The sequence below is a fragment of the Phacochoerus africanus genome, chromosome 16, assembly GCF_016906955.1.
Source record: "Phacochoerus africanus isolate WHEZ1 chromosome 16, ROS_Pafr_v1, whole genome shotgun sequence".
NCBI classification, from domain to species: domain Eukaryota; kingdom Metazoa; phylum Chordata; class Mammalia; order Artiodactyla; family Suidae; genus Phacochoerus; species Phacochoerus africanus.
In genome coordinates, this window is record NC_062559.1 from 41898927 (window position 1) to 41968854 (window position 69928).

Genomic DNA, 69928 nt, shown 5'->3' on the forward strand with positions numbered 1-69928 from the left:
GTCTTTACATGGGCATTTACAAGGTCATATTCTAAAAGTTAGAAGTGCTCCTGGTGGCTGAGTTTCACATGGGGAATTCTTACTTTTGCATCCAGGACAGGGGGGAAAGGCCATCTCCATGTTCAGACCAGAAGAATGGCTCTGACAGGCATCCACCAGGGGGCAGTCTAAGATAGTTGGGAGGCTCAGAAGCACTAAATTCGGGTCACCTGAGGACAACCAACAGAAATGAAGAGACCCCAAAAAAAGTGAACTACGTAACTACATCACCACTCTGATGATCCCCCTAATTAAAAAGAGATTAAATAATGTAGAAGCCACGAGGGAGCAGAATCCACTCAGGAAACACAGTCATGAGAGAACAAGAATGGAGGAAATCGGAAGTGATGCAAACACGCCCTCACTCGTCACACCTCACGCTGGAGTAGGTTTCTGTGAGTGGGCACAAGCAGCTCCCTCAATTCTTCTGGGACCCTCTCAAGTAATTCCTCAGTCCAGGTTGGAGACGGCATGCTCCAGTTCGTCCCCAGTGTTGCAGAGTGGGGCTTCAACGGGATCCGTTAGCCTCTGGTTTTTCCCAAGGGTGCATGACCTCAGTGACCACCACCTAAACCCTTCAAGATTCAGGGTATGGAGACTATGGCACAAACTACTGTTTGCCAGCCGGTATCTAATCTCTCTTCCAGCTTTACTAGGGGTGCATGATAGTGCCCACCTTGCAGTGTGGCCATGTGAGGCATCTTCTAAAAAGACAGTGAATGAACGAGGAGGGGTCTAGTGTCTTCTCTCACTTCCCCCCTGAGTCTAGGGACATCCAGACCTCCAGGAGCCTTCTTGGCCCAGGCCCTGACCTTGAGACTGGAAGTTACGTACTGAGGATAGAGGAGCAGAAAGGGAGAAGCTCGAGTCCTTAGAGGGACTGAAAGGCCACCAGACCAATTCCAAGGTGCCGACCTCTGGACTCCTTTCATGTGAGAAAATTTAACTTCTATCTCCTTTAAGTCACTTTTCATTGTGGCTATTCTTTTCTAGCCCATTGAACTTGATTGATTCAGAGATGGTCTTAAACTCACTTTGATTGAAAATAAATGGACATTCAAGGGCTGCTTCTTCTCTTGGACCTTTCTGCTTCCTGTCCCTTAAACAGTGACCTCCAGAAAAGTCAACTAAAGTTCATGCTGATGTCCCTGCTTGTCCTCCCCATCCTGTGAGGTTAATCACTGTCAAGCCCTAAGCTTCCCAAAAGGGACTGCGAGGCCCAGCCAGTGGTCCTCACAGCAGTGGTTCCTAAAGCGCTGATCAGCAGCAGAAGCACCTTGGAACTTCTTAGAAATACAAATGACCAGTCTCTACCTCAGACCTGGATCTGGGGGTGGGCCCAGCAAGCTGTATTTTATCAGCCCCTCAGGTGATTCTGATGCATGCTAAAGCTTGAGAACCACTGGGTACCCAAGAGGAACGGCTCACACTACGAGGAGCAAAGACCAAGGTTGAAGGCATTCTTTTATGGGCCTTGGGAGAAAAGAGGGCTGGAGTTAATTGATCAGTTGAAGGGACTGGATGGAGGAAACAGTATTTAATAAGCACTCACACAGACGAGCTTTTTGGAGGAACTTCACAGTTGTCAAGAAATGCAAACCTAAGGTGGAATTCGAACCTTTCCTTTTCCTTTTGGTTCTTTTTCTTTTCTTTTTACGGCCACACCTCCAGCATATGGAAGTTGCCAGGCTAAGGGTGGAATTGGAGCTGCAGCTGCCGGCCTACGTCATAGCCATAGCAGGGCCAGACTGGAGCCACATCTGTTGCCTATGCTGCAGCTTGTGGCAACTCTGGAACCTTAACCACTGAGCAAGCCAGGGATCAAACCCGCATCCTCACAGAGACTATGTCAGGTTCTCACTGGCTCAGTCACCGTGGGACCTCCTTACTTTTCGTTCTTTGCTTCTTGAGAGTGACCTCTCTCTGTCCATGAAACATATGGAACCCCAAAGTATCATGGTCACGCCCGTGAGAGTATTTTTCTAAGCACGTGGGAAGTCATCCGTGTGAGTGGCCAGCATAGTCTGACACACGAGAGACTAATTTTCGCCTTTTCAGGGTAGGTTCCATTTCAGAAGTGGCTCAAAGTATCTGCCAAGTCAGTTGTATGACGGAGCCTGATCATTTCTCTTGGGATCGAAGGAGAGGTGGAGCTGGGAAGAACAGGGATCTCAGGGAGCAGACCCAGCCAGCCTCCCAGTTGGGGAACACCCCCACCAGATACCTGGGCGCTCTCGGCCGAGTGGTCCGTCTCGTGGGAGGGATCACATGCAGCTGGGTTGGGATTCGACTTCCCACTGACTTGACTTCCTTGGAGTGGCTCCCCCGGAACACCAGAGGGAGCTGGCCCTGCAACTGCTTAGCCCTCAGGCCTGTGGTGGCAGACATTTATGATTTCAGGACTTTTTAATACTATTGTTAAATCTGGAAACTCTCCCGACATATGAGCCCGACCTCCCCAAGGTAGAATCCAGAAAAGCCAAATTTGCAGCCTCATCCCAACTAAAACCTAGCCAATCGGACGGACTCGTGGGAAACACAGATTCAGAAGTGAGCAACTGGAGGAAAGCGGCTGCGGGTGGAGTCGGACTTGCTGGGGACAGCAAAACCATTTGCTTTCAAAGATGATAATCAGGAGGCTGGGACCCTGGCAGAGAAGACATCACTGGGCTGGTAGCAGCAGCCAGCTACAGCTGTGTCACCAATTCTGTGACATGATACGGTTGGAGACACATTTTCTGGTTTCTCCAGCCTCAAAAGAAGCATCTTTTTTTCCCTAAACTCCTTTTCTCACTTATCAGCCCAAATTGTCTTGTGTTGTTGGCAAACAAAACTTCTAATATAAATACAGGCATCGGAAATTGTGAAAATCAATAGAACCTCACGGAAATGGGGGTTACCTGGAACTGGTCTGGCAGGGGCTGATGGCTCTGAATATCCAGAAGGGGGTGGGGCTCTGGCAGCCTGTGGTTACCTGTGGAATGAAATTCTCACTGCAGGTGGGCGTTGAGGATGTCTCACGGCCACTCTCACAAACCCCTATTTCGAAGGCCATGGGGCCACAAGGACCATGAGGTGAGTTGCCTCCATTTCTAAGAACCCAAAACATCCAAGGGACCTTGACTCTGCTCAGGCTGCACGATCCTTGCAGGTCCCTGTGAAGCCAGGACTTCACCTCTCCAAGTCCATTCCAAGCTCACTCAGGCCCATTCTCATGCTTTTCCCTTGGACTTGAAAAGGCCACAAGACCGTGAAGACTGGTCACTCTGGGGGATCAGATTTCCTCCCCTTCCCCCTCCTCTCCTCCCCGCCCTCCACTTCTGCCAAGTTATAGTCACCAAGAAAAATGCGAAGACATTTATTGAGTCATCTACAGCAGTTTGACGTCCTTAAAATCCAGGACGAGGTTGTGCGCACAGCATTGACGGCGGCAGCGGTAGCAGTGAGGTGTGTGGGGCTTGGCTTTATTGTGGGACATGAGACCCAGGCGGGCCCGGCTCCCACCGTGAGCCTGGAGCCCCGTCTGGGATGCCAGCGGCATCCCCACTCCAGTCCTCACAGGGGCTAAGCTACAGAAGACGGACAGAAGACCAGACACACGTGGCCAAGCACAGACACATCGCGGGATGCCAACTTCAAGGAAGGGAGAAAGACAGGCACACAGCCCACTTGAAGGACGTCCCAGGTGCCCTGGAAACCCTGACATCCCCCACGCGGAAGTCACCCCATTCTATCCCACAAGCAACCAGCTGATGGGAATAAGCCTGGAATCCCATGTCCATCAGAGACCACGGGCCTCCCCCTCCCCTCCAGTGCTGGTGGTTTTACAAATGGGGCAGAGATTAACCCAGGAGGGCTCAAAGCATTTGACAACCAGCATAGGGTCCCCCTTTCAAGGGTCTTCAGCACAGTAGAAAAGCCCTTTCACCCACCAAGGCGTCTCACCTCAACCTCACCCCTGGCCTGTGACAGACTATAAATCATGTCCTCCCATTTCTCTGATTGGGATGTGGAGACCCAGAGAGGTTTGGTCTTAGGGCACAGAGCAGGTGGTGAAGCCGGGCTAGAATGCAGGTCTCCCTGTCCACACAGACCCCACTGCCCCTCCGACAGTCTGGAGTCCTGACAACTTCCAGAGCCAGAGCCCCTCTCCTGTGCAAGGCTGAAGGTTTCTGTTCAGAAGCTTTGCTGAGTGTCTCGTTCCAACTCACGTGCAGGCCTGGGCACACACCAGCAGGCAGGCCCATTTCCTCGTTCCGGTCTGCAAAGCACACTGGATGCCAACGTGGCCTAGGCCCCGTGCTAAGCCCACCTGTGTTTTCTCGTCAGCCCCTCGGTGAGGCTTAATCTGCAGATCTCCAGGTTTCCTCCCAGCTCTGGGACTTGGTGTGTCTCCCCAGAGCTACATGAGGAAGGATCCAGGTCAAATAGCAGATCAGTGGCAAAGCTGGGAGATACCCAGGTCCCCAGAGATGCTCAGGGCTCTTCCAGCAGGCGTCCAGGGTCACCGGGCCCAGGCAGGAACCGAGGATGAGGAAGGGGCCCCTGCTTTCACTCTAGAGTGTCCTTGAGGGAGTCAAGGGTCAAGGGTACTCGCAGAATTACAAAGAAAGCCTCTTCCAGCTTTCCTTCGGGGACGAAGGGGATGAGGCAGGACCCTTGGTGGGTGATGATGGACTTGGGGGTATTTCCAGCCTTGGGCTGGGCTCCAGCGCTCTGGCTCTATTCCCCAGAGAAGCCAGGCCAGGGAGGGGTGGGGGGTAGCGAAGGAATCACTGCAGGTGACTGGACGTGTCAAAGAGGGTCACGGAGCTGCCCACTGAGACAGGGACTGTGGCCTGGCCGAGGGCATGCCGGGGACTACCAGAGCGCCCCTGCGTCCCCTAGTTCCCACACTCTGACCCCTCCCTGGCTCCCTGACAGTCTCAGCATCCCTGACTTGGAGTCCTATCTCTCCCAGAGCCGGACCTTCTCTCCTGACCCCGCCTGCTCCTAGACAGGACAGTCATGAGACAGGGTGAGAGATTCCTTCATCCCAAGGGAAATGCGGGGCGAGTTTCGTCCTTTAAGACTGCACAGAACCAAAACAAGCCCTTTCCAGAGACCTGGAGTTGGAGAACTCTGCTCATCTCCAGCCTAACCACTCCCAGGCCCTCTAAGCCCTCCTCCCTCAAGATGACTCCTCACCCATCCCGGTCCAAGCACACGCCACAGTCCCTGCCTGGGGCCCATTCCCAGTGGATGGCTGGTGTTTAGGCAAGAATTTCAGAGATGCAGCGGGCGATGCAAACTACCTAGTCTTATTGCCCATTTTACAGACTTGAAAACAAAGGGTCGGAGAGGGAAGGATTTTACCCAGACTTCATTCTGTTCCCCTACTGCCTGTGACCCTGAAGGACAGCTGCCTAATCTCCTGGAGCAGGCAAAATACACCAGGTGCCTCTGCTCACAAGGCTGGTGGTAATTCATTCAGAAAGGAAAACCAACCAATAGGAACCTGGAACCTCTACGAGGATGCAGGCCCAGGGCTCAGGTGGCAGCACGGCATGGGGAACTCGGCAGATTTTTTTTTTTTTTTTTTTTTGCTATTTCATGATGATATATGTATAAAAGCAGAGCCTCCTCCTCCATGGTGAGGCAGACCTGCTGGTAGGGACAAGGACAAAGAAACAGGGTCCATAGTCAGGGGACCACCCCCTCACGGCACCGTGTCCTGGGCAGAGGACAGCTAGGTGTGCACATGGTGCCCAGTGCACGGGTCCAACTGTCCCTGGCCTGATCCTTCCCTCCAGCCTGCCAGCCTCCACTGCGGTGTCCAAATGGAAGAGACAGACGTTCTATTTCCAAAGAAGGGAAAATAAGCATTCTCACCTCCCTCCATGTGCACACAAACACAGACTCTTCCGAGCCTTAGATGACACAGGTAACAAGGCCTTTTACCCGCCTTGGTTTTGAACCGGACAATTAGTAAAGCACAGCCTGGAGCAGCATTGGACACCACCTCATCTCACAAATGGGGAGACTGAGGCCCAGAATGGGGAGCTCGAGGTCGGCCGTCTCAGCAGTCTGAGCCTGACTAGGGCAGATTTTCCATCGCTGACCCCCAGCCCAAGGCTCCCTCCAAGCAAGTCAAGCCCCCTCAACAGGGCCCAAGGCGCAAGGTGCCAGGGGACACCCCCTCAGGTAATACACGTGGCTCCCAGCCAGAGGGAAGGGCATCGTGAGGCAGGTGCAGGATGCAAGGACCGTCGCACACCCCATGGCCAGCCCGAGTCACCAAATGTGGCCAGGGAAGGGCAAACAGGTCCTGTTGTCCCTCTGGTTTAGCCAAGACCGGGGTTCACAGTGTTTCTCTAAACCAAGCTCTAGGCGCTTCTCCAGTCACTCACAAGGCCTCCCCATGAACACGAACCCAATGGCCCTGGGCCTCTTCCTCTTTACAAAACCAAAAAGCCACACACACACACGGCCCAGCTCTCCATGCTTTCCAGAACATGACCATAAAATACACTTGGACAAGACCACCACAGGCTGACGTGAAAGAGGCGGGCCCCACAGACAGGCCACGGGTCTCTAGCACTTTCCTTCACCTTCTCTGAACCTGGTTCTGCTCCGTTTCAAGTTCTTAGTCTGCAGTCTGGAAAGTCATGGCTGGGCAGCCAGGACAGAAGTCGGGGTGCAGTCACTCCTCCCATCAGCAGTTTCTGCTCACAAGGAAGGGGGGCATGGCTTCCCCTCCCCACCCCAGGACACCCTGGCCCCCATGGTGACTCAATGTCAAGAGCACGCAGAGGGAAGTCTTTGCAGAGGTCTGCGATATCTCAGCATCTGAGTCCAAGCTGGAGGAGCTGGTGGCTGGGACGCCTCATGGTCCAGGGGAGTGGGGGGGTGAAAGGGAGCCCTGGGCCCTGGGCGGTGCTTCAGGATTCACTGATATCACAGGACGGCGGCTGGTGCATCCAAATCATGGCTTTGACTTCAGGGGAAGCGGAAGAGGGGAGGCTTAGGGGCTGTCCGTGGTAGGCGTGGCTGGGGAGCAGTTTCTCTGAGGCCTCTGTCTCTCAACTTTCTGCAGCTGATGCCAGGGGACAGGAGGGGTGGAAGGCAGGCTACCAGATGAACCCGGCCTACCTTGAGTCAGGGGCAAAATAAAGGAGGTGGCCAGTGGCTTCTTCCATGACTCTCTCCAACCTCTGTCCGGCTCCATTCCAATCACACACACTTTTCTGGCTCTTGGCAATTCTTCTTGGGCCAAATGAAAAGCACCAGAACTATCTCTGACCTGAGCCCCACACCCAAACTGAAGTCTCTGCGGAGAAGAGCCCTGGAGCTGTCCCGCTGCCCTGATACCCAGGCGCTGGGCACCTGGAGGGCATCAAGATGTCGGGTGAGTTCAGGTCTGGCCTGCGCTGAAAAGCCCTCTGGCCATCCAAGCTGGATCCCCGGCAGCCTCAGGGACCGGGCCAGCCTGAAAAGGGCCACAGAGTGCTGAGTAGACTCAATGAGTCCACAGAGAGGGTCAGACACTACAGGAGGGCTGTCAGGCAGACCGTACCCCAAATCCCCGAAGCAAGTTCTTCGGCCTCCGCTCACAGGGCCTCCCACACAGGGGCAGGCAGTCACTGCGGCTGCTGGAGACCGGGTGGGGTGAAGCTGGGGCCCTGCCTGAGGAGAGCAGGGACTCTGGAGAAAGAGGTAGGGGTGGGACGACTTTTCCAAAACTTGGGGAGTATTTACACGTCCGGGGTCAGGGCCCAGAGGCCCAAGGTGGGTGAGGCCAGGGCCAAAACAGAGAAGGGAAATACCTGTCTGCACCCTGCACCCTCCTCCCCGCTCGGGGAGCCGGGCTCCCAGCCCAGGGCCTGCCCGAAGGGAGAGAAGAGGCACAACCTGCGTGGGCCGGCGCCCGCCCGCGACCCTCGCCTGTGTCCGGAGAGGAGGGGACGGGGGGGGGTGCTCAGGTGGCCAGGTTGTCGGCCGGGAGGCCGGACATGCGGATCTGGGAGCTGCTCTTGCTGAGGATGGAGAGCTGGGTGCCCCCGTTCACCCCGCTGCTGGCCAGGGACGGGTGCCGGTGCTTGAAGTCCATGGTGAAGTAGCGGTTCACCTTCCAGCTGCGCCATTTCCGCTTGATCTCCGCCTGCACCTGCAGGGCGGGGGGCAGGGGCTCAGACGGCCACTTGTGGGGAGTCACCCTCTCACACCTCACCCATGACCCCCCTGCCCTGGGGCCCCGCTCAGGCGGGCCCTGCCACCTCCTGCAGCACGCTTCCCCCCGCCAACCAACTCCCAGTCTGCAGCTTGCAGCCCTCGAGGTCGCCCTCTGAGGAGCTGACCTTGGCCCCTTCCCAAGTCACTCTCTGAGCAAGACCTCTACTGACTTCCTGGGGCCTGGGGCCTCTGCCTCTGGTTCCCGGTGTGGTGATCCGCAGGCAGAGACAAGCTCCTGTGGCCTTTCAAGAAATCTCTAAAAAGTAGGCCCTCGGGCAGACAGATCCGGGCTGGAAGCCCTACTCTTGCTGACCTGACCGTTACTCGTGGCTGCAGATGAGAGCCGCCTGGAGAGAGCTTTGAAACCCGGAGGCCCAGACCAGACCCAGAACAGCAACACCCAAATCTCTGGGGTAGGGCACCCATACGTTTTAAAGCTTTCCAGGGAATTCCAATATGCTGTTAGGTTGGAGAATCACTAAAGCAAGCATCCTTCTGGGCAAACACCCACCCCCCGAGTTGCTCTCAGAGTGATGCACGCAGGACCTGCCCAGTTTCTGCGTCCACACCCACCCCTCAGCCAGGCACGTCCGTGTATTGCAGTTCCAACCCACACATCGGCTGAGGGCCTGACAAGCTCCTCGCACTCCTACTTCTTGTCCCTCCAGCCAGTCCCTGCGGGGCCCTGTCTGCCTCTCCTTATCTATCCTTACCTGACCCTTCTGCAGGTTACCTGAGCCAATCTTATTTCTCAGATGGAAAATGTGGGGGCGGAGGGGGGAGCAGCCCACCACCATGGTCATGCAGTGAAGACCCCCTGGTGCAATGACTTCTGCCCACTCTCTAAAGCCACCCACCCTTTCAGTCCCCCCACCCCCACCTCAGCACCTGTTTTCTGGGCTCTACTCAAAAGCATCACCCTAAAGGGCTAAGTAGGAGGCTCTAAGATCACAGCTCTGGAAATGCAGAATCACTAGAAGGTTCTAGGACTCTCCCCAGGGTCTCTCAAGCCCCCACTCTACAGGGGATGGGCCTGGCAGGCAGGCTGGCCTGCTGGGGGCAGTGCTGAACTGTGAGCAGCTCCCTACTCAGCACCTATGCCCATCGACAGCCTCATGAACTGCAGGCACCATTTCCTGTGCCTTGTCCTCACTCCCTTTCACTTCGTCCTGACTACGGTGTGACTCGGGGTGAGAGCGCTCCCAGGTGGGTCTCTGCTCAGTGGCTGATGTCTTTGTTGGGGGTGGGGTGCACTAGGTACTGGGCCTCAGCTGCACAGCAAGCAAAGTGAGAGCGACTCTGGCCCAGGGTGGAGGCTGTCAGCGAGCCCAGCACAGCTGCCACCCCTCTCCTGGAGGTGCTAGAAGTCCGGCAGAGCCCTGGTCTGGAGGATTGAGCCTGTGTGGCCGGTAGGCGGCACCCTGTCTGTTCCCCACTAAGCCACCTCCGCTGCTAAGAAGGGCAGCTTCTTACCTCCCCGTTCAGAAAGCAGTAGAGAACAGCCACCACGAAGCCCTAGGAGAGAGAATGAACAAAACCTGAGAGTGTTAGCCAGGAACCTCCCCCACGGGGAATGTGGGAGGCAGAAGGAATGGGCAGTGACAGCAGGAAGCAGAACAATAAGATGATCAGCATGCGGGCCCCTGTCTGGAAACCTGGGGTAAGAAGGGAAAAGTTCTGCTCCACCAAGAACGCCGCACCCCTGGAACCAAGTGGCCGGCGGGGAAGCTCCCTCCCACCAACAACCCTGACCTTGGATCTCACGTTCCCTGGTCAAATCCTTCCCATGCCCAAGGGCCAGATCTATCCTGCTTTCTAGAAAAGGCATAACCTGCAGGCCTAGAATGTTCTCTGGGCTCTACAACTCGACCACAGTCCTCCTGAGGGCAGTGCTCCCCCAGGACAGAACAGACCTGTCTTTATCCACCACCGCCCCACCTCTGCATCCTTGGACACAGCACACAACACCACGAAAGTGCCCGGTACGGGCTGGGTGTTCAGCTCTTCTCTACATATTCTTGACTTATATCGTGTGCGCTTAGAATTCTTGGGCTGAGGCAGGAACCCCGGGCTGGGATTTAAAGGCCGGGGCTTTGTCCATAATCCTCCCAGCCTTGCCAGGTGACACTCTAACAGGCACGAGGGCTTTGAATGAAATGGGGGAGGGAGAGAGTCGGGTCAGATACACAGAGTAACTTTCCAGCCGTCAAGGTCAAATGCTCCTCTGTGCAGCTGAGTGAGGGAGAGGCACTCTCTCCTGGGGACACGCAAGGGAACCTCCCCTGCCGCTGCTGCCCCACTCATGTGCCATCTGTTCGTTTACTCGCTGTGTGTCCTTGCGCTGACTCATCCACTCCTTCACAGACTCATTCACAACCCTGTCTATTGATTCTTTCCTGCACAGTCACCGGCCCTCCAGAGCTCTCATTCCCTGGATCATTTATTTACGCGTCCGTTTGCTCATCCCCCTGTTCAGCTCGCTCAGTTCCTTGTGCCCGGGTCCTATGCTGGGGACTTTAATTTGAGTAAGACAGAGCTCCAGGACTCATGGGTGCATGGTCTACAGGCTGAAGTCAGGGTGTGGACAGAGAGGTCTCTTGAGGGTACCCCACCCACTCCAGGGCCCAGTCTCAGATCGGCCCGGGGGAGACCTGGCTCAGGACACCCAGATGCAGCAGCCAGAAGACCTCAGGGCACCTTCTCATGGGAGCCCAGAGGGTGGACCGCAGACAGGGCTCCCCCAGCTCCCTTTGAATCTAGTACCATCACTCCAGAGCCGGAAACACGGAGCCGAGTCTGGTGAACGATGCCTCCAGCACCGCCACCAAGGTAGAAGCCAGGGCCCTGGCTGCCCGAGTTCTGCCCTCCGCCCCCACCACACTTACCTGGAAAGAGCCCAGCCCGAGCTCAAACACCAGCCTCTCCCTCTTGCTGACATTCTCTGGGGAGAAGGCGAAGACCGTGTAATGGATTCCAAACAGCGGGATGAGCAGCAGCGTGGAGCGGGCGAGCCGTCTGTTGGGAGAGAGCAAGGCGTCTGCTCCAGGAGCCGCAGGGTATGGGGCTGGAGCCGTGGAGGACAGAGAGGGACAGCTGGGCCCCGTGGACCCCCTCAAGATTCTCTCCCGGTGCGGGGAGTCTGGGGGAGATGGCTGCCCACAGATCTCGGGCTCCCCAAACTCCCTGGGAAGTTCTGAGGAGACACCCCTCCCGCCCCCTCTGCAGGTGCCCGGAGCTCTCGGCCACGCTGCCATCCTGTGGAACCACCAAAGGTGCGCAGGTGGGTGTGTGATTTACAGCAACTTTGGGGAGGGGCGAAGCTCTCAGGGAAAGTGGGATCAGGGCAAAACACGGCGATGGGATTCGGAAGGACAACACAAACAAAGCAAACATTCTTCTGCCCTGCAAGGAAGCTCCCTCCCCGTGCCACAGAGACAGTCGGCTTTCCTGAGTCTGGGGCCGCCAGGGACACTCGCAGAGCGTGATGGGGAGGCGCTGACGACAGGGAGGCGGTCAGGGGGTGCAGTGGGTGGATTGCAGAAGGAGAGACTTGGGAGGGATCCTAGGATGGATTTACCGACTCAGGACATAATTACCATCCAGCAGGAGGAAGCTGGGTCAGAGGGAGAGAAGGCTGTCTGCTCGGGTGGGGGTGGAATGGGCAGGGGAGAAATAGCTCCAGGGACCTGGGCTCCCCAAGGCCAGCTCCTCTGGGGTTCCTCCGCCTGCACCTGGTTCTCGGGCCCAGTGGAGTGGGGCTCTGGTCTGAGGAGGGGGGTGCAGCAGCCATGGGAAGACAGCAAGTGTAGGCACCGTGGCAGGTGCTCTTGTGGGTCCTGCTCTGTCGGGGGAGAGGGGCTCCCAGAGGGTCTCCAAGAGTGGGATCCTGTAACCGGGCACCCCAGCAGACTGGCTCCCTTTTGATTTCCGTGGAAGAGCCAGTCATGCCCCGCAGGTGCACTCCGCCCCCTGGACCCTTCCCGGAGGGAAGGTACAGCCTCGCCCTCCCCTGGCAGAGCTCAGTCCAGGGTGGTGGACGACTGGATATGGGGGCAGCCCTTTGATTTGGGGCAGTTACACCGAGTGCCCCCTCCTTCTTCCCCATCTCAGCTCTTCTGGATTTCAGAAGAAGCAGAATCCATGGAGTCTGAGTGAGGCCCTTGGCCTCCCTGACTCTGCTGGGGTAGGGGCAGGGGGGGGGGGGAAAGAAGTGGGGGAGGGGACCTGAGGAAGGGGAGGGAATAGCCTGGCAAGACCTTCAGGTGGACCAAGGCATAGCCCTGGAAGAAAAAAGTTCCTCGAATGCCTGGCGCCCCCTGATCCTCCCTGAGCTCACAAGCAGCCCATTCTCCAGGATTTGGGGGTCCCTGGACCAGAGCAGGGGTCAATAGCACCTGAGCAGGTCCCAGTCAGAGCGAAGGTGCGGGGCTGGAGTGGTCTAACCTCTCATCCTTCCTCTCATCTGCCCATCCTCCCTCGGATGTGGCTGAGAGCAGGCGTGCTGCCTGGCTTATTTCCGTCACCTGCCCTGGCCAGCACACACCAGGCACAGGGCTCACACTCAGAAAGTGTGTGTCCACAAAGAGACAACTGGAGCACAGGACCCAGGATGAGCCCCTCGGAGCTCTGAACACTGAGCATGACCTGGGAGCTGTCATCTCTGGGCACCCAGAGCCTCGCACCGGAAGGCAGTGGGGGATGCTAGCTGAAGAATGAAAGTCCAAAAAAAAAAGAGGCAAGCGGCCTGGAAAGGTAGGCCCAGGGCATTGCGTGGGCTCCTCTGGGACCTGCCTAAAGGGGTTACTTTTTATTTATTTATTTGTTTGTTTGTTTGTTTGTTTGTCTTTTGCCTTTTTAGGGCCACACCCGCGGCATATGGAGGTTCCCAGGGGTCTAATCAGAGCTGTAGCCGCCAGCCTACACCACAGCCACAGCAACGTGGGATCTGAGCCGCCTCTGTGACCTACACCACAGCTCATGGCAATGCCGGATCCTTAACCCCCTGAGCAAGGCCAGGGATCGAACCCGGAACCTCATGGTTCCTAGTCGGATTCGTTTCTGTTGCACCACAACGAGAACTCCTAGAGGGGTTACTTTAGAAGCGCGGCTTCGTTGAAGAAGCTGAGGAGGGAAGGCAGCCCTGGGACGGGCCTGCGGTCCCTGTCCTCCTCCCTCCTCGCTGCCTCTCTAGCAAATGGGCCTGTTTCAGGGACCTGTCCCTACAGTTTGAAAAGTGCCCCGGAAACCAAAAAGCCACACCTGCCCGGCTTTCATGGCGGCAGTGGATGGGGTGGTTCCACACATGGGAGGCTCAGCCTTGCAGGCAGTTCCCAGCCCCGGGTAGAAGGGAACGCTGGGCATGCACATGGGTGCCCCGAGTGCAGCCCAAGGGCAGGTGTGGGGCACCCCAGTGACTCCAATGGGGCAGCAGAGGCAGCTGAGGAAGTCACTGGGGCTCAGAGTTCTGGGAGCCCACCCAAGCCTTGGAACAGGGACACAGGGTGTGAACTTTGGGCCCCCTCCTTGAGGCATCACAGAATCACCCTATGATGTGCTTAACCCAGAGGCAGTGACACTGGGCCTTAGCCTCTGTCCTCCTGCTCGAGGAGGCGTCAGTGGTCAGCAGGGGCCTACAGAACACCAAGAAGATCCCCGCAAGGGGATATTGGAAAAGGCTGGAGATGCCCCAGGCCTAGGGCTTAGGACTCCCTGGGTTCAAATCCTCACCCCGCCAGCTACATACATGGCCTTGGGTGAGTCATTTTACCCCTCTGGGCTTCAGTTTTCTCCCCTGTAAAAAGGAAAATACAAGTGCCCACCTCAGAGCATTGCTGTGGGAAGTAAGTGGCTCAGCACTTGAAGTGTGAGGGAGGGGCTGGTCCCACCCGGGGGACAATCCAAATGAACTCTTTGGAAACAAGGTGGCGGTTGTAAAGACGGACACCCCGAGAGGTGGAAGCCCACAGAGGCTTCAAAGCTGCTTCCTGCTCAGCACCGGCCAAGCCCCGGCTGCTCCCACAATGGCCACAGCCCCTTCCCTGCAACCTCCCCCGCCCCAGGCCACGAGGTTGCAGAGAACTCACAAGACACACAGATGTCAACATGCAGCAGCCGGGAAAGGGCTCGGGGCTGGGGGCACAGGCTCGCTCCCCACGCTCCTCCAGCCTCGGCGGACGCAAGCTCCAGGCGGTGGCCGCATGCGCCCCCCTCCCGTCCAGGCCACGCGGCCACAGCCCCGCCACGCACACTTACAGAGTAATGGTGGACAGTTCTGACATCTTGCAAGAGTGCTGCTGCGCCCGCTGTGGCTTGCAGTAGCATTTCTGCACGCAGCTGCTGGATGTGACAAGATCAGCATGTCTGTCAGCTGGGGGCACCGAGGAAACTGAGGGGGAGTCAGAGCGACACGGCTCACAGGGAGGGCAGAGAGGCCCGGGGGTGCAGACGGGGCCAGGCGTCCCGTGGAGGAGGAGGAGGAGGAAGCCGAGGGCCGAGACACGGTCAGCTCTAGACTAGACACACACCCCTGCGGACACATGTGTGCGTGTGGACACACTTCCACACACACGGGCGCTCACACTGGGAACGCAGCAGGTGGTGGAGTTGGCGGGGAGGGGCCTGGCTGGGCCTCATGCAGGGACCAGGAGCCGGCTCCAGGGTCAGCTCCAGGCTCAGAGCAGGGCCTGGCCAGAGGCTACTCAGCAAGATGGGCCTCACGCTGGCCCAGCCCCGGGCCCACCAGGCCAGGAATCAGGCCAGTCTGGGCTTGCTTGGGAGAACCAGCTGGCGGGTCCATGGGTCTCCCCCCACCCCTCCCTCCTCTGCCCGCCCCTTCCTCTCTCAGAGCTGCCAGCCACCTCAGGGTGGGCCTAAGGGGTGCAGAGGTGGGATGGACGGAGCAGATGGTTCATGAGTCTAGACCTAGACCTAGGCTCGTGCCAATCCCTGTGACAGGCACTGTGCATCCACCACGTGACTTCAAATTAGATGAAAAATCCACTTCCTTGGCTGCCCAAGCCACACTGCAAGGGCTCCACGGCCACGGGTAGCTAGGGGTTCCCATGCTGAGCACAGGTCTGGGGCAGTTCCTTCGCTGCTGAGAGTTCTACTGCACGGCGCTGCCAGACTTCCTGATACAAGCTCAAGGGGCAGGAGTCGAGGGCTGAGAGAGCACCTCTCGGGCCCTGCCCCGCTCTCCACAAAAACAAGTCATCTTAAGGAACCATCCAAGGTGGGCCCAGGATGCCCGTCCAGCTCTGCCTGTCACTGGGTGAGGCACAGGGCTTCCACCTCCTCACAGAGGCCTCAGGCTCGATTCCCAGCCCTTCTAGCTCCTCACGGTCAGGCTATGACTGCGCTGGCACAAGCCATTTTTTTTTTCCTTTCCTGACAAGCATGTACAAGATGGAGTAAGAGCTGTGTCATCTGTCAGATTGCAAAAGAGGTACCCACTTCATACCCTCTCCTCAGGCACCATGTGGCACTGAGCTCCTGGTACCTGCTGGTGAACTCATGGACCTGAGGGGGGGTCCGATGCAAATGAGAACAGATTTGCACCAACAGAATCTTTGGCGTTCATGGATTTGTAATTTGTGATTCCAACTCTTTAAAGATCTGAAGGTCCTTGACATGTAGTGACATGTCCTTCTGCTGAGGCAAATGTCTGAATCACACACTTCAAAGATAGGGGAAGCTTAGGTCCACCCAGCATCCTTGCCTCAGTCAGGTCTGTGGCTCTCATTTCATAAACAGCATCTTTCATTCACACCAGACTATGAGGTAGGCGCTACTGGACCATTTTACAGGCAGGGGATGTGAGATATGTTAAGATGCTCTGCTCCCCAGCGTGGGGTCCCCAGACCAGCAGCATCAGCACCACCCGAGAGCTTGTTAGAAATGCAGAACCTCGGATGCTACCCCGGACCTGCCGGCTCAGAACTTGCATTTTAACAAAATCCCTAGGGTGATCCACATATAAATGAAGGTTCCAGAAGCACTGCTGTGAGGAAGCCAAGTGTTAGAGAAGTTTCTTCATGCGTCTCAATGACTGCCAAAGGTCTGTTTTGTATATATACAAAGAGAAAGATGGACACATATGTTTTTGTCAATAACTGAAAGAGCTGATTTGGGTATTCAGGAATGAAAGCCATTCTCATCTTCTCATTTATTCTCTATTTTGTCCAGGTTGAGAGGTTGACGACTCTCTCCTCTTGCCTGTAGCCTGATTCCTCAGCCCTGGCCTGGGGGAGCCATAGAAGTCAGGGTCCAGGAGCCCGAGAGCCCAAATCTCAGATGTTACTTCCTACACACGAGGCTTAAACTCTCACCCTGAGTTTTAAGGCTTCAGCTGTTCTCCTCTGAGACCTCTCCTGGAGTTCCCAAATTGTCCCTGCTCTTCCTGGGCCCTGGATACCATAAATATAGACTCCTCTGGTTTCTCCAAAGTCAGCTAAAGGCCATTTGGTGGCAAGTTAGCTGGAAAATCAGACCCCAGTAAAAACATGCACCTCTGAGGGGGGAGGCGGGGAGGGCACATCAAAGCAGGACCTGCTGCCCGGGAGCGCTCTCAGGAGAAGGATCCAGGGTCAAAGGTAAGGGTCCTTCTTTCCAATTACTCCCCTTCCCCTAAAGCTCCAACAACTGTTCCAGAGGGTCCAATGAAAAGAACCAAAAATGGAAGAGAGCAGCAGAAAAGCCAGAGACAGGATGAGAAAGGAAAATGTTGGAATCTTTGAGAAGTCACCGCAATTAGTGAAAAAAAAAGGAAAAGAAATGCAATCGAAAGGAAGGGATAAGCCGAAGCTGGCTGATCAACTGAGGTCTGAATTGGACCCAAGGGAGGATAAGGAGCCCAGGCAGGGGCACCAGGCAGGGGCACCAGGCAGCGGCTGCCTGGGGAGCAGCGTCAGCATAAGTCAGAAGGCAGGAGACCTGGCAGCAGGCGTGCGGCTCACACCCACATCTGGAAGTCAAGGAGCCCTGGGTCCCAAGCCTGGTTCTGCCACGGGCTCTGCTCTGTGTCTGCAGGAAGGTCAAAGCCTTTCCAGGTATCAGCACTGCCATCTAAAACCAGGGATGCAGCCCTTGGTTTCTTTGGGCCCTGCTTTGGTCTCATGCTAAACTCCATGAATGTTTTAGAGTCTTTGATGTGCAAGGCTGCCTGAGCTGTAGCTCCAGGATTAGCACCAGAGGTGCCAGCAGGGGAACCCTTTTGCAGGCAGCACCCTGACTATGTCACCCTGATCCTAGCATTCAGCATGGCACTGGACACCACGCAGGCTCACAGAATGTCCTGATCTGAGCTAAACACTTTCCCCAGGGTCTCTGATGCTAAGGTGCTGTGCACCCCCAGAACCCGAGCCACGTCTGCAGGGAGGCACTCTGCACCACCCCAGGACTTCAGCCAGAAGCCCAGCTCAGCAGATCTTGAAGCTCCCTGCCCATTCCTCTCCTCCGCCACCACTGAGGCTGCGCCAGCCCTCTGTGCCCGCAGCCCGACCTGGACGGTCAGGGTACCTGAGCTCAAAGTTTTGTCTGGCCACTGACTTGCTGATCTTAGGTACTGCCACTTTCTTTCTCTGGGCCTCAGTTTCTCCATCTGCAAAGCGGGGGCAACCATTCCCTACTCCCGATCCCCAACAGGAACCGTCAGGATAGGCTGCTCCTAGACAGGCGAGGGGGTGCTTTGGAAGGGGAAGAGGGAGTGCCATGCCAACTGGGAGCCTCCGGCTGTGGACCGAGCTCCTGGGCCAGGAGCTTCCCGGCTGCCTCGCCACGCCGCGGCCTGTCTTCAGGGTGAGCGTCATCGTTTCTGCTCTGGGGAGGCCACAAGGCTGCTGAGCTTTATAGGACATCATGGTGTCTGTTCTCCTTCCTTTACCCCAAGGGGCCTGGTAGACTTGCTGGTGGGGTCCCCGAGGGAAACACAGATGGGCTGTCCCTCCCTGACCCCACACCCAAGAGCCAGCTCCCAGCACCCATCTTGCCGGGGGCAGGCCGCTGGGAACAAAGCCGCACCGTGCAAGGCCAGGCAGAGAGGCTCTCTGCGCAGGTGGTGTCTGCCTTGAAACCTCACCCTCCACTGTCTGAGCCAGTTGGCTTCTCACACAGGTAAGCTCCGGTCTCCAAGAAAAGGCAGGCTAACCCTAACCCTAGGATGGGGCCGAGCCCCAACCCCTTCCCCCAAACACATGCTTAGCCCGACCCAGGCCCACACGCCATGCCTGGCCCAAATCCTGCCCAAGCCTTGTGCCCAGCCAGGGCAGCCCAGGGCCAGCACGCCCAGCCCCACACATCCTTCTGAGGCTGGGTCGGGAGCGCTGCCTTGGGCTAGAGAGGAGGGCAAACCCTTATCATCTGAGCCGCTGGAACCAACCCACAGGAGAGGGAATGAATGCTGGTCTGAGGGCACAGGCGGGGGCTCCTCTTGGGCTTTCTTGGGGACTTCTGGGCTTAAATTTGTTCTGGAAATGGAAAAAACCAGAAAGCTATTGTGGGCAGAGCGGAAGAGGCTTCTCAGCCCAACACATAACTCTGGGGACCCAAGGGGCCTCGGACACAGCCCGGAAGTGCCCCCGCCCACCATGTCCTAGTCCCTTTTAACTCCCCCCAGAGCTTCCCTGTCTCCCCACCGCGCAGCAGCAGACACCTCCCAGCTCAGAGCACTCCACATGGGGCAGGATTATACAAGGAGGGAACCCAATGGGAGCTCTGCTTCCAGAAAGCCTTGTTTCACAGCATCTTCTTGCCTGTACATTCCTTGAGGCCAGGAATGACGGCCCAGTCAAGCCCGGACTCAAGGGCCTACCTGCTCTGTCGCTCTGGCTTTACCCTGTCCTACTGGATCCATCTCACTTCACTGATAACTAGTTCCCTCGGCTATAACATGGGGATTATACTTAAGCCAGATGTGCAAGGTGTCCGTGAGCCCTCAATGTGCATGGACTGAATGGCAACTTTTTAAATGCTCTGCAGTTCTTAGCAGCAAGGCCAGTTGGATTATTTCTCACTTTCACCCCTGGGGTCTCCCTGACCCTGGAAACACTCAAACATGTTTCTGCACAGCACGGCCTCAAGCTGCTCCCTTGCCCCGCATCAGCCCTCCAACCCGGCGTGCAGACCACACATCCACCTGACGTTTAATCACCGGAGCCTGAGACAAAGGCAAGTTCAGATTTCTCTAAAAAACAGAATCTGCTGAGACTTCAAGGGAATTTTTTACACGAGAAAAGCAAACCAACCACAGGCAGACCTCTGAGATATGGGTTCAGTTCCAGACCAGCCCAATACAGCAAACACCGCAATATGCGAGTCACATGAATTCTGTGGTTTCGCAGCGCATATAAAGGTTAGGTGTACACCATCCTACAGTCTGCTGAGTGTTCCATGGCATTATGTCTTTAAAAAAACAATTTACATATCTTGATTAAAAAATACTTATCGCTAAAAAAACCCCTGATCATCTTTGAGTCACAGTCGTAACAAAGATCGCTGACTGGGAGTTCCTCTTGTGGCTGAGCAGTAATGAATCCAACTAGGACCCGTGAGTACGCAGGTTCAATCCCTGGCCAAAGCTGCTCAGTGGGTTGAGGATCCGGTGTTGCTGTGAGCTGTGGTGTGGGTCGCAGATGCAGCCTGGATGCCGCATTGCAGTGGCTGTGGTGTAGGCTGGCAGCTGCAGATCCTATTCAGCCCCTAGCCTGGGAACCTCCATATGCCACACATGCAGCCCTTAAAAGACCTAAAAATTTTAAAAAAACTTTTTAATTAAAAAAAGATCACTGATTACAGAGCACAGCAAATATAATAACGAAAAAGGATGAAATATTTTGAGAATTACCAAAATGGGACACAGAGACATGAAGTGAGCCAATGCTATTGGAGAAATGGGGCTGACAGACTTGCTCAGCTCACGGTTGCCACAAAACTTTCATTTGTCATAAAGACAATATCTGCAAAGCACGGTAAAGCAAAGTGTGATAAAACAAGGTATGCCTGTAGCTGATTCTTTCAACATTTGTACTTAAGCGTACGAATGCCATGCTAATTACAGCTGGTTCTCATCCGTGTGTTGGAAGGCTGGCAGGACTCCACAGCCCCCAGTCTAAGATTCCTTGAAAACTCTGGCACCACCCCTCTCCCACTCCAGACCCCAGGGTTCCTGCCGCCTGGGGCAGGATGGCCAAAGCGTGTTCTGGGGTCAGTAGAGCATCCTGATTCCGGCTGCGGCTGAGCCCCTGTGTGTGTCCCTTCCTGCACAGGCAGAGTGAGGGGAAGCTAGGAAAGCCCCCAGAGACCTCAGAAAAAGAAAGATCCTACCAGGAAGCAAGGCAGCAGGACGGGGGTGAGGAACCAAGGCTACTTATAGCTCGAAGGAGAAACGAGGCTGGCTTTGCTACCCGCCGGCTACGGAGGCCCCAGACACTGGTTAGTGTGAGAGGCAAGCTGGCTTCAAGCGGGACAAACAAGCCGGCACAAGGGCAAGGTTTGTGACACTGGACAGGAAGATGAGGGGAGCAGCGGGGCCCCGTTGTGTGGCTCCTGGAGCCCAAGGCAGGAGTGATTTCTCCAGGGCAGTTTGTTGCCGAAAGCCGGGCCCACCGGCCCCTCAGTGCAGGGCCTCCAAGACACTGTGGCTTATGTGGACGAACAATTTCCACATACATAACTGAGACACATTAGCAAAAGTTGGTAGAAAATTGCAAAAATATTAAAAAATAAAAGAAGGTAAATGCATAGCCGTAAAAAGGAGGGGAGGAGGTGGCCATTGCCATCAGCCTGCATGCAGGGAAGACAAGCCTGACTGAGCCGGGCCCGCTGCCCATCGTCCCCCCCCTCCCCCGCCCCCAGCACCCGGGGCAAGGGCTTCCACAACAACGGGGACCCAGGCTGAGCACGGGGACCAGGGAAAGTTCCATCAACCTGGGGAAGCCTCAGGGAGCCTGAGAGAAAGATCTGGGACTGCTCCCCAAGCGGTTCCTGCCTCTCGCTCTCTCCAAGAGAATGGTCAGGTAGAAGAGCCCTCTGCCGAGTCTCTCTGCGGTCTCATTTGTCCCCTGGGCAGCCATCAGAGTTCCGAGCCCCAGGCTGGGGTCTCTGACAAAGGCAGGACCAGCCCCCCACTAATGACACCTTCTAACCTGTTCTCTTTTTAAACTGAGAAAGCAACACTCATGGCTTCTGCTCCAGGGAATTGTCCTCAGACTCCTTGCGCCTATCTGGCCCCTTCAGCCAACCATGGGGGACCCAACCCCTCCCCAGCCTCGAACATGTCCTGATAGCCCTCACACCCGGCTGCTCAAGCTCCTGATCATAAGGCAAGAAGGGCGAGATGGGAGACGCTCAGTGGGAACCAGAACGAGGGGAGGGCTGGGAGCAGGGTGGAACAGAGCAAGCAGGAGCAGGCTGTGAGGGACACGGCTGCAGAAACCCACCAAGTGGCCAGGAAGGGGGAGAAACCTACGCTCAACGATCTCAACACGCCAGATGTTCCTCTGCTCGGGGAGGAGGGAGCTGCAGGAGACAACCGGACCCAGAAGCAGAGCTGTGCTAGTGGGGCCTGAGCAACATGCACACACTGGGCTGGGGTGGGACATCCAGCAACACTTCCCCCGGGGGCATTCACGAGCTTCCACAGAACCCAGATTCCCAATGGAAATCCAACTTCTAAACAACCAAGACCCTACCTCCCCTAGGGAATGTGGCATTTTCCATCTCGATTCCCTAGTGAGACATGGGATCTGTCATCTCTTCCTCTCTCTTTTCTCTCCATGTTATCTCCATGCAGATTAGGGGCTCCTGGACTGGCTGAAGGATAGGTGGGCAACTCCATTTTAAAGGCACCTTCATCTGAAAGAAGTCTTGCCAATGCCCGAGCTAAGGTTCCCTGCCAGCAAAGCCCAGGCCTTCTCCTCCGGGACCTGAGGCAGGGCCCACACAGCTTCCCACAGGGGTACTTACAAGTAGATGCTGGACTCATTGCCTCCCATGTCTGGCGACTGAAGTTTCTGCACCAGGATGACAATGATGCCGATGAAGAGGACAAAGTTAACCTGAGAATCAAAGAAAAATACCAATGGAACCGATTCTGAGTAAAGCCTTTCTTTCCACACCCTGCCTCTGCACGGGCGGTATCCCCGACAAGGCCCTCTCCGCATCCAGCAAAGACCCCATCTAGACGTATCATCTCAGAGGGCGAGTATGAGAACACTCATTGATCTCCTCGGCCTCCCACAATATCATTGAAATGACAGAACAGGGCGCTGAAAAAGAATCCCCTGAGAAACAGCAAAGATTACATGAGCGAGCCAGAAAAGCAAGCGGCTCCTGGAAGAGAAAGAGCAACTGGGACGAGGGTGATGGAAAAACAACAACGCCAAGCAGATAGAGAAGAGGCTGTTGCAGAGGGAAGAGCTGTCCTCTGGAGAAACTCCAAGTTCAGAGTCACTGAATACGGAGAACCAGAATGGACACCCATAAATATTATTCATTAAAGGGCTGCCTGGGAACGGCAAGAGCACTGACCTTCAGACAGAGGTCAGGACAAAAGCTCTCCTATCAAAGTGGGACGCTTGTGGATGGTGAGAAAGGAGGTGGGAAAGGAGCAAAGGAATACAAACAAGGCATGAGAGGGGACGACACGGCAACATCCTCCAGCTGCGGCGCAGCAGTGCTCAAAGAAAATGAATGTGGCTCCAAACGCTTAGTAAAAGATAATGAACACTTAAAATGAAAACATTAATCATTCAAATCAAAATCTAGAGAAAGAGTACCCCGAATTTAACTTCTATAAGAAGGAAATTAAAGTAAAAATTCATTAAGGAATAGGAAAAAAGGGAGACTTGATCAATAAAAATATTTTTTTTTTGGTTTTGTTTTCTTGGTTTTCACAGATCAAGTAGAAAACCCAGGAGAGCTGGGTTCTGTCAGTCTTGCTTGCTTGCTTTCTTTTTTTTTTGCTTTTTTTTGGGGTGGGGGCGGGGGGCACACCCATGGCATATGGAGGTTCCCAGGCTAGGGGTTGAATGGGAGCTATAGCTGCCAGCCTATACCACAGCCACAGCAACACCAGATGCCTGACCCACTGAACTAGGCATCTGCATGGATCCTAGTTAGATTCATTTCCACTGCGCCACAATAGGAACTCCCAAGTTTGCTCTCTACTATATGCCTAGTGTCTAATCAGTACCTGAAATTTAGCATAGTGAATACTGTTAACTTCATATATTAGTCCAAAAGGAGAAAATGCAATTAAACAAACATAGGTATGAAAAAGAGGACAAGACAACAGATGTATAGAATATTTTAAATCATCACAAGGAAGGGAGTTCCTGCCCTGGTGCAGTGGGTTAAGGATCCAGCATTGCAGCAACTATGGGATAGGTCACAGCTGCAGCCTGGATTTGATCTCTGGCCTGGGAACTTTCATATGCCACAAGTGTGGCGCAAAAAGAAAAAAAAAATCATCACAAGCAAAAAAAGAACAACATGGGAAAATATAAATCAGCAAAAATTAAATCAAGAAGATATAGAAAGTCAGAATGCAGCAATGGCCTCAGGGGAAATTTAAAAAATAATCAAGATTGCAAGTAGTGAAAGACACCAGCTCAGAAAATTTTACCAGCCAGTTTCATAATACCTTTAGGAAGACGTAATTTACATACTACTCATTATTTAAAAGCAACTAAAAAGAAAACTCCTCAAGTTACCTATGAGGTTAACAAAACCCTGCTACAAAGACAGAAAGTGTACACACACACACTTAAAACCAGAAAACTTATAAAGCACAATGTAAAAACTATAAACAAAGTATTAACAGAGAGAATTCTGCGAGGCATTAAAAGAACAAACAGATCATGGCCATTGAGGTTGTATGCCAGGAAAACAAAATATCTACTGCCGTATGTCACATTAATAAATTAAAAACAATGAGCTACCTTTAACCCCCAAGAAGACTGGCAAATAGTTCTGTGATCGAAACATCAGCAAAGACATGGTGTTGCTCTCTGCTTGCGGAGAGCAATTTGTCACTCACGGAAATGTTAAATGCATACTCCCTTTGTCGCAGAAATGCCACTCCTGGAGATTTACTCTAAAGACATATTGTGGATAAGCAATGAGATCCTGCTGTATAGCACAGGGAACTATATCCAGTCACTTGTGATGGACCATGACAATGTGAGACGATAATGTGAGAAAAAGAATATATATATTCTAGATATACATAGGATGACTGGGTCACTTTGCTGTACAGTAGACGCTGACAGAACGCTGTAAATCAACCACAATGGGGAAGAAACATAAAAGATAGTCCTAAAGACACATTCACTCATACTCAAAGATACGCACAAATACAGCCACTGCAGCATTGTTCATCATGAAGATAAACCGAACTGTTACAAATGCTCATTGCCAAGGAAATGATCACCTCAACTGACGTCTCCAAAAAGGCTTTGATAAAATTTGACACAAATGCCTGATTTGTAAAAAAAAAATACACAATGAAACAAGCCAGGCATAGAAACTTTCCTAATTCAGTGAAGGGTAACTGACCAAAACTATAGCAAACATCCCCCTCAACAAAACCAAGAAATAAATGGCATAAATTTTGGAAATGAGGAGTAAAAGCATTTTCATTTATAGGTTATATATTTTTCCATAAGAGCCAATTGAAAAGAGATAAGAACCAATGAAAGAACTTCAAAAGGTAACCAAGAAAAGAAAAAAATACATAGAAACCAAAAGCTTCCCTAAACACTAGCACAAATACACCCACTAGAAAATATAATGAAAGAATGATTCCTAGACCTGGTACGAGCACAAACTGAAAGACACCATAAAAGCAAACTAAATAAGACAACCAAAAAAAACCTGTCCAAAATGACTCTACGAGAAAGACTGAATACATGGAGAATCACACCACGTTCTCAGAAGGGAAAACTCAGTATTTTAAGAACATCACTCTCCAAATTTGTTTATAAAGTCAGTGCGGTTCCTACAAAAATCTCAACCTGATTTTTTTATTTTTTTGCAACTTGACAAATTTGCAAGTCCATCTGAACAAATAAATGTGTAAGAAAATTCTAAAAGGAAAACAAATAAGGAGATTAGCATGCCAGAGTATCAAAATATGCTCCCAGGTTCCAGTAAGTAGCACAATGGGGTATTCAACACAGGAATGGCCAGATAGATTAGCAACATGGAGTAGGAAGTCTGGAACTAATAAACACAAGCAGAGTACATCAAGTGTTTATGATAAAGTAACATTTCGACAACATGGAGAAAGAGTGACTAATTCAATAAAAAGAATTGAGAGGGTGGAATGCCTATTCATTGGGGAGAAATACCAGGTAAAATTAGGTATCATTTCAGATCAAACAGAAATAAAATTTCAGCTAAAGACATGCTAGTAATAATTCAATCTACAAAATTATTACAAAACAATTAAGGATGTTTTTTACATCTTATGATTGGGAAAGGCCTCCATAAACAAGAAATAAGGCTCAAAATTATGACGAGAAAGCCTGATGGTTTGACTATATAAAATTATGCAATCTTTGAAGTATACTGACAACATGTATAACAGATAAAGTGTTATTATCTATCAAACAGTAAGGATAAAAGCTGGGCTAGGAAGAAAAAAAAAAACCTGGGCTAGGGGAGTTCCCATCATGGCACAGTGGAAATGAATCCGACTAGGAACCATAAAGTTGCGGGTTCGCTATCTGGCCTCGCTCAGTGGGTTAAGGATCCGGCGTTGCCGTGAGCTGTGGTGTAGGTTGTAGACGTGGCTCGGATCTGGCATTGCTGTGGCTCTGGCGTAGTCCGGCGGCTACAGCTCCAATTAGACCCCTAGCCTGGGAACCTCCATATGCTGCAGGTGCAGCCATAAAAAGACAAAAGGGGGGGGGTCCCGTTGTGGTGCAGTGGAAATGAATGCAACTAGTATACATGAGGATGCAGGTTCAATCCCTGTCCTGGCCTCACTGAGGTGCAGTGGATCTGGTGTTTCGGTGAGCTGAGGTATAGGTCGCAGATGCAGCTCAGATCCCATGTTGCTGTGGCTGTGGTGTAGGCTGGCAGCTGCAGCTCTGATTTGACCCCTAGCCTGGAAACTTCCATGTGCCATGGGTGCAGCCCTAAAAAAAGAAAAAAAACAAAACAAAAAAAGCTGTGCAAAAATTTAAATGATTGATTTTGCAAATGCAGACAATGATATGGGATACCCTTTTCAATCCATGAATTCTACGTCTAGAATTTAGTTCTAAAGATATATTCCTTCACATGTGCTCAAAACCATACATGGAACTATTCCTAGCAGCATCTTCCATAATGAGGAACAATGGGAGAAATAAGATAAATGCCCAATACTAGGGGAACAGCTAAATAACTTGCGTATCCATGTGGCCAAACGGAACGCAGCCATGAAAAGGGAAGAAGCTGGTTTGTGTGGCGACCTCCTTCTTCCTCCTCCTTCCCCACCTGCCCACCCCCGTCCCCTGTCTCTTCCCAGCTCTTTGTCCCAAGGACACTCACCATTATGGAGCCAACCACAGGGCCTTTGATCACCCACCACAGAACTGTGTTGTCATTCATATCCCAGCAGCTGCCAAACAGACAGAGGGAAAGAAGGGAGATTACCCTTGGGGGTCAGGACCCTTGCAGGACAATGCCTCTGGCTCTGTGGGTGCCACCTCCTCCCCTGAGCTGAGGAGGGCTGGCTGGAAGGGGAGCTCTCGGGCAGCCTGCACAGGCAGCCCAGCCCTGATTCAAATGCCTTGGTCCTTCCCTCTGCTCCCCGACAAGGTGGGAGTTGGAGTCCCAGGCTATGTTCCTCCTTCAGGCTCAGGGCTCTTGGGAATGCGACCTCACCCTCAACACTCTCCCTCCGAGAACAGACTCTGAGCTGGGCCCAGAAGTGGAGCAGAGCTCCGAAGCCTTGCACATTCTAGGTCTTGGTTGAGGTGTGGCTGGGTGGGCCCATCTGCACAGCGGGTGCCAGGCCCGACCCTGGAAGGTTTGTCTGAGACAGCTGTCATGGAGTCAGGGTAGAGAACCACCTGGAAGAGCCCACTTGAGGCTCCAGCCCTGGCTTTCAGCCGGTACTCACCCTGTATCATCGAAGTAGAGCCGCAGCACTGCCCACACGGACACACACACAGTTGGGGTCCCTGGAGAGCAAGAAAAGGAGCCCTGTGATAACAGGAAAACCAACAGGCCCAGCGTCCCCATCAGACTTGGGGTCCTCTCCCTCTCGGACCCTAACACACATCCAGGCCTCCCGGGGGTCCATGTCTCCCCCAGACCCTGGGCTTCTCGTCTCTCAGAAGGACTCTGGAGCACACCCCTCCCAGGAGGTGGGCTTTCTCCAAGGAGAAGAGCAAGAAAGGGTCCAGGAACCAGGAGTGTGCGTGCCATCAGCTGCCGGTGCGGCAGTGCCTCCCTCTGATCTGATGCTCCCGGGGCAGCGGGACCACGGACATCCCGGGCCACGAGGCCTGAGCCTGTCCAGGCCCCAGCCAGCGACCTACCCCAGCCAATGATGATGTACCAGTAGAAGTATCTCCTCTCGGGAAAGAAGGTCTCCACCAGCAGGGTGAAGAGATACAGGCCCTCGATGAACAGCCAGAAGTAGTTGGATACAACACAGTAATGGAAGAAAACCATCACCGCCTTGCACTCCAACTGCAGGGAGAATGGGAAGGGGAACAGATGTGTGACCCCCCCCGCCGCCAGCCCCCACCGAACCCTGAAAATCCAGCCCAGCAGAACCGGGGGAATCCTGAGGGCGCTCCAGCTTTGGCATGCTCAGGCTCAAACACCCCATGGATTCAGTTCCAAACTGCAGCATCCTATGAGTCTGAGTCAAAGTTGGCCAGCGTGTCCAGAAAGGACGGGGTGGGGGTAGGGGTGAGCATGGAAGCCCCTCCCCTCCCCAGGCTCATTCTTCCCACCCCTCCTGCCCCCTCCCACTCCCCCACAGGAGAGGTGAGCAAGAAGGACCCTGCAGGAAGCGACTTGATAAAATAAAGGTCTTGGTTTCAGACATGACATAGGTGGGGGGATACCCCTGGGCCCTCAGAAATCTCACAGAGACGGCCTCCAGGGTGCCCTTTCCAGTCAAGGTTTGTGCTCTTGGCTGTTCTCATCCTGCCCCATCAAAGCCCACCTTTCCTGCTTACCTCTAAAGGTATGAGAACTGGGGAGGTGATCTGGAGAGAACCCCAGCCAATCAGTCCCTTGGCGCCGACTTAAATGACCGGTGGCCAGGCCAGCCCTCTCCCCGAGCCCGGTTTCCTCCTCAGCCAAATGGGACTTGACCTTTCCACGCGACCCTCTTTAACTGCTCTGCCAAGTACACGCACAGGCTGGCCGAGGGGCAGGAGGTGAGGCCACGCTGGGGGCTCACTGGCTACGAGTAACCTCAAGGTCATTCTTGGACTGCCGTGTTCACTGCGGTCGACGCCCTAACCTGCAGGAACACGCCCAGAGGGCAGCGAGGGCCAGGCCTGGCGGGGCCCAGGGCACTCACGGTGGAGACGAAGCAGTGGTTGCTGTCCTGCTCGGCGTAGAGGATCCAGTCTTTGATGAAGACGGAGATGGCCCTCAGCATGAACGACACGAACAGGTTCATGTGGATGAAGTTGCGGGTGCAGTGCAGCTTCCTACACCAGCGGGAAGGAAGCAGGTGAGGAAGCCCACAGCGTTCCACCCTCCACTCGGGGGTCCGCTTCGGGCTGACCCACGTCCCTCCACCCGGACGGCCCCCCTCTTTCCACCCTCCCTCATCACCAGGGCCCCGCTGCCTGGCCCTGAACTCCAGCAGGCCAGAGCCCTCCCTCCCTCCCAGGACAGCTCCTTATCCAGATCAGGACGATAAAGAGGAACACAGGTCTCCTGCCCAGAGTCTGCCTTGCTGTGTGGCCCTGGACAAGTCAGTTGCCCTCTCTGAGGTCGTCTGCCATCTCTTATCCTAGAGGTGGGGTGATGCCTTCTAAGGGGCCTCCAGGGCTGACCCCCTGGGGAGGAGTGGGGGTGGGAGGGGCGGGGCAAGGGCTCTGAGCTGGGGCGGCTGTGCTGGCTGGAGGGGCGGGGGGGGGCTCACCGGAAACGGCACAGGATGACCATGGCAGTGGTGAGGGTGACAAGCGACGTGCTGTAGCCAACCGTGTACAAGGCCTTCACCGACAGGTAGTAATAGTCCTGGAGCAGAGCACAGGACATGCGGGGCTCCACCTAAGGCCCGCCTGGGCCCCGCCCCCGCCCCTGCCCCCCCCCCACCCCAGCCTCCTGGGCCAGGGCCTGCCCACCAGCTCCTGCCTCTTCTCTTCCCCTCTTGCCGATCTCGGGCCTTCCACTCCGCATGACCCCTCCCCACGCCCCATCCCCTTCTTTCCGCTGCAGCATCGTCAGCACAGTGCAGAAGCTCTGCTTACTGAGGGCAAGAGCACGGACTGGTCAGACCAGGCAGCAGCCTGAGCCTGGAGACAGACCCGGAGGGCCCCTGCTGGGCCCAGCTTGACCCCCTTCAATTGTGGGCCTGTGAAAGGCTGAGGGTCCTGGAAGAGCAGCCAAGGAGGTGGGTGACACGTGGTGGGGGCTGGGGGGGCTCAGGCAGCAAACCAGTTGCTTCTCTGCCCAGAATGAGCGAATGAAAGTCTTGCCCTTTGCCCATCTGGCTTGGCTACAGGGCAGGTGCTCATGAATGCTGCAGAGGGACCCAAGCTTCCTGCAGGTTCATCAAGAGTCCAGGCCCCTGGCAGAAACACCCTTCCACCTGCCTCCTCAGCCTCACCCTCTCCACCTCTAGGCAGGCCAGACACTCACCTGGTCCCCAGTCTCAGATTCGTACTCATCAAACCCACAGGCATCGAAATAATGAGGGAACGGCTCCGACCATCCATCCTCCGTGCAATTCCGGCTCACCACCCTCATGTCTGCAGCAGAACAAAGACTCAGAGAGGCACAGCCATGATTTAAGAGCGCCCTGAAATTCTTAATCAGAAATGACTTCTTAAGTGGGCATGCCTGGAAGTCCATGTGCCCATCCGAGCAGCATGGCAACTGACACTTCATGAGATCCTCCACTGTCCCAGGGGAAACAGGGGTGGCTCGGCCTTTGTACAAAGGACATGGGGGGAGAGCAGGGGGCGGGGGCAGGGTGGAGACAAGGTGCAAACTGATCTCTTAACAAAGGGTGAGGGGACTGGGCTGGGATGAATCCAGCCTCTCTCCCCACCAGGGAAAGGCCGAGCCCCTCCCCTGCGCCCTGGGGCAGCACTTGTCAAACGTTGGTGAGCAGAAGAAGGGACCTAGGATCACAGATGCAGATTCCAGGCCCAGAGAGTTGCTTCCAGTGAATATGGAGCAGGAGTCTCTAACTCACCCCGAAAACTCAGCTCAAGGTGATGCTCTCCCCAGGAGCTCCGGGCCTCCCAGCGGCCGCCATCCCCCACGTCGAGGGGCCGCGAGGCTTTTGCTTAATTAACAAGGACCAGACCTCCATTAACCCAGCGCCAGATCTTATTAAGATACATATTTAGGCTTAAACAAAAAAACACTTTTGTCTTTTCAGGTTTAGAGGTCTGTTTCCTGTCACTAATGTCCTTTAAATTTCTCTTGCTCGACTTTAAAAGCCATTTGGTAGGACCCCAGAGCAGGCAGGAGTCATCTGCTGGCTGGAGAGTGGAGTCCAGTCTGGTTTCCGCCCCGCCTGCGGCCTCTTAGCCTTTAATGATGGCTCACTTCACCCTCCCCGCTCCTGACTGTCCCCCCAGGGTGGACCCTGCGTGCCCGGGGAGGGCAGAAAGGAGCAGCCCTTCGGCCTCCAGCCCAGCCCGAGTGTGGCCCCAGCCTGCGCCCTCTTCCCAGACTGGCTTCCCGGGAGGTGACCTGGCAAGTTAGGACACACGGGGATGGCTCTTCCTTTCACAGGATTCAGAGGCCGCAAAACTGTATACAAGCAGCATCTGGAGAAAAGGGGCTCCAGTATCCGTGCCACTGGAAGAATACCCCCTTCGCGGCCACGACCTCTGGGGAGCTCAGGGACAGGGGGCAAGGGCAAAGGCCAGGATAGGAGACCCCCCCTCCACTTTGCCAACCTCGTGTCCTTGCTGGTGGTGTTGGACCATCTAAGGCCAGTTTTTGTGTTTTGGTTTGGTTTTTTCAGCCAAGAGTCAGAAATGCATTTCCCGGGACTTTGGGAAGCAGCAGGGGCGGGGGTGTCCCTGCCATAAAGAGCCCTGCCCAGAGCAGGGACGCTGGTCTCCAGCACAGCTCAGATTGAGTCCCACGGCCCAGGATAAGGAGGACGCCAGGCAGGCCCAGGGAGAGAAGGGTCACTGCTGTCCCACAGTTTGATGCCGAACAGTTCTTCCTTCCAGCAAATGCATTTCAAGCTGTTCTGCAACCTCCTTCCAAGTTCCTCCAAGCGTTTCTTTCAGAAAGTCTGCTAGTCCTAAGGGATCACGGCCCAGGGCAAGCCGCTTCCCCTCCCCGGGGCTCCCCCGCTTTGCCCACATCAGGGTGGCAGGAAGAGGAAAGGGAAGCTGTTTTGAAAAACAATTTTTTTAAAGAAGTATCCTAGATAAAAGCCATTTCCTTTCTTTTATTGTCTTTCTCTCTCTCTCTCTTTTCGTTTTATAATACGGTGTGGGCTCAGAAAAGGATAAACCTCTTTGTTCAGAACTATTTCACGAGTCCGCCACTCTACCGCTCTGACAGAAGTCTCCGGAAGGTGGAGGACTCTGCAGATTGTCAACACCCTGCAGTGGCTGCACCTCCTTCCCCAGGCTGTTTCGCCTGAGCAGCTTCGGAGAAGCACAGACTCCCAAGGGCAGCGGTTCTCGAAGTGGGGGCCCTCGCCAGACCAGCCCATCAACGAACCCTGGGAGACTGGCCAGAAATGCACATCCCCAGGCCACCCCCAGAACTACTAAATCAGAGACCCTGGGGCTGGGGTCCTTGTTTGAAGCAGCCCACTAGGCAACTGTGCTCCCAATGAAAGTTTGGGACCCACTGTTCTACACATGGGAGTTTAAAGCGCACGAAGGCCCTTCAGTCCGAGTTGTTGACTGAGAGCTGCCCTCCCCTGAAATGACACGCACAGGGTTTTGTCCAAGCACTTGAGGACAAGTTGCCAAGGAGAAAATTCATGGCTTTCTCAGAGAAGGAAAGCGACCTGCCAACCAGCCCATGGCCAACCCCAGCTCATCCCCTTACCTGAGAGATCCAAGGAGTTACTATCAGCGAAACCCAACTCTCCTGCAAAACAGACAAGGCGTGAGTCAGAACACCCCGCCAGCCATCAGCTTGGCAGGCTGCTCTGCCGTTTACTCTGCACCCTGGGAGGCCAAGGCTGCCCCTGGTCTGGGGGATGGAGGCTGGCGGGGGAGACGGGGTCTCAGCCAAGAGGGAGCCGCGCACACCGCAGCCGCACACACCTGTCTGACACACTGCACCTTCCAGCGACAGTCTTACTTGCTCTGTATTTCTGTGATGCTAACGATGGCCCATGACTCGGTTCTCCCCAGTGGACCACGGAAGAGGAAATGGTCATTGTCAGGAAGGGGGCCTCTAGAGGGGGCGAGGAGTGGAAGAGGGCAACCGGGCCTTTCCCTTTTGTTGTAGGCCCTGTTGTTTATCTATTTCATACACACATGAATGTGCATACGCTAATTCCAAACTCCTAATTTATCTCCCCCGCCTCACCATCCCCTTTGGTAACCGTACGTTTGTTTTCTACATCTGTGAGTCTATTTCTTTCTTGTAAATAAGTTCATTAACTAGGCCTTTTCAAGAAAGGGACATAGAACAGCAAAGTGGGCCCTGAGCCTGGGTTTCTGGGGTGCTCAACCCTTGATCTCAGCCGCTCTCATCAAAGGGAACCCAGAGCTCCAAACACTTGCCTCTCAGACGTTTTTTCTCTTCCTCTCCTGACTCTTTATCCCATCTCCACGCTTTTCTTAGGCTGAACCCCCTACTGGCAATGAATCCCCAATCCCCCTCTGCTTCTCAAAATCCCGTTTCTGGAGTCTAGCTGGCTTGTCTTCCTCCAGGAAGTACCTCCCCCCCCAGCCCCCGCATCTCCTCGTTATTCTGCCTGCGAGCCTCCCGTTTTGGTCTCTGCTACTCTGGAGTGTGCTGTACCTTCCAACTCCAAGGCCCTGGAGATGTGAGTGTCTGTGTGGGCCCACACACATGATCAGGCCTGCACACGTACACACCCACGTGCCTATGCACACGTGTGCTTGTTGCCTAACCCGTCCATAGGTGAGCCCCATCTTCCCAAACAAGCTCGTGAGCATCCTGAGGCCTAGGGCTGCATCTTCCACCTTCTGTGTCCCCCCCACCTCCAGATAGCCACGGGGGGAGGGGAGAGATGACGGATGAAAGAGCCTGGCCCCTGATGAGCCTCTCACTCCACCCCCACCCGCTCCCAGTAGTCAGGGCTGGGCTCCCGCTGGATGGACAGATGATCAGCAGTCTGTCCCCTCCAAGGCTTCTCTTACCGATGGTTCCCGTCTCCCAGACTGAAAGAGAGAGAGAGAGAGAGAACAGAGCGGTGAGCAAAGGGGCTAAAAAGGAGTCTGCTCCCCAGGCCCTGATTATTTCTTCCTCCTTCCCATTCCCAGACTCTGGAGAGAGGCTCGGCTGGGGGACCAGAGGCGGAGAACAAGCTGTGGAGGGGCCAGATGCTGGAGGCTTCTATTCCAAGAATGGAACCCAGTTCAAGAGAAATATCAGAGGCATTTGAAAGGGGGAGCGAGATCGTGTTCCTGCACCTGCAGAGTAACGACCATTACAACAAGCACGACATTCAGGCCTGGGAACCAAGAAATAAAACCAAAAATGCCGTTCTCAACTTTTCAAGTCATTAAGGCGAGTCTCGCTGGATTACCAGCTTTGTGAATGGAGATGCTAAGAGGCCCTGCCTTAATGAACCATTAAGGAGCAGGTGTAAATAACACATGCATTGTGCAATTGCCAGAGGGATCGAAAGTCTGAAAGAAAGTTCATCTTAGGAAAACCTTATTTTACTGCTGATTCATTTTGCCCTTTTTCTGTGGCTAAAAAGAAGTGGTCTTGCCCTGGTACCTGACCCAGAGTAGATGATCCATAAACTTAAATAAATGAATAAAAGGGGTGCATGAATGGAGGAAGGGATTAAGTTGGCTTCTATAGGAATGAATTAGAAATTGAGCGGACTCACCTGCTGCTATATCTCCTGCCATCCCACCATTCACGCTGCATCTCTCCCTTCAGCACTTCCCACCCTGCACTGGGTCACACCCTGTCCCCATGCCATCAGCATGGGAGAGTTTGACTGCCACCCTCCTGCGAGGCTGGCAAGTCTGGAGGGGTGTGGGTGGCTAAAGGCCCCAGAAGGGAAGCTGGGGAAGGCTAGAGGGGGTGCAGTATAGCTAATCCCTGCCTCCTCTGGTCTTAGAAGGGGAGCCAGAGACAGGGCCTGCCCCCTCCCCTCCCCGAAATGCTGCCATATTCTCCCTCTGCCACCTCCCGCAAGCACCCTCTCCTCCAGGCAGAGTCAAGGCTGTTTCAGGACTTCCGGGTGTGAGAGCATTTGCTCTGCCCAAGTCGGGCTCGGGGACAGGAGCAGGCAGGATTCTGCAGGGCAGTGGAGCTTGCAAACTGTCTACTTCTAGAAGGACTCTGGCTGAAGCCTTAAACAGGTGAAGGAGGAAGCAGAGGCCTAGGTCTCAAGGGACCTGTGCATGGCCATACATGTGTTTCAGACCTTCTACTCCCCTCGGGAGCCCCCACCCTCTGTCCCCCTCAAACCAAGGCACCAGGTCAGGCCTCAGCAGTCAGGGGTTGGAGGGGGCAGTTCTCAGAGCCCTGCCCATCCCTGCCAGTCCAGCCTAACGATGTGCCCCCGGCTTGTCCCCCTGCCTCCCTGACACCAACAGGGCGGGTGGCCCATGGCCAGCTCCAGGCCCCTCCCAGTGTCAGTGTGGACTGCTCAGCCGCCAGCCCTCTGGGGCCGGGGGTGGGGTGGGGGGGGGGGTGGTCCAAGGCAGGAACAGGCACAAGACGCCAAGCAGTCTCACATCCAAACCCCGGGAACGCCTTCCGTTCAGAGCCCTCCCCATGGAGGGGCAGTCACTCAGTGCCTGTAGGCAAAGTACTGCCCTCTCTCTGCTGCCCCACACCCCTGTACCCTGAAGCTCAGCCACCGCCCGCCCCAAAGACTCCCAAATAGGCGTGGGGCCCCTGAGGCTCTCCAGGACACTTCAGTGGCCCCTGGGACATCAAATCTGGGCACACTCCAAACTTAGCTCTTCCCTTCCAAGCAGAGTGGGTGCCCTCACACTACCACCCGAGTCAGCACCCCCAAGCCACTGACCACCAGCTCCCACGTTGCCACGTCCTCTCCATGGGCCACCCCGGGGGACCCCCACTCCTCCTCTCCGGAGCCCTCTCAGCTGCCTGAGAGCAGCAAGGAAATGAACACACGTTGCTCAACAAACACAAGGGTCTGCTGAGCAAGTGTGAGGGTCTGGAGCCCTGGGGCCACATCTCGGCGGGTGTGCCAGTGTGGATGCGGGCGAGGGTCTCGTGCCCAGTCCCCCGAGGGCCTCTGAGGGTCTCTGTGTGAGGCTGAAGGGGAATAACATCAGCTGACACTCACCACTGACCATGAACACGAGCCCGGTGGTGCTAAGGCACTTCCGCCAGCACCTTCTCCTTGGTTTCCCACAGTCACCACGCCACGTTCCCCTCTGACAGACCTCAGACTGGGAAGCGAGGGTGGGGTGGGGACAGAGGGGTGAATGCCCTGCTCGAGGTCCCCAGCTGGGTAGGTGATGGTCCACGTCGGGGAGCCCAGGAAGCCACATCTGTGGCCTTGTGGGCACGAGGGTCTGTGACTGCATCTCCCCACCAGCACGTGAGCTCTGGGATGGGAAACACCTGCCTGAGAAGCACCTGTGTCCTGGGTGTCTGTCTCCCAGGAAAGCCAGGGTCCAAGTGTGGGGAGCAGGCTGGACCGAGCGTGGCCTGAAGATGCCCCGGCAGAAACCCACCTTGGTCTGGGTTGAAGATTCGGAAGAGTTCCGGGCAGTTGACGAGGACCACCTCACCCACGTGGGCTGGCTTCCAACACGTGATGTTGTCCCACATCCCAGGGCAGCCTGTGGGAAGGGAGCCGTGACAGGGCGTCCAGCACCCCAACCCCAGCCCCACCCACACGCACAGGCTCGCTGCACCAGCTTCCCCACGTCCCCAGGTTCCGCATGACTGTGGCAACAGCTTTAGACGGGCCTCCTCAGTGGGTGCTCCCCCCTGGAGGAGGGACAGGAACAGGCTGGCCTGAGGATGCTGCTCCGCGCCCCGCCCCCCGCGCCCTGTCTTTCAAGGCAGGTCGGGAGCAGGGAGATGGCATGGAGCTGGGACCTGAAGGAGGAGCACAAACTGGCCGCATGGGGAGCCAGGTCTGCACAGCCAAGGCCCCGAACTATGAAAGGATTCAGAGCATGAAGTGGTAGGAGGCTGGGACCGCCTCAGAGGCCACTGCAGTGGGGTGGGGGGCACGTCGGATCAGGTGAGCACCGAGAGATGGAGATGCACCAGGACAAACTGAGAGCTGTTTAGGAATCAGCTTTACAGCAGAAATTGGCATGACATTGTAAATCAACTATAACAAAAAATTTTAAATCTATTTAAAAAACAATTAAGACCGGTGACTCCTTGGATATGAACTGTGAGACAGACGAAGGGGTAAAGCTTGACAATCAGACTTTCAGATGTGAGGGGGCTTGGTGGCCCCTCTGACCCCTCTTTCCAGCCCCTGCCGCTCCTCTGCGGTGGGAGTTCTCTATGCTCCCATGGCCACCTCCTACCCTCCCCTCCCCTTGTCGGACACCACCTGACTCCACTGAGATGCCTCTCGCCTCCCCACCAGCAACCTCTTCTTCGTTACTGGCTGGGCCCTGCCCTGCCCACCCTGACAGAACGCGGGTGCTGGCATCTGCCCTGCCCTCAGCCCCTTGCCCCACTCACCTCCTATGGGATCGCTGGGGTCATGGACTTGAGGACAGAATTACACAGGCAACTCCCAACCCCGTCTCCTGCACAACCTGAGGGCTGCCTCCCATAGCCAGTGCCCGCTGGAGAGCCCTGCCTTAAAAGGCCCAAGACAACCCACGCGCGGCGTGCCCAAGGCTCAGCTCGGCATCTTCTACAAACCCAATCTCCTGTCTCGGTCCCCGCCAGAACCCTGGAGTCATCCTTGCTTTGTCTGCTTCTTCTTCACGCTCCATACCCAGTCGGTGAGCAAGTCCTGCTGTTTGCCCTCCAAGTATTTGTGGAATCTGTGCCCTGGTTTCCCTCCCTGACGCCCCACTGGCTAAGGACTAACCACCTTCCCCCAGGGCTGTGGTTACAGCCGTACCCCACCCCACACCTGGGACTGTGAGCCCCCGCAAAGGACGACCTGGCAGGGTCACGCAGCCACCACTAGGATCTGGCGGTGCTATCACCTCAGCTCCCTAACACAGAACCTAAAGCCTGGCACGGGGGCTGCAGGTGAGGCTGGGGGATGAGCGTTCACCCAAGAGAAGGACGTGAGAGGAGCACAGAGCAGGGAACCCCACATCTTCCAGGAACGTCGAGGACGTGCGTAGTGATGTAACCACGAGCGGGGAAAGGCAGAGAAGGGAGGCAGCCGCGGGGCGGGCCCGGGAGCAGAGGCTCAGGAAAGGGACCACGTTCTGCTGGGCAGTCTTATACACAAGGGCTTTGGAGAAGGATTCTCTGTCAGGCAAGGGACAGCCAGAGCGGGTCCCAGCCCACGGGGCTGCTGGGAGGATCCCCGAGTTTACACATGCAAAGCTCTCAGGAGAGCAGTGGGAAGGCTCAGTGCGGGTTCGCCCTTGTTCTTGGCATTAACTTCATTATTTCAATTAGGTGCAAACCATTCCCCTGAGAGAGCCCCAGGCAGAGAGATGAAACAGAGCCCTAAGGGTGAGGAGAGAGGCCAGCGGAGGACCAGAGACAGACCCAGAGGAAGCCCGGGCAGGCGCTGGGCAGGGATGGGGGCCGGGGGCGGGCCTCGTGAGCCCACAGCCTCTCTGCTGGGGCCCGTTTTGGATGCTGTGTGGACCCGCAGGCACCCAGAGCGCCCAGGGGCAGAACTCCCTCCCTCTCTCAGAGCTCAGCCCTGCGGTCACATCAGCCTAGAGAACCCTGCTCCCGAGTGAGTTTGGGGGCCAGAAGTGCCACAGGAGGCTCGGAGGACCACGAACCAAGATGACAAAGACGCTGGGGGGCCACATGGAGGGGGCTGGGTCCCCGGCCTGTCACTGATGATTCCTGTCCACCCGTGACGGCAGGACTCTAACCGGCCTGCGGATGATCACGACAACGTGTCCTTGAAAGAGACCTAACAGGACATCTTTGGCCGCCGTGGCCCATGCTGACCATGGAATGGCTGTGGAGCGTGGCCGTGTCTGGCCCATGCCCTGAGAGCCCCAGCCAACAGATGTTCCCTTAATGTGGAACACTAGGCCCTGGCACAGCCAACTGCTAGTGCCAGCTGACGTTCCTGAGGCCCAGGACACCTTAGATGGCGCGAGCACAGTCAGGAGGGCTGAGGGGCAGGGAGGGATGCGGGGCTCAGGTGGGGATGACGCAGTGGGGGAGGGGTTCCAGGTTGAAGGTCAGGGGTGTGGAGGCAGGGCAGGGATCCATCCTCTTAACGACTATTTCCTGAGCATCCACCACGTGCCAGGGCCCGTCGAGCCCAGGGCCAGGAGTGGAGAAAACACGCGTAAGATGTTGGTGCTGGAAAGCAGCGGGAGGGAAAGGCTGAGGGCCCCTCCACACCGGCAAGGCAGCCACAGACCCGAGCCCTGCCAAGGGCTCGCTGCATGGTTCTGGCAGGTTCCAGCCCCTCTGGCCTGACTCGGTTTCCCTCTGTGCACAGGGAGGGCTGGGTGTCTCTGAGGGTGCTCGCAACTCTGAGTGACTAGAGCTCAAATCTGGGAGAGATTCACCGGGGACCTGCTGGCGCCCAGAAGGATGGCTGGGAGGCTAGGGTTGTCTTCCCTGCCCCACTGCTGGGACCAGCTTCCTGCAGGGGCATCTGCCAAGGTCCCATCACCCTGCCCCATGGCCCGCCACACTCTGGAGGTCCTCCTGGTTCCCAGCCCGAGTCCCCTTCATAGACAAAGGTCCCAGGAGCAATTCCTGGAGCACCAGGGCAGGTAGGAAGCCTAAAACCAGGACCCAAAACTCCAGGGCCCGATTCCAGTGTCTGGGTTTAGGAGACTGTGATATTGTGATATAATCAAAACTATGTATTCAGTCTTCATCCCAGATTCCTAAAACCCTGGGCACATCCTGAGCGATGGTGTCAGAGGCCTTTTGTTATTCATAACCCCCTTTTGGCCACACCTCGGTTTCTGCTAATGAAGTGACTCTTGGAGGACAGATAGGGGCTGGTCCCCTGCCCAGCGGTCTAAGTAATTAGGGAGCTGGAACTTGCAGCCCCACCTCTCAACCCTGAGGGAGCAGAGAGGGGGCTGGAAATGCAGTTACTCACCAAGGGCCAATGCTTTCATCAATCATGCATACCTAATGGAACCCCCATAAAACTCCTAAGCAAGGGTCTTGGAGAGCTTCGGGGCTGGCAAACACACCCTTGTGGCAGGAGGGTGGTGCCATCCCAACTCCAGAGAGACTTGGAGAGTCTCTGGACCTCGCCCTCTGTTCCTCTTCATCTGGGCATCTGTAACCTTTAAAATCTTCCATAGGAAACTGGGAAAGGAGTTCCCCTGAATTTTGTGAGCCACCAGAGCAAATTATTGAGCCTGAGGAGGAGGCCAGGGGAACCCCTGATTTGTAGCCACATCAGACTGAAGTGTGGGTACCTGCGCAGCCATGAGGTGCAACTGGCCTCTGTAATGGGAGACCAGTCTGGTGAAACTGACCCTCAACTTGCAGTGTCTGCACTAATAACTCCTGATGGTTCGTGTCAGCACTGAATTAAATGATGGGGACCGCGGTGGAGGCCGCAGCGAATGAGAGAATTACTCGGTGTGGCGCACCCACACATTCGCCGTCAGAAATGTGAGCGGAGGAGTAGTTTTGCTTTGGGGACCAGGTCCCTGACCCCATCGGGAGCGCTCAGCCATTCACCCACCCCCTCTGGCCTGTATCCCTGGGGTCACAGGAGACTCGGGGCCCCTCCTGGGGGCTTCCCAGGACGCCCTGTGCTCCTCTGTCCTGCAGTTATCACCCCCAGCCTGGCCCAGTTGGGAAGAGAGGTGGGGTGTCTCCTCTCCCCTCCCGGTAGGGTCTGCTCTGGTCTTCGGAGCCTTGGAGCTGAATCCCCCCAGGATCGCCTTCTAGGGAGACAAGGACAGGATGTAGGTTCTGAGAGCGCACCCTGGGTTTTTCTAAGGACAGCGATTCACTTTCCTTCCACGCCCACAGGACGCCTGCAGCCCCTCTGTCCCCATCTGTTCCCGACGCCAGTCCCAACAGCGCTTTGCTCTGCTGGGGCTGGAAGATGTCAAGTAGCCTTTCTCCCCTCCCCATCCTTCCTTTACCTTTATTCTCCTTCCCCATCTCCTCCTCTTCTTCACTCATTTAGTCAAGAAATATCAAGGGCCTATTATGAGGCAGACCCCGAAGCACAACCCTGGTGTGAATAAGCCCTGGTCTCTGCCCACAAAGAGCTTAGAGTCTGGACTGATTCTGGATTTAATGTCAAACGCTAAGAGAAGACCTCGCAGGGGGTACTACGTTCCTGCTGCTGCTAAAACAAAGCAAACGTCGGGGCTTAACATGACCCAATTTCTTATCATTCTGGAGGTCAGAAACCTGCAGTGGGTCTCCCTGGGCCAAAATCAAGGTGTCAGCATTTCTTCTGGAGGCAGGAGGAGAGAATCTGAATCTTTTCCAGATTCGGGAGACCCCCCCCCCCCCCCACAGCCCCCTTCTCCATCCTCCAAGCCAGTAGCACCACCTCCTCAAATCTCTCTTGTTCTCTGGCTCCTGCCACCTCCTTTCACTTGTAAGGATGGTTGTGACTACACTGGAGCCATCAGAATAATCCCGCATACTCTCCCCATCTTAAGAATCTTAATTATACCTCCTAAGGCCCTTTTACCACTTAAGGCCACACATTCACCGGCTCTGGGGATGAGGGCGTGGGCATCTTTGTGGGGACATCGTTCGGCCTCCCACACACCGGTTTTAAGACAAGGTGTCCTGTGATCAGATTCCGCTGTGGGGGAAGGTCACATATTTCAAGCGCAGGAAGGCAAACATGGAGACACGTCGCCAGGATGTGGCCGGCGTCCAGGGGAAGGTGGAGGGGCTTGATGTGGAGCCCGTGGCAGACAAGATGGAGAGGAGTCTGTGAAGGAGAGTCTGGAGGCAGGACTGAAAGGGCTTGGGGAGTGTGCCCGAGAGCGCTGGTGCTCACCCCTCTCACGTGACTGAACACTCGCCCACGGAAAGTGGGAGGAAGTGACAACCTGGACTCAGACATCCGTCACAGACCCCGCGCTGCTCTCCCCCCTCCTCCGCAGCAGCCCTGGAGGCCTCACGTCAAGAGCGGCAGTGCTTCTAGGTGAAAGGAGCCTGGGGCTCAGAGGACAGGACGGACTCAAACCCCACCTCTCACCTCTGCCAGCCACGCTGGCCTGGGACGTGTGTTAAGAGACAAAGGTTACGGCGCCAAGTCTCTGAGGCGATAAGGCCCATTTGTTACCGCAGCACGCTCGAGGCTGCCCTGACTAGGGATGGGGACACAGGCACCAGGGATGGCACCTGAGTCTGAGTGACTGAGCCATTCGCCAGCGTGGGGACGTCGGGGTGAGAAGCACGTGGCAGAGGGAATGCGGTGCAATGGAACTCAAGCGTGTCATCTGGGGTATGTTCCGTCTGAGATGATGCAAAGAGCCAAGCGGAGCTGGATTTCACATGCGCAGCTGGAGGAAAGTCTGGCACTCGGAAGGGATGTGAAAACTAGGGAAGGAGAATGTGGGGTGCTCAGTACAGGGGTGCTATGTCGGGCCGTGACCGGGATGCTACGGCCTGTGAGAGGGATCTCAGAAGAGGAGCCAGCAGAGAAGACTGAGGAGGGCTGCCCAGAAAGGCGGGGAAAGCCAGGAGAGGTGGGTGACACGGCAGCAGGAAAGCCTGCTTCAAGGAGGAAACGATCAAGTGCATCAGACGCTGCCGCGAGGTCAAGAAGGTTCCTCTGTGCAGAGCAACTCGGAATCGGTCCCCTCCCGGGGAGACCTCTCCACTCTGACACCCCCCAAGCCCCCCCCAGTCACCTCCTCTTGTGGCCCAATTCCACACGAAGCCTGCCTGGCCCTCCTGGCTCAGCCAGTCCCTCCCGGAGGCCTCAATGGAACTTAGGAATTCAGGCCCCGGGGGTGGCGGGGGTGCTGCTGGGCCGAGGGCTGGGCCGGGGCTGCTCCCGCTGAGACGCTTAGCCACAAAGCAGCCAAGGAGAGGCAGTGCCTTGTGACAGCAGGAGGGGCAAAGCCCACTCTGGCAGGTTGAACAGACAGAGGATGCAAGAGCCATTAGCCTCGAATGGAACAAAATCAGGAGCTAATCTCGGGTTGTCATGGTGATGATTCTGTCCAGCTCCACACAGTGTTCAAAACCCATGAGAGCAGGGGCGCTAAGGGGACTCAGACAAAGGCGCAGTCCTCCCTCTGAGAAGCTGCCCGAGAACGCCTGGGTACTGTTACAACACGCCCCACCTTTCAGCATGCAGTTCAAGGGTAAAAAATGATTCCATTTACTGAAATTTACTTTATGGCCAATGTTTCTGACCCATAAAATGAGAGCCAGCTGTGACTTCGGTGCGAGGCGGGCAGAGAGAGGACTAAAGAGGCAGCCCTCCCCTTGGACGTCAGTGGTTCTCAAGGCGCAGACCCCAGAGCGGGATGCCCGCCTCTGGGAGCCGGCCAGGGATGCAGATGCTCAGGCTGCACCTGGACCACAAAAAATCAGAAACTCAGGGGCTGCGTCCAGCAGTCTGGGTTTTACCAAGCCTTCCAGAAGGTTCCCATGCAGGCTCAAGTCTGAGAATTACAGAACTAAAGGGAAACAGGTTTGGACAGAAACAGTACCCTTTGCCAGATCTGGGAAATGAGTTGCTCAGAGCCAGGGTTCCCGCAGGCCCCTCTCTTTCCCCACGCTGGGGTTCTGTTCCGTCTCAGGGCAGCTGGGAGGTGTAGACAAGAAGCCGACCTCCCTTCAAGGATGGGGAGCCTGGGCCCAGCCTCGCAGCGGTCCCCCTCCCTCCTCCAGGCCTCTTCTGGTGAGGGTGGAGGTGGGGGCTGGGACACGCACTCTGTACCCAGGGCCAGCCCCGGAGGCTGGGTCAGAATCGCAATGAGCAGGCTTTCTTGTCTTCCCTCCTGCCCCTGCCAAGGCCGCAGCAGGCCTTCCTCTCCCGTCTTCTCCAGAGTATGAGGCGGGGACCTGCAGTGGGAGTCACTAGCCCACTTAAATGCAGGGAAGCCTCCAGGCTGAAGCAAGCCCACAGCCCCACAAATAGGAGGTGCTTGGCCAGGCTTGCCCTGGGCAGGCTGGCCGCCTGGGCTGAGCCAAGAGAACAAAGCATCCCAGCAGGCAGTCCTGTGCCCTGCGTGGGCCCCGGGATGCTCCAGAGTGGAGATGCCATCTCCCACGCACAGAAATCTCTTCTCCCTGTCTCTGGGCATAAGAGCACCGTGGCACAGAGGACACTCCCTGGATGGGACAGCAGACCTGGGGCCCGGCCCAGAGCTGGCTCCGGTCCTCGGTGGGACTTGGCTAGTGCCGGCCACCCCTGGCCTCAGCCTCTCCGTGCGTCACATGACGGAGCCGGCCTTGGTGCTGTCTCAAGTTTCACTGAGCATTCAGGGGTCTGGAATGAGGGACAAAACCACTAAATGTATTGCCTCAGCCACAGGCCCAATCAACATCTTTAAAACCTGCCAAGGATACTGTGGCCAAAACCACGCAGACAGAAAGCTGGCTTTCACTGTCCATTATCTTACCTGTATTTTCTTAGTTGGTTAGTTAGTTAAACCTATATTTTCTACCCCCTTCAGCTGCCTACGGAGCTCCGGTGACGCTCCCCAGCTTCTGTCTGTGCCTTGGCTTCCATCCCTTGTTCTTTTTTCGGGGTGGAGGTCCCAGGACCAGTGAGGGATAAGGATTTGGGGGGACGCAGGTGCCCTCTTGGAAGACACCCCTCCACCCCAACTATACACACATGCCACAGACACAACTCCCCTCTGACCGATCACTGTCCTCATTCCAATGCACTCACTTTACTGGATTTAAAAGCTCATGGGGACAGATAAGGACTATATGTGTGTGTACACACACACACACACACACACACAAGAGCATTGCTGTAAATTCACACTCAGTCCCTGGAACAAGCTGACAGACTTTCTTTTGTGTTTCAGGGACAATGGCTGACCCCTGGCCAGTGTTCTGTGCATGGCACATGTGCTTGGGACAGAAGGGCAAGGCAGGTGCAGAGAAGGGTGTGCAGCAGGAGGGCTGGCCTCTCTCAATTCACCCCAGCTCAGACACTAAGACCATAATGCACAGCTTCTGATTCTCAGTTGTAGTTGGATTGGACTCCTGGCTCCCAGCCAGGTTTGCCTGGACCCTGGGGGCTTCTCTCCCACCGAGTTGACATGAGTTCCCTGGCGGATGCTATTCTCTGGCCAAATCAGTGTTTCTCAAAGTTGGATACACTTAGAATCGTCTGGAGGCTCTTAATACATACAAGCCCCCTGCCCCCGCCACCGCCCCTGCCACTGCCACCCAGCCACCCAAATACCGATCACATTGGTGTGGGGAGGGCCCGACCACCTGCATTTTCAAACACCCCCAGAGGCTCTCAGAGCCATGGGACCAGATCGCTGCCCATACTTCACAAGCTTTTTGAATCTGATGCCAAGGATGCCCATGGACCCAGCCTTAGGCCAGTGTTGGGGCCCAGCACACCCTCCCCTGACAGCTGAGAGCACAGCCAACATCCCCCAGAACTTCTGCACTGGAGGGCCCCCAGAGGCCCTCCCCTCACGATGAGGCTCCTCTAACCTCAGCCCGTGGGAAAGAGCCCCTGCCACCTGCAGGCCTGAAGTAAGCCCCCCGGACCCTCCACAACCTCCCCTCTCCTTCCACAACTCTGGAGCTGGGCCTGGGGCCACGAGGCTGAGCAGGTTACTGGAGGCTAAGGCCTCAAGCCACCCCAGGCCCTTAGAAACACAAATGCCCTCTGGCCTTTTGTAGCCAAGAAAAGTGCAGGCCTCTGGGGGCATATGGAAGGCCCTTCTCTCCCAAATCCTCTCTCTCCAGCCTCGTTTCAACTTCCTCTACCCTGTGACCTTTCACTGCAGCCAGGGCGAAAGCGGGGCTGGCGTGGCGGGTGGAGGCTATCTCCTCCCTTCCTTCTGAGCCGCAATGCAGTCTAGTGGTTAAGAGCAAAAATCTGGAACCATCAAAGGCACATTCCGGCTCCACCCTTCCTGGCAGTGACTTACTAGCAACTTAACCTCCTACCTCCAACTCCAGTGGCAGTGGACACCCAACACCCAGATACGTGCTCCTGGGCCCTACGTTGCACCTCCCTCTGGCCCAGCCCCTTCAACGCCAATTCAGGGTCCAGACACGGAGACACTCACTCCCCTCCCCCACCAGCCTCTCGCTGCTGTGGTTCCCTCAGCCTAGAATGTTCTCCTCAGTCACCCATCCCTCAGCTCTTAGCTGCTGCCAAGGGCCTACTCCATCCGAGAGCCTAACCCAGGGGTTCTCAGCCTAGCTTCTCATCAGAATCACCTGAGGAGCTTTTAAAAATCACGGAGCCTATGATGGACTGAGGTTTTGGGGTAACTGGTTTGGACTGTGCATTGGGTAGATTTTTCTAAAAGTTCCCTGATGATTCTGACATCGAGCCAGGTTTGAGGACCGAGGATCTAATTTAAACAGCCCCTTCTCCATGAGACCCTCCCTCAGAGAATTCCCTTCATCCCCTCCGGAGCATGCTGGGGGTGACAGCCCCTCCCAGCGCTGGCCTGCCCCTCCCGGGGTGGCATCCAGCTGCTTCACTCAGGCTTTCAAGCTCAGCTTCTGCCAGGATGCCCCTGTGGGTGGGGCTTCTTGTCTCTCCCACCCAGGGTTCCACAGGTACAATTCACCTGCACACGACTCACCTGCAGGTCCAGTCTCAAGGTTCCACTTCCAGCCCCAAGACGAGAGGCATGGACCAGCTACTCTCTGAGTCTCCTGCAACCTGGGCCCCCAGCCTTGGTCTCAATGGCTGGTGGGACCTAGAATCCACTTTTGGCCTCAGTTAGGGCTGAGCAAGAGCTGGGCTGGAGGGAAAGGCCAGCGTGGCCGGGAGGGATGCCATTGACAGGTAATGGTCGCCGAGCTGACTGGCTGGGGAGCCTGGTCCAGAGGGACCGTTACATTTAACTGGGCTGCAGACCAGTCAAGTATTTAAACCGATGGTGCTCAGAAGAGCTCCCTGTAAATGGGGAATACTGGAGGGAAAAGTGGATCCCCCTGGGCTGGGCAGGGAGCCCCACCCTCCAGTGACCGAGGGATGAGAGAGTCTGGCGAGTCCTTCAGTGAGGCCCGCTCCCCCCAAATCCCCACTTCCCCCAAAGACCCCCGGCCCTGGGGAGTCAGGAAGCTGAGTGGCCCCTGCACTGTGGGCCTCAGCAGCATCCACCCGCACAGGGGGAGTCAGGAGGAAGGGGGTTACACGGGACCACTGAAATGGCCAGGCCACTCCCCTAAGACATCTGGAAATGCTGCGAAGCATTTGGGGCTGTCACCGAGATCAGGGGGCGTGATGGGCATCTAACGGGAGAGCTGAGGCCGCTGCTAAATGCCCTGCAGTGCACGGCCCCGCCCAACACAGGGAAACAGCATTCCCAGCCCCACCCCGCCCACCGTGCTAACAACAGCCCTGGGAGAAGCCCTGTACCTGTCTGCACAGGACGGGGTTCCTGCTGCTGCCTTAGTCTCAGCCTCCCGAGGGAGTGAGAAGAGGTAGGAACGATCCCACAGCTCATGCCCTGGGTTGACCAGGTGCTCTCCAGCTCAGCCACCAGCAACAGCTGTGTCCCTGCTGCCACCAGGCCCAGGCTGCCTACTAACAAGCTCTCTGACAGCCACTGCCCAGCCCAGAGACCAGCTCTATCCCAGCCCCCAAGGGAATGGAGGCAGCTGCTTCCGTCACCCAGAGTAGCCCCTTCCAGAGGGAGGCACCAGGCTGTCCCCAAGGAAGGCAAACTCTGAGTCACTGCCCAGAGCAAAACCAGGGCTCTCTCGTCCCAAAGGGCTTTCTGAAGGACCCAGGGACCTGCACCCTTCAGCACTTTCTACAGGAGGCCAGAGACTGGACCCCAGTTCTAAAGACTGGACGGGATGTGCTGGGGATTCTGTGAGCTTCCTGCCACTCTCCTTACCTGGGGAAGAGTCGTTCAAGCCCATCAGGTCATTTGCCCGCTGGATCTTCTCCAGGCACATGGCTTGTTCCTTCTTGAAGATGCAGTCAGAGTGCATGGCGGCGGCCTGCGGGGGGACATGTGGGATGGATGGTGGGAGAGGGCAGAGAGGTTCATCCATAAGCCCTGCTACCTGAGCCCCGGGGACAGTGGGGTGGAGGAAGAAGCAGGAAGAGGATAGTGACAGAGGTCTCGGAGCCAGCAGATTCCTGCAGCCACTTTGTCCCAGATGCCATGAGGGCCCTGCCCCTTCACTAACTCAATGTGTGAGCTGGGCAGACCCCACCTACTCCCGGATCAGTTTCCACATCTTAAAATAACATTAGGAAACATATATAACACAGTGCTACATGCACACATTACCGTCGTGCACATGTGTGCATGTGTGTGTGTGCGTGTATCGAGAGTACTACAAAGCAGGCACTATTTTTACCATTTCTCAGTCTACAGGTGTGGAACCTAAGCGCAGAGATGTTAAGTAACTTGCCTAGAGTTGCACAGCTTAGAGACTGTGCAGCCAGGATTCAAACCCAGGCAGTCCAGCTCCAGAGACCACGAGGCTATGACTTCATTTTGGCGGGGGAGGCGGGGCCGGGGGGGGGGGGGGGAGGCTGAGAGCATACATCCTCTCTCTCCTCCAGGGCCCAGGAGCCGCAGACAAAGGAGCTGTGGCAGCCCTGCAGGGGGCCTACTAGCCCTGTTTTACAAAAGAGGAACCCAAGGCTCAGAGAAGTTAAACAACTCCTGTCCAAGGTCACATAGCCAGCTAGTGACAGATACTGGATGTAAGTGTAGGACCAAGTAACTCCAAAGCCCAGACATGCTATCATGACAACTGTGTCCTAATGCTGTCACATCAACTCAAAACTCCAGGGCAGGGTTGGCTCCGTAGGGGATGCTGGCAGGCACAAAGCATCTGAGCAGTGCTCAGAGATCCAGCCTAGCTCTGACTGTTCGCAGATGTGCAGGAAGATTCCAGGGAAAGAGACAGGGACGGGCTGGCCAGTGGTCACACGGTAAGGCAGGACAGAGGCAGGACTGGCTTCCAGGGCTCTGAAGACTGCTGCATCCCCTGTTGGTGGGAATTCCCTGATTAAGGAGCAGGGGCCGGGGAACCCTCCACCCGCCTCCGCCTTGCTCAGCAAGAGACATGAGCAGAGAGCAGGTTTCTGAGCTCTAACCTGGCAGAAGCTAGTGTGCTGGGGACCAGGATCAAAAGAGCCCTCTGTAGCCCTGACGAGGGCCCCTGCATACAGTTGAGCAGGTTGTATACTGCACAACTCTAAAGGCTGCCACATGTTACTATCATAATAGGTGTGTAAATTGTGTAGGTCAAATCAGGGTCAAGCACAGAGTCTTGGGGAAGGAGAACCCTTTCTGATTCACACAAAGGCTCTGGATGGTCCAGTGGGGATGCTGGCAGAGACACCAGCCATGTGCATTGGGCTTGGCTGAGAGTACACAAAAGACACGGGTTGTCTGGGATGGGAGCTCAGGTGAGCCTGGGGCTCCAGCTGGTCATGGAGGGGAGGGTCCTGGGCCCTTACCATAGGCAGCAGGAGGAGAGCAGCCAGGGAGGCCTGCACGATGCTGGCCATGACGCTTCTCAGCCCAGGAGGAAGGCTCAGGCTGGTGCCACCCGCCTCTCACTCGGAGCAGCCGCTGCTCAGCCCCAGGTGTCCACAGACTGGAAAGAAAGGAAAGGTATGAATCCTGCGGGCCTAGCAGCAGAGGAGGGGCAGCCCCCTCACTGCAGCAAAGCCTCTAAGGGTAACCCCCCCCCCGCCCCCCGCGCCTTTGTGCTGTTCTTTATCCTTCTACCCCACAAGCATCTGCCGAGCACCTACTCAGTGCCAGGCACTGGGGATATAGCGGGGAACACACTGGCTCAGGCCTCCATCAGACCATTGAGAGAATGATCTAGAAGGCTTTCTCCTCTGTACCAGACTGTCTCCCCAGATCTCGTTCCACAACAGCAGAGTTTTAGTGGTAGCTGGTGAGGACATCTCCGGGTCCCTCCTGCTCTCAGGTGTGGGCATGTGATGCAGTTCCCACCTAGAGAATGCGAGTGACAGTGACACGTGCCACCTCTGCATCACGTACCACCCCTGCTGCTTTCCCCTCACCACCACACCCTGCTCATTTGGTCCCTAATAGAAGCAGCTGCCCTTCTAACTCAATCCCTCATAGAGAGCCACTTTGTTCCAGCCGCCGAGCCTGGTCCCCAGCAAACAGCCTCGTTCCCCCTTTCTCAGTCCACTGGCCTTCCAGATAAAGCCTTTACCAACGAGACAACAAAAACAGGGACTGCTGCAGAGGACGTGCGTGGAGCCACAGGAGCCCCAAGTGGGGAGGTCCTGGAGGACTGGGGTGGCTTCTGGGACCGGGCAGGGCGCAGGGAGGCAGGGGAGGAGGCTGCGGGAGCCCCAGCACATGCCCAGAGGAAGAGTCCGGCCTGCTTCTAACGTTGATCCTTAACGCAAGTTCCCTTCAAGCCAGCAGTTCTGCATCGAGGAAGCCATCCCAGCGAGATGTTTGCGCTTGTACCAAAAGAAGCACATGCAGGGATGTTCACTGCAGCATCATTTAAAATAGCATCCACTGCAAAAAATGGGGCAGCCAACCATCCATCAGGCAGGCACCGTTCATAGGCCCCTGTGTAGCCATACAATGAAATACTACACAGTAATTAAAAAATTATTATTACTATTAGGTTATTATTTAAAAGATTGAGTAGGCCCAAGTCAAGGCCACCACTAGCCCACAGATGCCTAGTTCAAGAGGCCCATGGGGACTGCATCCCAACCATGAGTCTCTGTGCAGCCCCCACTGAGAACAGGCCTACCATTATTCCAGGCCCTGTGTGCCCAGACCTCTGCCTCCCGACGCCTCCTTCCCTCTCTCCCTGCTTCTCCAGGCTCCATCTGGTGACAAACAAGTACTCGAAAAAGGAGAAAGAAATCAGCTGCAGGAAAGGGGGTCCTGTTTTATCTACCCCCTGCTCTGCCTACTTAGGACCCTTGGAGATGCTAAGATGCCTCGGTACCCCTGAGAGATGCTCTGAGAAGCCCAGGGGCCCACGGGGATGCTGGCCCACCTCTCCCCTGATGCTCAGGAAGGAATGGGCAGGCTGGGGAAGCACCGGCCCCAGCACCCCAAGCATAGGCTCCAGCCTCTGCACCGCCTCCCAGGACCCTCCACACCCCTGTGGCCACCAGCTGCCTCTGGCATGACCTGGCACTGATGGTCCCCAGGGCAGTCAGTCATCTCCATTATCCTTGGGGAGGCCAAGGCCCTGTGTGCAGAGTTGATGCTCCCTACCTAGGCGGCTGGAAGAGCGGCATGCCTGACGCACGGCTCCCCAGCAGATGCTAGAGGCTGAAGAGTAGAGAAGTGACCACGAGGCAGAAGGCTTCTGAGATCTGGGCTGACTCCCCTGAACGCAGGACAAGGTCAAGCCCAAGGCTAGTGTGGTCAGAGGTCAGGGAGGCCATGACAATGCTGGGGGCCCCCTGCACCTCCTCCAACCCTCCGGGCAGGGGCGGAAGCAGCTGCAGCCTGCGGCCTGAGTCCAGGCTCCGACCCCAGCGCTCAGTCGCAGTAGAGACCTTTGCTTCAGCGGTTCTCAGCTTTCACAGAAAAGGTGACCATCTCCTCATCTCGGCTCCCTCCCTGGCACGCCTCCTGGCCAGCCGGGCCCGGACAAAGCCAGAGGAGGGAAAGAGGGCATGGCCTGTGTCACTAAGTGGACACGCAGTGCTCCCTCCTGGGGGCTGTCTCCCTGGGCTCCCAGCAAGATGCCACCACGAATGTCAGCCAGCCACTGTCTGTGTCTCTTAGAAGAGACCTCTGCCCTGGGGCACAAAGCAAGCTCCCTGGAGGAAGAGGCCTGGGAAGGGCACTGAGAGAGGACATCAGAGCCCGTCGGGCTCAGGACACCACCGTCCTTCAGGACCGGGCCTCCGCCAATGGAGACTCCCTGGAGCCCTGACTCAGGACCCAAAACACCCTCTGACCTCCTGGCCCCGTCCTCAACCTGGGCTGGAAGCGCTGGTGGCCTGCCCAGCTGCCAGGGCTCTGGAGGGCAAGCAGAGGAGGACCGGAGCACACGTGCACTCTCTCATACTTACACACACACACACACAGAGATGTGGAATACGCAGAGGTGGAGAGCCCTTCGGGGACCAAAGACAACCACCCCGCCCCCCGACTCCTACACGGAAGGCAGAGGCGGGCTCGCAGAGCACAGGCACGTGCAGGTGCGTCACGCAGCGAGTGAGATCTTCAGGTGTGTTTATGAGATGATGGGTGCCGGTCACTGTACACACACCCCTCCTGCAGAGGCACTCGGATGTTTAGAGGCCGTTAGATCTCTGTGGATTCAGATGAGGATGCAGGTCCACACACACGAGCTCACGCATACACACATGCGCACAAGCAGGCGCGCGCGCGCACACACACCACACACACACACACACAGTCTTTCCGAATGTTTATCCCCAAAGTGGATTCAAATGAGCTGGAGCAGAGGCCCCAGCCTGACCACCCCCCAGCTCTCTGCTTTGTCACCGGGCTGCTCAAACAATGATGTGAACCAGGAGAGAGGTGACCCCCGAGCCCAGAGCCACCCGGGGGAGAGGCCGGGGCACTCTCAGCACGAGGCCTCCTCCAGAGCCAGACCCAGGCTCCTTTTGCGTCTCTCATTCACCTTCCCCAACTACAGCCTGGCCTCTGCCCAATGAGACACAGACACCTACTAGCCAAGAGGTCCCGGCCGCGACCTGCCCACCCTGACCTCAGTTGGGAACCTCAGGGACCACCTCCTGCAGCCTTTCCAGGACCTCAGCCCCCAACATCGACCCTCCCCCACCCCCACTCTTCCCCCCACCCCTGTCCCGAGGCCACCATGCACCACCCCTGCTAGAAAATGCTCAGAGTTTACCGTCTGAGGCCACCCTCCCAAACCTCACACACCTCTCGACCAGTTGTGTGGCTCCTCTGTCCCAGGACAGCCCTCTGAGACGTGTCCCCTGGGCCTGCCCCTCCAGCCTTGTCCACGGCTCCCAGGCCCAGGCGCCTCCCTCCTCTGGACTTCCCAAGGTGCCAGTGACCCTCCTGAGGGTCAGGCGGCCTGGGGGTGGACTCTCCCCTCCCCAAGGAGGGACTGCAGCTCAGGAGGACCTTGTCACCCATATTCCCAGGGGTGAGCTCCCTCCCCGCCCCCGCACCCCCAGTCCAAGCTTTGCTGAGAGAAACTGGCTTTTGCAAGGGATCTGAGAACAATTAAACTCTATCTCCTGGCATCTGGCATGGTAGACTCAGGGACCATTTTGCTAGAATTTTAAGCTAAAGGCCTCAGGCAAGCCCTTTAACTTTTCTGGGCCTCAGTGTGATTACACGTACAATGGACTAGGAGCAACACATACATACTTCGAAGACATCACCTATGCAGGTGTTACTAGCATTATCCTCAGGCTATAGCTGAAATGACAGGGGCACAGAGAGGCTAAGCAACTTCCCCAAGGTCACACAGCAAGCAAGCATGTAGTAGAGCTGGGAAGGGAACCCAAGGAGTCTGGCTCCAAAGCCGGTGCTCATCACCCCCGTGCTGCTGCACTTCTGTTCCTGATAAAAGGAAGACCAGCTCAGAGTCCACTGGTGCCCTGTTAGTAATCCCGCTGACATCCTTAGCGACGGGTCAGGCCCTCTGCTACCCCTCCACCCACATGTCTCTGGGGCACCCTCCTTAGGAAGAGTTAATTACAGACATAGCATTTCAGATGTGAAAGGAGCTTCAAAGGCCACCTCCCTACAGTCCCGAGTTTCCAGTGGAGAAACTGAGGCAGAGTTGAGGAGATGCTTCCTAAGGTCACACGGGGACAGTCCTGGAGCCCTGCGTGGCAGGAATGGATCTGTGACAGACACCTGGACTACAGGGGAGTCTGATCTCCCTGGCAGACTCCAGAGGGCCTGCCCTCCTCAGGCCCCATAAGCCCGGCAACTGGCCCCGAGCAGGAATGCAAAGAGCAGCGGCGTCCTCCAGTGAGCCACTACTCCAGGCACACAGGAAGACGGCATCATCAGTCAGCACACCGGAGCCAGTGGTGACTCACCGCACAGAGTGGGAGGGGACTCGGAGACCCTGCGGCCACCTCCCTCACTGCCCCACACGCTGCAGGACCCTTTCGGCAGCACCCCTGCTGAGAGGCGCCCAGCTTCTGGGTGGGGGGGCTCACCTCCCCCCCCCCCCCGCCCCCGTGACTAGTCCAGGGCCCTCGGGGGAAGCTTTGAGGTCTTTTTACCACCTCCTCTTTCCAGGCTGGCTCTGAGCAGCACAGGTTCCTTTGGCTCCTGGAAGCCCCCACAGTGGGAGGGCAGCACCTTACCCTGTCTCTCCATGGGCCCCTCTTCTGCCCTCGTGGAGCTGGGGGCATCTCCTGCTGGACTCCTTTGGCCGCCCAGCATCCCTCCCCATCAGGGAGCAGTGGCCAGCTAGACACCAAACCAAAGACGACCCAGGGAAAGTGGATCATTCACCTCCCTGGCTCTACACATGCTCCCTTTATTAATGAAACCCGAGCACCCCACCCCCCTGCTTCCTCCTCCCTGTCACAGGAGGAGCAGAGGGAAGGCTGGAAGATGAAACACAGCCCCTCCACTCTCCCCTCAAAGGTAGGGAAACTTCCTGTTTCTGGGAGAGAAGAGGAACCTCCAGCAATTTCCTCCTCAATAACGTCAGAGCTTACAAAGGTCACAGCCTGATGCTGAAGCGAGGGGTATCCTGGCAATGGATGGGTTAAGCATTAATGCTGCTGCTCTTCTCGAGAATTCAAAGGTTCCCCTTTCAGAGCCTGACCACCAGAGTCCCATGCACAGCAGGTGACAGAAGCCAGGGCTCCGGAAGGGTCCCCCTCTGATGACTCCCCCCAGGCCCTGCATTTTACACACAGGGAACCCGGGCTCAGGGCAGGGAAAGGCTGGGCACACACACACCTCGGGAGCAATGGCCCATTTCACAGGGGAGGGTTTGAGGCCCAAAGAGACCTGGAGCCTTTCCCAAGGTCACAGCCAATGTCCTTCCACACTGGCTAGTCCAGGCACATCTCCTACCCTGTAGGGGTCCTGGGAGTCCTTTGTCAGGGCCAGGCCGCCAGGACCAGGAAAAGGAAGAGGAAGGAAGACTGGGAAGGAAGAAAAAGAAGCAACAAGAAAGGAAAAGCGTGAGGAAGACAGGCAGTGATGGCAGGCAGGGAGGTGGGGGAACAGGAAGCAGGCACGGGCATGTGGAGGGTTGAGCAAGCACCTCGTAGGTGGAGGCTGAGGCTCAGGGTGAGATGGGAGGGAGGGCATCTCGCCCCACCTGACCCTGGTTAAGCAGCCAGCCCGCTCTCCGGAGCAGGTGTGAGTCCCAGGAAGGGCGGGTCAGCTCTGATCACAGGTATCCCAACACCTGGCACAGGCAGGGCAGTGGTGGGGCCCAAAACCCGCTGAGGAATGCATGGCAGATGGGTTTAGGAGGGTGACTCCAGGATGTCCAGAGACCCAGAAGGATATCGGGAGGCGGGCATGGACCAGAGGGTGGAGGCTGGTGCCGGTCTGCACGTGCCAGGGACCCAGGGGCTCTGAGGAGTTTTAAGCAGCGGGGAGACGTGATGAGCTTCCCTTTCAGGGAACCGTCCTCATAAGGCTGAGTGGAAGGAGAACAGTACAGGCAGAAGACCCACAGTGAGGCCATCTCCTGGGTTCAAGGTAGAGGGGTAGGGGCCTGGGTGGGGCAGCAGAGCTGGAATGGAAGGAGGGGGACAGAATCCAGAGACTTGGGAAGACAGGAAAGGACAGTTGCCCTGGCCCAGCCCTCTGGGGAAACGGCAGGAAGGGGACAGGGGGGAGGGGAACACACTGAAAGCAGGACCTGGTTCACCACAGCCTTAACTCAGAGCTGGGATGTTTGGAGGTGCCCACAAAGGAGTGTATGGCTGTGGTGCCCATCTATCTGTCACAGGGGTGAGGTGAGAACAGCTAAGGCAATGCATGGAGCTGGGGTGAGAGCATCCGGGTATCCCTCAAAGCCAACCTGACCTCCTACAACCACCTCCAGGAAGCCCACCCTGGCTGCACCCACCTCCCCTGTCTTTACACCTCTGAGAACTATCAGCCCTAGACGAGAAGCCCCTCACTCCTGCCTGAGCTATTTCAGGCCCCATCTTGCTCTTTGTGAGTCTGAAGTCTCATCTAGAAACCAGGGGACCTGTCCAGGTTTCCCCGCAGCTGCCCTCCTGGTAGAGGCGGGCATACACCTGGGCAAAGGGAACGGGGCTCAGAACCTGCCTGGTGAGCTCAGCGACATGATGGCCTTTCATTCTCAGGCATGGGTTTTGTCTCCAGGTGTCCTTAGCTGGGACATTTATCACAGCAACAGAGCAGAGGCCTGGCCCGGGGTGGGGTGCTGAGGCCGGGCATTTCAGACGGGCGCCCTGAGCTCTAGGCAGGGTGGAGGGAAGCACCCCAGGGTCCCCAAGGCAGCTTGGGTCCCCAGGACTAAGCCCCTCCCTGCTGCCACCTCTTGAACCACTCTCTTCGCTAACCTGCGGCCCGAGGGTTGACGTCCAGCAGGTCCGATCTAGCCCGTCACCTATTTTTGTACAGCCAGCGAGCCAAAAATGGTTTTTACATTTTGAAATGGTCCAGAAAAAAATGAAAAGACTCATATTTCATGACACAGGGAAATTGTAGGAAATTCAAATTTGTGTCCATAAATAAAGTTGATCAGAACACAGCCCTGCTTCTTTGCGGAAGCACCATCTACGGCTGCTTTTACGCTACGACAGCAGAACGAAGCAGTTGCAACTGAGTGGATGGCCAGCAGAGCCTCAAATATTTACTCTCTGGCCCTTTTCAGAAAAAGCCTGCCAACCCTCGTTCCTGCCTCACGCAGCATACACACACTGTGTCCATTCGGCGCCATGTGCCTCTGGACACTCATTAAGGACGACTCTGTGCCCCTCACTGGGCAGACGTCTGAGCACCCAGGGGTTTCCAGATCTGCATGAGAAGGTCCCCAGGTCCGTATGCCTCTCTGCCGTCGCATGTTTGCCCCAGCTCTCTGGCAGGTGTCATGGAAGCCTTTATGCCTCCCCAGCAGTGTGTCACTCCCTCTCTGTGTGTCACTGTGGGGGAGGCTGTCACCATGTGCCTCTGACGGCATCCAGGACTCAGTACAAACACGCCGCAGCTGAAGAGTTTCCAGCCTGCGTGTTGCCAGGCAGCTGGACCATTAGGCCCAGCCCATTCAGCCCCAGGATCTTCGATTCCTTCATTCAGAGGTGGCTGCGGCTTCCCGGGCCTCTAGTCGCATCCGTATGGGAAGGTGGCAGGCAGCCCCTATCTCGGGCCTGGGACCTCCACTCATATACCTTCCACCAGACAGGAAACCCGCCATCACCCCAGGTGTCAGCACCACACTGGGCGGCTCTTGGGAAACCAGGGCCTTCCTGGCACTGAGCTGAGCTCGTGCTCTGCGCTTGGCACACTGTGGCTCTGCCCTCTGGCAGGCAGCACAAGGTGTCCTCTGCTTAACAGGGCCAGCCCGGGGTCAATGAAGTCCTCATCCCTGGGAGGCTAGCGACCTGGGATACTGAACCTGAGGCCACATCACCAGGAAGAAAGCCTCCTTGTGGCCTCAGTGCTTGTCTTGCCGGGCCTCTGAGGTGCATATACTGATCTGTAAACACCCATTCTGCCTTCTTTAGGCAACAAACACTGAGGGAGTGTCCCAAAGTAGGAGCATGGCACAGAGAGGTGGCTTCATGAAAAAGAATGGCTTGCAGAGTGTTTCTCTAATCAACCCCCTGCCAGCCTGAACCTTACACAAAACTGGACCTTAATGCATCCTCTAGCTTGATTAGTCCTTAGCATGTAGGAAAGTGTCCTTCAAGAGGCTTCCCGCAGATTCCCCCCTCACTGCCGCAGGGGCAGAGTCATAGGGTCTTGGCCCAGACACGGAATCAGGGATGAACTACCCATAGAGGGAGAGGGGAGGCACCGGGTCTGCCTCCCTGGTCGCCGAACACACACTTGTTGATGGATTGGCTAGAAGATCTGGCCAGGGCCCGGCCCAGTGTGTTCTAATCTGTACATTCAAATGCTGGCTTGTGTTCAGACTGGCACCTCTGCTTGCCCTCCCCAAGGTCAGACTCGCCTGGGGACTGGGGGTTCTGCCAACCCAGCACCAACACAGGCTGGCCTTCTGAGAAAATCCGGGTGCTGCTGTGCCCTCGCCAAGGCTCATACATAGTTTTTCATCCCCTTCGGAAGCCCGCAGCCAGTCAAAAGCCTCTAGCCTACCTTCAGGATGTCTGCCTGCCTCTGCCCAAGAGGGTCCCAAGGCAGGCTGCCCTCCACAGACTGTCACCCCCATGCAGGACTGCTCACCAAATACTATGTCTTTTCTTCGGGGTGAGAGGGAGGTTAGGGGAGCAAAGGAAAGGAGACGGATTCACCTGCACTAAAAAGCACAGAAGGGGTCTGGAGAATTACCAGCGGTCCCCCATCCCTCCCCCAGCAGCTTTCAAAGGGGGTCTGAGCACCTTCCGGGGGTGAGCGTCCACTCCCAGCTCCACATGAAATGCGGTTTGGGCTGAGCTCCCTCCTGACAGTGTAGCTTCATCCACTGGCACCCTGGCCCCTTCTGGCATCCCCCCTGCAAAAGTCCTGCCCACCCAGGATGTGGGCCCCTGTCTCCCACAGCTGCCGTGGAAGCCTGTGCCTTTATAGGCAGCGGGCAGGGGTCTCAGGCGGACCCACTTCAGGCCCGGGAAACCCGCGCGTTTCTCCCACCCGCCCCCGTGGGGCATTTCCCCGCGGGACCACCAAAGCCCAGGCATTCTGACCCAAGCCCCTCTGCTCCGCGGGAAACCGAGAGACGAACCTCTTCTGAACAATCCAGAAGGTGTCACTACAGGGGAACATGCTACGCTGGCCTATACTCCCACCCTCTACCCAGCACTTCGCTTACCCAACACACCGCTTGGCCACCCCTCAAACCCCGTATGGACTGCGGTACTCAGCCCCCTGGGGACCCTCCAGCGTCGCCTTCCGGATCCGCGTAGGCGCGTCCGTCTACCTTGGGAGCCGGGAGACTGGTCCCTCTGGGTCTCTCCGGCCCGCAGTGCCTCCCCTGCCCCCTGGTCCTTGCTTCTGGCACCGGGAAGGGCTCCAGGGAGCTAGGCGACCCCACCCCCTGAGGGCTGCCGGGACCCGCCGCCCGGAGCACGATCCCAGATATTGGGCGGGTTGGGGGGGGGGGCGGTAGGTGCCGGAGGGAGAATGTCAGACTGTCGCGCAGGACCCGAGCAGCGGCGGGAGAGGGCTTCATTTCACATTCTCGGAGGATGGCCCCGCTCTTAGCGGAGGACGCAGCTTGCGGAGACCGCCGAGCTGGAGGAGGGGGTCCGCGGTCCCCCGAGGGGCGAAGGTTCTGGATTCGGGGGAGGGCGCACCGGGCGTAGAGGGGGTAGGGGCAGCCTGGCGGCCGTTACCTGCTTCCAGCGGGGCCTCGCCTCGGGGCCGCGGGTCGGCCGGGGGCAGATGCCGCGGAGAAGGCGCTCGGGGGCGAGTCCGTGCCCCGCGCCGGCCGGGGATGGAGAGCGTGTGCTCCCAGGCGCTCGCAGAGCCCGGGTCTCGGCGGCCGTGGGTCCCTGCGCGGCGGCGTGTGCGTGTGCGCACGCGGGAACCGCGCTCGCCTGGAGCCGCCGCCGCCGCCGGCAGTCGCCGCCCGGGGCCCGAGCGCGGCGCCCCCCGCCTGCCCTCGGCCGCCCCGCGCCGCGCGCCCGCCCAGCCGGGTCGGCCCTGCGGGAGAGGCGCCGCCGCCGCCGCCGCGAAGCCAGGCCGGGGGCGGGAGGGAGGCGACGGACCACCGCCTCCCTCCGCTCGCTTCGCAGGCTGGGGGCTGGGGGCTGGGGTGCAGGCCAATGGGCGCCCGGGGGAGGGGTTAGGCCGGGACCCCGCCCGCCGCAGACCCGAGCGGGAGCCGCGGTGCGGAGACCTGGGGCCGAGGCTGCGGAGGCGACAATCCCCTTCTTCCCGGGCTCGGGCTCGGAGTCGGGCCTTCCCCGGGGCTCGCCGCAGTCCTTTCACCCGTCCCCAGGATGCCCAGAGCGAGAAACCCTCTTCCTTCTCCCTCCAACATCCTCCTGACTCGGTCAGAACCTGAAGGCTCTGAATCGTCTTGATTCCCTGCCGGTCAGAGACAGGTCCTCCTCCTCCAGGAAGCCTTCCTTACGGAGCAAGTCCCAGACTCCCCCGTTGGGGTTTTCTTTGTCCCCACAGCCCTGGCCTGGGCAGGTCAGCTAGCTTTAGAGTGCTTGCTTGGACGTCCTTAAATGTGATCCCCTAGAAAATGCCTCTATGAGAAGGGAGAAAAGGGAGGAGGGGGTGCCTGAGCCTGGGCCTCAAGCAGCTTCAAATGATACTGCGCTGGAGTCAGACTGCCTGGGCTCCAATCCCTGCTGTGCCAGGACCAGCTCTGCACACTGAGGCAGGTGACCTGACTGCTCTGTACCTCAGCTTCTTCATCTGCACGTGGAAATCATAGTACCTCCCTCCCCCCACCCCTTGACAACAGCGTTGAGAATGGAACACACACCCATAGTAGATTTTCACTGATGAATTAATGACTATTGCTGAGGTTCTTAGAGTCGTGCTCAACCTCTTCCGCGTACAGATGAATACACTAAGGCTGACGGAGGGGAACTAAGCAGGTCAAGATCACATGGCCAGTGGGTGGTGGGACCAAAGCCCAGCTGAGAACAGTTACCCGCTCCCAGGCCAAACACTTAGCCTCTGCCCATCCAACCCACTGCTCCCGCCTGCCCCTGCTTGCAGTTTCTGGTCACCACCTCAGGCGCCAGCATCCTAAGAGCTTCATCCATACCCCTACCCACAGTTTTGCAACCAGGCTCAGTCTCTCCTTAGGCAAGTCATTTACTGTCCAGCATCCCTGTGGGCTCACGTTTGGGGTGTGTCCACCTCATTGAGAAGCCTCAAGGAGGAGGAAGGAGAAGAAAGAGACTTGAGGAGTTCCTGTCATGGCACAGTGGAAATGAATCTGACTAGGAACCATGGGGTTGCGGGTTTAGAACCCTGGCCTCGCTCAGTGGGTTAAGGATCTGGCATTGCTGTGAGCTGTGATGTAGGTCTCAGACACAACTTGGATCTGGCATTGCTGTGTCTGTGGTACAGACCAGCAGCGGTAGCTCTGATTATACCCCTAGCCTGGGAATCTCTATATGCCCCAGGTGCAGCTTCTTTCTGGACCTGGCTATTTCCAGATTGGTGCCCTAACCCCTGGGAGCCTGCTTGATCTGCCTGCAGCCTGGGTGTGGTTGAGGATCAAATGAGATGCTGGGTGTGGAAGTGCTCTGTAAACTGTGAACTGCTGTGTGGGAAAGGAGGGGTGGCTGGGAGTCTCAGAGTCAGGAGGAGAGCCTGGAGTAGGGGACATGGGAAGCATGAAGGGTGAGGGAGGGGAGAAGTCAGAGTCACCTCTGGCAGGCCAGCTGTCCCTGGAAATGTACAATGGTCAGGGCCCCGGGATGTGGTCTCTTTGGCTCTGAGTCAGCTTTCAGGTCCAGATTTATTCCCTCTTCCACACTCTCAGTTCTCCAGATTTCTCTCTGGGTTCTGGATCCCCTGCTCCGGTTTCTGTTCCGGATGTATGCTTGGCGTGGGCAGTGAGCAGGCTGGGCCCCCCTTCCTCTCTGCCCAGGCAGCCAGTGGACAAAGATGAACCTACGGTCCCCTGCTCATGCCCCTTCGCTTCACCTGTTGTCCCTTTGCTGCAAGGCCCCTAGCCGGGGGTGGACTCCTGGCTGAGCACAGCTAGGGGCCAGTCAGGGCTCCGGGCCCCTTGGTGCCTGCACGGGGCAAGGAGGGGTGAAAATCCAGCTCTACCCTCTGCCCTCCAAGCCAGGCACACAGAGCCCACCAAAACAGGTGCTCTTTTCTCGTTGATCTTGGAGGAGACACCTCTCTAATTTTCTCTCTGAAGAATTGCACAGCCTAGCAGTCCTTATAGATGGCTTCTAATCCCATCCCTACCTGGTAGCACTGGCCTACACAAGGCATGAAATGAACATCAGAGCTGGGACCCAGCAAGGCGAGCTAGTCCCCTACTCTCTGAGGGAAGTCGCCCAAGCCCAGAGGGGCCGCAGGACCAGCCCGAGGACACCCTTCTCAGACTAGGGATAAATTCTGTGTCTGTGTGCCCAGTTTAGGGTCGTCTCCCTAGTGGGCTAAGCCCATCAGGCTGGAGCAGGCTGAACTTGCATCCCCGGCTATTCTCTGCACACCCAGAGCTGAGACTGTTCCTGTCTCGCCACACAGTCTTGGTTCTCCTTGAGCGGGAGCTGTGCCAGTTCTGGTCCCCCAGACTGGACTGCCCCAAGTACAGGCCCAGAGCTTGCTTCTTCCAAGACAGCTGGCCCCTCCTCACCCTGCCTGCCGGGCTTCGGGGAGACGGGAAGCCAAAGGACCAGCCCTGGGAACTGTCTTCTCCCAAAGGACCCCTCGAGTTGCCTTCTCGCCCCCAGGATGGGAGGCTGGGGCTCTCCTCACCAGCTTTTCCTTTCCCTGAGGTGCTCACTGCCTCGGCTTCCTTCTGCAAGCCAGCCAGCCAGGCGGGCAGCAGCCGAAAAAGATGCGATTTAATTCAATTTTCTGAGATGTGGCTGAGGGAGATGGATGCCAGGCTGCCCTACCCAGCATCCATCTCTCCTGAGCAGCATTTCCCTCCATGACTCCCAGCCACCCCAGCCCCGTCCCCCCACCCCCCAGCCACCCCAGCCCTTAGGCTGCTCAGGCGGGAAGGATAGCACATTGGAGCACATCAAGGCGGTTTTTATTGTAAGTCGCTGGCATTTGCCGAATGCTCACCTTGTCTTGAGCCAGTGCTTCTCGGCCCTCCTGGTACCACAGAATCCCTGGGGAATTTTAGCACCATATCCATGCCTGGGCCTCACCACCAAGATCATTAGATAGTTGGTCTGTGGTGAGGTCTGAGCAGAAGTATTTTTTTGAAAAGCTCCCCAGTGGATTGTAATGTGCAGCCCAGGCTCAGAACAACTGTCGTAGGCCCTCTGCTAAGTACCTTACCTGTGCGGGTCCCGACGTGGCCTGCCCATGTGTCCAGAACCCGGGAGCAGTGCGCCCAGATCCTGCAGCTCAGCCCCCTCCGCAGCCCTATGCAGCCTCTTCCACTTTCCCTGAGAGCTGTGTCCCTATCTTTGTTGTCCGCATTCCCCAGGACGTGAAAAGGATGGGAAAGAGCTACCTTACATGCATTCGCCACCCATTAAATTCATATTTAGGGGACATCATGGGCCTTGAATGGCCGGCTATGGAGAATGGGTTTCTTTCTATGGAAAAGAAAATGCTGACCCTGAGTCACTTCTCACTCAAGCCAGTGGGAGCCAGAGGCCTAGATTGTGCGACTCTGGGGAAAGTTTGATTCTAAAGCCCCCCTGGTCACCTCCTGCATCTGTGCTGGAGTCAGAGAGCCAGGGAGGCTCTGAGAAGGCCCAGGTGCATCAGGGAGGGCCCACTGGAAGACCCAGAAACACAGCAGAGCAGGCAGGCAGCGGGGAGGCTTGAGGAGGCTCAGCCCATGTAGGTGTGAAAGCCAGGCCCACTGCCTCATAAAGGTCCCCTCTGCCGCAGACGCAGGCTGCAGGGACATTACAGGTAGCAGGGGCTGGGCTCCCCCGGGACAGCAGCATTCCAGAAGCAGGCCCCCTACAGGTCAGGTGCACTCTTTCCCCTGCCCTCTCCCCCAGGAGGCAGCATCCTCATCGGATAATTCAACACCCTCTAGAGCCTTTGCAGTTACTCCATGGACTCTTGGGAGCCTCTAAGAAACCAAGGCAGCGAACCTCAGGCTGCTTAGATCCACGGTTTGCAAACTGCATTCAGGAGCTCTAGAGTCCTTGATGCTGCCTCCCTAGAAGCCCGGAGTCAGGAAGGAAGGGCCCTCTGCTTCAGAGCTGCCTGGGAACTCCTCAGAGCTGAGTCCTCTCGGTGCTGCCCCCACAGGGCACAGTGAAGGATATGGAGGAGCAAGAGAAGGACCGTCCGAGCAGAGGAAGGTGGGACCAGAGGACCAGGGATTTGGAATCTAGATCCTAAGTGCAGACTTGACTGGGTAAGCACCCCATTTTTTACTGAGGAGGCGAATGCGGCTTGGAGAACAGGAACGATTGGCTCAAAGTTATAAGGCTCCCTCATAGCACGGCAAGGGCCCTGTACCGGGTGTCTGAACTTCAAGCCCTGAGTTCTCTCCCTTGAACCCTAAGAACCCTTAGAAGGGAAGACACACATCCTGGGAGGTGGGAAGTGTGGGTAGGTGTCAAAAGAGACGATCTCTTGAAGCCCAGAGCAAAGTGAGAGATATTGGGAAGAGCCAAACGGCCTGTCTCCTTCCCCCGTGTGTTCAGATACTCAAAAGGAGCCTCCGGCCCAGATAAGCAGACACCCAATGCACATCCTTATCACTGTACCTGAGTCGATGCCGTGCACACGCACATGTGCATTTCTATGCATTTTGTACACCCAGAGGTGCATTCAGAGAGGGTCCAAACGCGTGTGTGTGCACACGCAAAGGCGCCATGCACAGATCTGCCTGTGAAAACACATCTTCTCTACAGAGAGGGAGAGAGAGGGAGAGGGTGGGTGGTGGTCTCTCCTGCAGAATGGAACGCCTGCAGTGGGCCACTCTCCAGAGGCAGAGCTGCATGCCTATCAGGCAATTCTCCTCAGTGAAAAGTGACATCTCCCATTCACCGCGCATTGTCCCCTCCCCAGGGACTCAGCTGAGCACCCATGGGAGCTGAATACCCTGCCGGGAACTCTGGTGAAAGGAGGCACTATTTCCCTTCCGCCTCCACCTCGTCCCTATCAGCAGAGCTTCCTCGACTTACCTCCACCCCCATCCTCTCCGTAATTCTCGGCACCCTCTGGAGTATTCTGCTGCTGCAAGAAAGGGCCCCTTCTGGACAGCCTACAAACGGGCCACTTCGTGTGTGTTCAAGAACTTTGTTGGTCGCTAGCTCGCTGCCCTCCCTCGGGCTCCAGCTCCTGTTGGGGTGGACGCCCGCAGCCCCTCTGCCTGCCCTCCCTCCCCCTTGCGGGTCCCACCGTCAAGGCCGGGTCCTATTTGCTCTTGCTCCAGTTCCCTCAGAGCCTGACTTGGCTGCTTGAAAATAACAGTGCACCCGACCCGGCACAAGTCCTGGCTTTCATACAGGACCTCGGCAAGCAAGCACGGAGGTGTGGAAATTACAGATAATTCATGTGGGAGGAGGCAGAAAGCGTGAGGCATGGATACAGCTGTTCCCAGAAAAGCAGCTCAGGATAATAGGGGGCCTGTGACAGGCTGAGCCCTGACTCGGTGTCGTGCAAACGATGCTGATAATTATATTAAAAGTAGGGCAAATAGAACGCTCTTTGACGACCAACTTTGGGAGCAGGTTGGCAGCTGATGAAATAATTCTTTGCCATGGCGGATGGGAGCATCGTTTGTGAGGGATTCACTGGGGCACTAGGAGCTCTAGGCCCCGAGCAGGGGCTGGGAAGATAGGTGGAGCTGGTAGGATGGGGTTGACCTAAAGCCTTGCCTGCACTTGGGGGCAGGGTTTATACATCAGGCTTCTATTGCCGGGTAACAAATCATGGCAAACTTAGCAGCTTAAAACCACACATTGATTCTGTCATCATTTTCCTGGGGCAGGAGTACAGACAGGGTCCCCTGCCTGGGGAGACTGTGATCAGTGGGTTAGCCAGGCCTGGGGGCTCCTCTGAGGCTCAGTCCTTCTTCCGAGGTGGTTGATGGAGGTGGTTCCGCATGGCTGCAGGGCTGGGGGCCCTCCCCTTCCAGGGTCCCGTGTGGCCTTCTCCACAACAGGGCAGTTTGCTTCTTCGAGGCCAACAAGAGAGAGACAGATGCCTCTGGCACTGACTTCTAGACCCTCTTTGAAAAGGGCTCCTCTGAATTTCCCAAGCCCTTTAAGGGTAATGTCCCATTTGACAAATCTAACGTCAATGCATTCAGGACTTTAACAATCTGTGCAAAATCCTTTCTCCTTTGCCACAAAACTAGCCTAACCAGGAAAGTAAAACCCATTATGTTTCTAGGTCCTGCCCACAGCCAAGAGGAGGGGCTTGTGTGGGCTTGCCCACCAGGGACCTTACCACCCCGTCTGGCACCCATCACCCAGGGACTCCATGTGGGGGGTGAGGTGGGAACAGCCAAGGGACTAAAGCCCTCTGAGGTCAGAGCCTGTGCCAGTCTTATTCCGTCTATTAGCCTAGGGTGAAGTCATTGCTCAGGAAATACTTTTTGATTGACTAAGTGAGTCACCAACTCCCACCTCCATTGTATAGGTGGGGAAACCAAGGCCAGAGAAAGGACGGTCCTTTTTCAAGTCATCTAAGGCAGCAGATGACAAAGGTGACACAATAATCAGCACTACCATTCATTAAGCACCTGCTACGTGCCAGGCACCCTGTTCGGTTATTTCGCGAGCTCCTTGAACCATCATCAAGCTGTCTGATTAGGGATGATGAATATCCCAGGTTTGCGGATTTGGTCTCAGGAAGGCAAAGCCGCTTGTCCAAAGATACCGCTGGCACAATCGCCAAGCCAGGGCTCAAGCTCACTCAGCTTGGTCCCAGTGCCCCCATGCTCCCTTTTCCATGTTGAGTCGCCCGCGTCTGCAGGCAGGACAGAGCGAGAGCAGCCCCGGGGGGCCAGGTGTGCGGGGATGGTTACCGCTGCTTGATCACCTTCCCCTGTGCCTCTGCCCACCACTCCCCCTTCCTTCCCAGAGGGATTAAGTCATCACTCTGTTTCACGCTGGGCCACCCAGGGCCTGACAAGGCAGGGAGGTATTTCTAATTACTCATCATTAGCCAGCCTGATTAGTCCTGTCACAGAGGCTTGTCTCTTTTAGCTCTTTTTTGTGTGTTCTGGGGACATGTCTCTGAAAAGGAGGGGCTCACTGCATGACCAGGGAGGAGAGGATGCAGGGGAATCTGGCCGGGTGAGCAATCAGGTCATTTATGACCAGACACACAAGCATCTCCTGGATCCTACCCTCTCCCACCAGATCCCCAGGGGAGCCTCTTTCCAGCCCCAAAGCCCAGAGAACATGCGTCCTCCATATCGGAAGATGGGACCTGGCTTTCTCCCCAGGGGAGTGTCCTTGCTGGGTACGCACGTGCGTCACCTCTCGCCTTCTGTACAGCTCTGGTCCAATGTCCAAGCCCTGCTTGTCTGACAGCATCCTTACTCCATCACTGTCTGTCCCCTCATCCTGCCTTAGAACGCACTGGGTAAGCACAGATTTGGGAGCCAGACTGCTGGGTTCAAATCCTGGCTCGGCCACTTGGACAAATTATTAAACTTCTGTGTCTCCGTTCCCTCATCTATCAAGTGGGACTAAACTGACACTGTCGTAAAATGTAAATCAGTCAATGTACATAAAACATGCAAACAGTGTCTAGCCCAGAATAAGAACAAAGAAGTACTAAGGATTCCTTGGTCCCCTCTTTTTCTTTATGGTCCTTATTACTCTCTGATATTTGATTTGTTGCATATTGTCTATTTGTTTAATATTCGTCTTCCCCAGAGAATAGAAGCTGCTTGAGGGTGGGGTCTCCCATGGCTCACAGCTCTCTTTCCAGCACCTAAAGGGATTGGACAGTGTTCATTGAACCAGTGAGCGAACCCCACCTTCCCTCTTCCCAGGCAGCGGTTTCATTTCTCTCTGCACTCTTCAGATGTTCTCATCTAAAGAGTATAAAAGTGCAACTTCTGCTCCCTCATCCTGTCTAACCTCTGTTACCCTGATTCATGACACAGACTCCATTTCTGCAACCGCGAGGCTGGCTCCTCTCAACTACAAGAACCAAATTCTAGAGTACAATGAAATGGTCTGACCACCCAGGTCATAAAATCCTGGAACTCTAGAATTCATGGATCCCTAGAATGGACACTAGACCTTGCAGAATTCCAGAATGGAACTCTGGAACCTCAGAATGTAATCTGAGAATTGTTGATAGGACCTAGGAATCTTGGAGAAGAGGCCTAGAATTTCAGACCCTTGGAACTGGGGCATTGGGAGAACCTGGTGAGAGCAGCTGGCTCTGGTGCGCTGGCTTCTTCGCAGTGATAAAAACACAAGCGGTGCTGGTGCTCAGAGCTGAGGGGCTGGGACAGCGGTGGGAAAGCGAGTTCCCCTGTAAGGGTTGCTAGGCACTGGCACTGGCCGAGACAATAAGGCTAGCTGGGTGGATAGAGCCCAGGGCTGCATCCTAATCAGAGTGCAGCAGGAGAAAAGGAGGGAGGGAAAATTTGGGGTGGCATGCTGGGGGCGGGCATGGCCGGCCCTAATCCCATTACAGCTGGCCATCCACCTGCCAGGGCCGGCTGGGCACCAGGCCTGGCTCTGCCCTCCCCTCCCCAGGTTGGCTCAGGCTGCAAAGGGCTTGGGATTCAGCAGTTTCTCCATGTTGTTCTGAAGTCTATACACTAGAGCAGGAGTGTGGTTGGGTCTTGAGCCCCAGGAGACTCAGGGATAAAAGGAGGATGTGGCAGGGGGGCAGAGGATGGCGGGATCCCACAAGAAAATGGATTGACCCAGACTAAAATGGTGGCACTTGGTGAGAAATTCTGGATATGTCAGAGGTTCGATCAATGGATGTCCGACACTACTTCTACCCTGAAAATTGACTCAATCTCAACCAGCGCTTTGACCCATGCTGGGTGCTGAACCATGAACTTGTCTCAAATTAGGCCCCAATCCCAGTTCCAGAGGAAGCCCCCAACAAGATACAGACTGACCTCTAGCCTGAACCCTGATCCCAGCTATAGATTCCTCTAAACAATACATAATGAGCCCACAGATCTCTGAAAATACGACTCACCTCAAAGAATCCAAAAAATCAGTAGGATTCCTTAAAATGATAAAATAGTTCCATGCCTCTGAGACATGCTGGCATCCATAAACAGCCACAAAGAAGGGCTTAACTCCCTCTCAAAGCCCAGAGCAAGCAGACTCTCCGCTCGCTGCCCTGGGAGGGCCTTCTGTCCGGAAGTAGCCCTGCTCCACCCTGAGCTCTTTCTACCATGAGAGCTGGAAGGAGGTGGGTGGACCAGGGGTTAACCCGAGCTAGAGACAAGGCACTGTTGGAGGTGGAGAGGCAGACTGTGGTGAGAGAATTGAGGAAGTGACCATGGAGGTGGCCTTAGTGGTGCTAGAGGTGGAGATGGCCTTCGGGATGCTTGCCTTGGTGATCTTGACAGATGGATCTGGCGATGCAGGTGAATATTCATAAGCCCGACAGCAGCCACATAGCCCACGTGCGTCTCCCAACTTTTCTGCTCTTCCCTCGACTGCACTTCTCTCTGCCCTTCCTCCACCCGTGGTCTTGGCTCTGACTTGGCTAGTTTTAGTGTCTTGGAATAGGCCACTGTTTTTCCTTAATGAGCCTAGAGTTTTTTTGGAGAAGGAACTCTGAAACATTCCAAATAACAAATAAATGGAAGTCTTTATGTGTTCCCTGCCTCTCCTCTCAGCATCGCCAAGGTTGAGGGACAGCTGCCTTCTTCCCATCAATATGGCGCACAGCAGAACTGAAGGCTTTCCCCTTAGGCACTTAAACCGTCTGACATACATTCTGCTCATTCCCAGGAAGGTAAGGAAGTCCTGTCTGGAAGGGATGGATGGACCCGCCTTCATGCCATCGCCTGGATGAAGAAGTGAGAAACTCTAGTCCCCAGTCCAGGTGCTGTGCCAGGTGCACTATTAAAGGGCAGCGTGTCCAGTCTCACTTGGCTCTGACAACTACACCATGCAAGGGTCCTAAGGACAGACCCTCTTTCCTCACGGCAACCTTCCTTCCAGCACTGCATGAAAAATCTCTCCACTGAGACTCATTTTCTTTGGGTGGGAAGTAGCAAGATGCCATGCAGAGAGCTCTTGCCTGAAGGGGAGAGAACCCGCTTTCTAATCTGGGTTGCAAAGCTGCTGCTAACCAGCACTTCTGCCACACAAGCCCACATGGCAGGCATTTTGGTTAGAACACTTCTTTATTGCCAGGCTGTCCTTTGC

At 56.1% G+C, this 69928-nt stretch overlaps 1 protein-coding gene across 2 annotated transcripts; it reads right to left on the reverse strand.

Annotated features, from left to right (window-relative positions):
- Positions 1-3381: 3381 nt before the first annotated feature.
- Positions 3382-59729, reverse strand: ADCYAP1R1 (ADCYAP receptor type I). 2 transcript variants are annotated; one of them, XM_047763441.1, is made up of 17 exons: positions 59303-59729; positions 49313-49452; positions 47727-47832; positions 36294-36401; positions 33759-33779; positions 32470-32511; positions 30076-30185; positions 29354-29451; positions 28781-28913; positions 27780-27933; positions 27359-27419; positions 26785-26854; positions 22210-22301; positions 14503-14586; positions 11136-11265; positions 9724-9765; positions 3382-8185 (listed from the first exon to the last, which is right to left on the reverse strand). In XM_047763441.1, exons 2-17 carry the CDS (start codon positions 49361-49363, stop codon positions 7997-7999), a joined length of 1491 nt encoding a protein of 496 aa, XP_047619397.1. In that variant the 5' UTR covers positions 49364-49452; positions 59303-59729; the 3' UTR covers positions 3382-7996. The 2 variants fall into 2 exon arrangements, with proteins under 2 accessions (XP_047619397.1, XP_047619398.1); XM_047763442.1 differs by lacking the exon at positions 14503-14586 and having other exon boundaries at positions 59303-59532.
- Positions 59730-69928: the final 10199 nt, after the last annotated feature.

Coding starts and splice junctions, on each gene's coding strand:
- ADCYAP1R1 (XM_047763441.1), bottom strand. CDS start 49,363: ATGGCCAGCATCGTGCAGGCCTCCCTGGCTGCTCTCCTCCTGCTGCCT. Junction 11,266..14,502: donor GAACTGTCCACCATTACTCT/GTAAGTGTGCGT, acceptor CTCTCCCAACAG/ACGGCTCGCCCGCTCCACGC. Junction 9,766..11,135: donor TCGGGCTGGGCTCTTTCCAG/GTAAGTGTGGTG, acceptor TCTCTCTCCTAG/GGCTTCGTGGTGGCTGTTCT.